The sequence below is a fragment of the Dermochelys coriacea genome, chromosome 1 (assembly GCF_009764565.3).
Source record: "Dermochelys coriacea isolate rDerCor1 chromosome 1, rDerCor1.pri.v4, whole genome shotgun sequence".
NCBI classification, from domain to species: Eukaryota; Metazoa; Chordata; order Testudines; family Dermochelyidae; genus Dermochelys; species Dermochelys coriacea.
The window spans coordinates 108,735,164-108,791,198 of NC_050068.2; the positions used below are offsets into that span (position 1 = coordinate 108,735,164).

General features: G+C 42.9%; 1 protein-coding gene and 1 long non-coding RNA gene across 3 annotated transcripts; one reads left to right on the forward strand and one right to left on the reverse strand.

The window, feature by feature from the left end:
* Nucleotides 1–11,606: 11,606 nt before the first annotated feature.
* On the forward strand, nucleotides 11,607–24,323 carry ING1 (inhibitor of growth family member 1). 2 transcript variants are annotated; one of them, XM_038383999.2, is made up of 2 exons: nucleotides 11,607–12,419; nucleotides 23,063–24,323. In XM_038383999.2, the coding sequence occupies exons 1-2, from the start codon at nucleotides 12,278–12,280 to the stop codon at nucleotides 23,764–23,766; spliced, it is 846 nt and encodes a 281-aa protein (XP_038239927.1). In that variant the 5' UTR covers nucleotides 11,607–12,277; the 3' UTR covers nucleotides 23,767–24,323. The 2 variants fall into 2 exon arrangements, with proteins under 2 accessions (XP_038239927.1, XP_038239946.1); XM_038384018.2 differs by lacking the exon at nucleotides 11,607–12,419 and adding an exon at nucleotides 20,007–20,095.
* On the reverse strand, nucleotides 15,471–19,018 carry LOC122455909. The gene is made up of 2 exons (XR_006274491.1): nucleotides 18,884–19,018; nucleotides 15,471–15,907 (listed from the first exon to the last, which is right to left on the reverse strand). It is a non-coding gene; the product is annotated as an uncharacterized LOC122455909 (long non-coding RNA).
* Nucleotides 24,324–56,035: the final 31,712 nt, after the last annotated feature.

Consider the following 56,035-nt stretch of genomic DNA (forward strand, 5'->3'; position numbering starts at 1 on the left):
CAACATATTTATAAATAATCTGGAAAAGGGGGTAAACAGTGAGGTGGAAAAGTTTGCAGACTGAAGATAGTTAAGTCCAAAGCTAACTGCAAAGGGTTACAAAGGAATCTCATTAAACTGGGTGACTAGGCAACAAAATGGCAGATGAAATTCAATGTTGATAAGTGCAAAGTAATGCACATTGGAAAACATAATCCCAATGACACATACAAAATGATAGTGTCTAAATTAGGTGGTTCCACTCAAGAAAAAGATCTTGGAGTCGTGGATAGTTCTCTGAAAATATCTGCTCAATGTGCAGCAGCAGTCAAAAAAGCTAACATGAGGGAAGGGATAGATAATAAGACAGAAACTATCATAATGCCATTATATAAATTCATGGTATGCCCATACCTGGAGTACTGCATGACGTTCTGGTCACCCCATCTAAAAAAGATATATTAGAATTGGAAAAGGTACAAAGAAGGGCAACAAAAATAATCAGAAAAAAGAAAAGGAGTACTTGGGGCACCTTAGAGACTAACAAATTTATTTGAGCGTAAGCTTTCGTGAGCTACAGCTCACTTCATCGGATGCATTCAGCGCCACTCAAATAAATATGTTAGTCTCTAAGGTGCCACAAGTCCTCCTTTTCTTTTTGCGGATACAGACTAACACGGCTGCTACTCTGAAACCAAAAATAATCAGGAGTACTGAACAGCTTCCGTGTGAAGAAAAATTAAAAAGACTGGGACTGTTCATCTTAGAAAGTGATGACTAAGGGGCGATATGATAGAGGTCTATAAAATCATGAAAGAAATGGAGAAAGTGAATAGGGAAGTGTTATTTAAGCCATAACACTAGGACCAAGGGTCACGCAATGAAATGAATAGGCAGCAGATTTAAAGCAAACATAAGGAAGTACTTCTTCACACAATGCACAGTCAACCTGCAGAACTTATTGCCATAGGATGTTGTGAAGGCCATAAGTACAACTGGGTTAAAAAAAGAATTAGATAAGTTCATGGAGGATCGGTCTATCAATGGCTATTAGCCAAGATGGTCAAGGATGCAACCCCATGCTCTGGGTGTTTCTAAATCTCTGCCTGCCAGAAGCTGGGACTGGATGACAGGAGATGGATCACTTGACAATTGCCCCATTCTGTTCATTCCCTCTGAAACATTTGGCACCAGCCATTGTTGGAAGACAGGATACTGGGCTATATGGACCATTGTCTGATTCAGTATGGCTGTTCTTATGTTTGTATGTTTCCTAGCCCATTGCTTTAACCATGTCACCCCTGTCTTTCATCCCTCCACTCTCTTTCTCTGGTGCATTAAATATAAGCTACTTGTCTTCACTTTCAACACCCTTCACAGCCTGTCTCCATCTTACCTATCATCTCTCATTCACTATCAAGATATCAACTCACATCTCCAATTGGTCCATGATGCCATCCTCCATCACCCATTTGTTAAATTTTCAAACAAGCATCTTTGTGCTTTCTCCCATGTTGTCCCTCACACTTGAGAGGAGCTCCCCATAAACAACTGTAAAGCCACATTATTGTTCGTCTTCAAATCCCTTCTTAATACTCTCCTTGGCTGTGACTGCAAAAAACATGACAAGGACTAGGCTGCTGGTGTGCTATAGACACAACCTATCATGCTGACCAATACTGTCCGATTGTTTCCTTGTACTCCGCCATCTGAATCCATCTTTTGTCGCTTGTCTTATATATAGATTGTAAAACTTTTGGGGCAGAAGCCATCTTTTTTGTTCCATGTTTGTGCAGCGCCTAGCACAATGGGGTCCTGGTCCATGATTAGGGCTCCTAGGCATTACTATAATACAAATAAATAATAATAATTAATCATCATAATAATATGTTTTTGAAACCTTAGTTTGGTGACTAGATCTTAGATTACAACTGCAATTTCATGCTAAACTATACTATACTGTTCAGCTACTAGGTGGTACTGTGTGTAACATACCTTATCTAAGCTAACCTCAGCCATACCTGGCAGTAAATTAAAGGATCTTTACTGAACACATATGGTATGTATCTATCTGAGAAGGAAGCTCTGTGGCCAGTCTATATCTGCTACAGAAGCCTGACCTGCTAGTAACAGCCCTGTAACCTACAGTGACTCCTGACATGACATGGTGTCAGGAATAAACCAGTGCCAGAGGAGAACAGAAACAAAAGGAAAACAGCAACACAGACTGCAAACAGAAGGAACAAAGCAATAAAAATTGCAGGATCTCATCAAGATGCCACTTTTCAATGCCCCCAGAGAATGTAACGCTTTGACAAACCCTCACTATGGACAGCCTGGAAGCATTGCTACAAAACTCCATAAGGAAACTGAAGATATACAGGTATCCTCTTTAATTTATGCTATTGGGAAGCAAGCAGAGCATATCTTTAAATCTTTTACCTTACTGAAGACAGTCACAATGATGCCAATGAAGGAGTTTGGCTATGTTTCATGTACACTTTATACCTCAGAGAAATGTGGTTTATGACAGAGCGTGATTTCACCAGTGAATTTAAGAACCAAGAGAAATGCTGAATGTTTTATAAGAACTCTGCATGCATTGGCTGAAAACTATGATTTGGGGGCTGCAAAACATGACAATATCAGAGACAGGCTGATTATTGGGTTAATAGATAAAAATCTTTCACAGCATCTACAATTAAAACCAGACTTAATCCTAAACACAACTATACAGCTAGCAAAGCAGTTTAAACTAGTCAAAGAGCAGAACAAAAGGCAGAAGCAGCTTTAAAGACCTAAAATTAGCTTAGCTTCAGGTAAACTAACCCTAAGTCATACACAGACATATGAATGCTAAAAGTCTTTCTTTTAAAAGCCCTGAGGCTATGAGGAAATTCCAGGCAAACTACAAAGTCTTTCAGAATAAATGTACAAGATGTTGAAAATTGTATAGCTCAAGATGTATGTCCAGCTAAAGGTGAAATATGTAATAAATGCACAAAATATGGACATTTTGCAGCTGTTTGCTGCACTAAGGCAGTGAGAGTGCTAAATATGAAAACAATCAAGAGCTATTATTTGTGGTATCTATCATATGTGATGACACAGAACTTGCCTGGAGACTGAAGCTGAATATTCATAGAAAGATGATTGACTTTAAAACTGACTTAGGAGCTGATGTCACAGTTATCTCAGAAGGGACCTACAAGACCTTTCCACAGTGACAAAACCACTGAATGAACTGTTAAAGTCGAACACATCTTGGCTATGGGGACCAAATCAAGAAATTGCCTTCAAAAAGCTAACAGAAATTATCTCAACAGCGCTAGTTCTCAACTACTAGGATGTGAACAGACCCACAATGGTCAGTGTGCATGCAAGGAGTTATGGCTTCGATGATGTATTGTTGCAATAACATGGATTTGAGTGGAAGCCAATTGCATTTTGCTCCCACATGCTCACAGAAGCAGCAAAATGATATGCACATATTGTAAAGGAGTGCCTGGCAAGCATATGGGCATGTGAAAACTTTTATAGATATTTGTGTGGATTGGATTAGTTTACACTAACAGACCATACATTTCTTCTAACCTTCATTAACTGAAAAGACCTGGATCAAGCACCGCTGAGATGCCAGTATCTTTTGATAAGATTAATGCAATTTAACCCAAATGCTAAATAGGTTCCTGAGAAAAATCTGTTAGTAGCAGGAATTCTGTCATGGAGACCAGCATCTCACTCAACTACCGTGAGCTCAAAGCTGATACAAAAGGCATACTTGGATATTGTGGATGCATGAAGATCAATGACAGAAAAGAAACAACATCAGTTACAAAGAGCAATATTGACAGACAAACAACTTAAAGAATTTCTAAGTTACATTAGAGTTGGCTGGTCCAAGATCTAAATGACAATAGGGAAGTGACAAGAAACTACTCTGCAGTACATGGACAATTAAGTGAGGCAAATGGACTCATGATTACAGGTGATTGCATTGTAATTCCAAACAAAATAAGAGGAGACATCCTAAACTAACTAAATGTGAATGGGTCAACCAAGCAGTGTGGTGGTCAGGCATCAGCAAGGACATACATTATCTGCATGTGAACATTGTAGAACTAGTAGAGCGACACAATACAAATAACCTTGAATAACATATCTCTCTACCAGACAGATCTTGGAAAAGACTAGCTGCAGATTTATATGAATATAAAGGATATCATTACCTGGTCATAGTGGACTGTTTTTCCAGATGTACAGAAATAATGTACTTGTTGCATATTGTAACATGTCAGTGTTATTGGGAAACTAAGTGCACTTTTGCTTACTTTGGTATTCCAAAACAACAAGTGATGGACAATGGATCGCAATTTACTGCAGCAGAATTTAATTCATTATGAGCTAAATACGATTTTGAACCTATTACTAGCAGCTTACATTACCCACAAGCAAATGGAGAGGCTGAGACAGCTGTTCAGATAGCCAAGGAAATCCTACAGCAGGAAGATCCATTCCTTGCTCTTCTGAGCCAGATTAACACCAATAGCTGCTACTGAATTTAGTCCAGCACAACTCCTGATGGAAAGACAACTCAGAACTACCATTCCAACTTTGGAAAAGAACTTCTCTCTAAAGTGGCCAGACATGAGGAGAGCCAAGTCATATAAAACAGCAAAAAAAGCTTATGAACATGTTTACTACTGGTGAGACTCAATTAGAGAACTGCTGGGTCTATAACCTGGTGACTGTATTCATGTCAAACTGGATGGAGAAAAAGGACGGACAACTTCAGCTGTCATAAAGACAAAGAATTCATCACCCAGATCATATGTGATTGAGACTGACAGTGAGAGTTCAACAGAAACCATTGACATTTACAGTTTGTTCCTCAGAAAGAACAGTCAACTGAGCAAATTCTACAGATGGCGGCTGCAGAACAAGAAGACTCAAAAATTTCAAACCGACCACAGTCAATTGTTGCAATTAATTAACAGCCAGATGACCAAGTTTTGGGTCATGTAATTAAAAAACCAGTACGATTCAGAGACACTTAACAGACTGATACTTCAAAGATACCATGATATTGAAAATTTTGTAAATGGTAGGAACGTTGAACTTAAAGGGGGAGATGTAATGGAATGCTAAACTGTATTAGAATGTTCAGCCATTAAGTGGCATTGGGTATAACATACCGTATTTAACTTAACCTCAGCCATACCTAGAAGCACATTAAAAGATTTTATGTTGAACACATCTGGTGTATATCTCTCTGAGATGTCTGCACAGAAACTTGACCTACTAGTAGCAGCCCTGCAACCTACCATGGACAAAGTGTACATGACAAGAATTAAGTTTCCAAAAGATTTTCTACTTCCCTCAATGAATATTATTTTGAATGAAGCGATTATTCTGCGAGGGACCTTTTTTTCTTTGGGAGCTCACCCTTTCCCCTCTTGCTGCTTCTAGAAGGAAAGAGAAGGTCAGAATAGTGCAGAAGAGTTGGGGAAAGAAAGGAGGTGGTCAGATCTTTGCAGTGGGGGATGCACTCAGGGCATCAGCTCTGCCCCACATCCATAACCCCCTTCCATTTCTGTCTCCCTTCAAAAACTGCCCCCACAGTGCTGAGACCAGGATAGGGAACTGAGAACAGGCATGTCACTGTGAATTGATTAGCATACAGCTAGTGCATTCTGTGGCCAGGGTTACCATTGCCAGGGAGCCACAGGCAGGGGAGGCAGAGAATTGGGTTGTGGGATGCTAAGAAATTATTTTAAAAAAACCATTGAAATTAAATAACCCAAAACTTTTTTAAAGCAGAATTAAGATTGCCCACTGATGCCTCCTCCTGCCTTTCCAGAGTTCAACTACACTAAAATCTCTGAAAACCAAGAAATAAAAAGTAAAGATACATTTGAGCAATGCCCTGAAAATGCCAAAAACACACATACTAATACACTACCTTTACACATGCCAGCTATTGCCAGCTCCAGGATATGGAGACAAAATTGGCTCCTCCTGAAAAGAATTTAGAAGTCCATATTGATTCTTTTATTGTCTTTGACTCCATTGACCATTAAGTATTGTTAATATGTCACTGAAGCCTGGCATGTTTGGAGAGAATTGCTCGAGTGGCTCTGTTCCATTCTGTCTGAGAGATTTCAGAGACTACTATTAGGCAATTGTTCATCTATCACAAGGGCTCTCTCGTACACAGTTTCATGCTGTTCTTCTGGCTGGCACCCTTCTGTTCAACATGTACATGAGGTTGTTAAGAGTGTTAATAAGGAGATTTGGGGTTCAATGCCTTCAGTATCCAACCCTGGCAATACAATTGAACAACATACTCAAGTCGAATAGTGTAGGCCTGAATAAGGGCTAGCTGACTGAGGCTCAGTCCAGGTACGATTGAGATAATTGGCTGAGGTAAATAACAGAAAATAATGGTGGACCATAGATCAAGATCCTTCAACTAATGTAGTATGTATACCATTTGCTACTGAAGTTCACATCCTGAAAGCTTTGGATCTCCAGTTGTGGCTGGATCCCCACATTGCCATGGTTGCTACATATGTTTTTATTATTTGCACTTGGTAAAACAGGTTGTGACCATTTATTTGACATGTGGACCTCATCCTGGGTATCCATACCTTTGTCACCTATAAGTTGGATCGCTGCAACACGTTCTGTATGCATCTTGCAAACCGGTGGGCTAACTCACAAGTCCATGCAACAGAGAACGTTCTCCTGCCACAGGACTTCTCTTTCTTTCCTTCAGAGCTTCAGTTTTATTTCTTCAAAATAAAACTGTTTAACACAATTTAAAATATCATTCATGTGCTTTCCTCCTGATTTGGGGCCTTCCCCAGAACCCCATCTACTCCCTACAGGGTTACACTCTACAGGCCATCTGTCTTGGAGTCACATATGAAGTAGGGTCTTTTTCATGACACAGGAACTCCTGTGGGAGTCTTCCTGCAACTATCACTAGTCACTATTACTGACTTTTATGAGGACCAGGAAATAGTCAGGCTATCACCTAATGCCTGGGTCACATCATCAGCTGGTCAGTCACAGATGTGGGGGTAGGCCCAACTATCCTTAAATGGCCAGTCACCATTCAAAAAATGAAAGTTAGTGCAGAATGAGGCTGCCCGTTTTGTATTTCATGCAGAGAGCACATTGAATTTATGATCATAGAATCATAGGACTGTAAGGGACATTGAAAGGTCATCTAGTCTAGTCCCCTGCACTCATTAGCTGTCCGTTGATTTCTTAGTGAATCTCAGGTTTGTGGGTGTTGATGCATAAAACTTCAAAGGGTTTGGGTCGTGACTATCTGAAAGACCTTCTCTCTCCCCTTTTGTCATACTGTGAAGCTTGGGATCAACCAAGGCACTTGAGTTTACAATCCCCTGGTTCAAACAAGGGGCAGGTTAGGATGTCTTGTCAGTGAAAGATCCTCAGTTCTGGAACTTCCTCCCCCTTGGCACCACACAGCCCAGATTTATTGACCTTCAACAAACACTGCAAAGTTTATCTATCCAGACTTTTCCCCAGAAGCATTGAATAGGGCTGGAGGGGAGAGTTTATTATTTGTATGTATAATCATTGTTCTGTGCCTAGAGCATTACGTGGGTGCTTTACTACACAGAATAAATACACACATTTTATGCCTCTCTTAGCTGTTCAAGGTTTTACATCACAAATAAGATAACTAACTGACAAAAAGGGGAAACTGAAAAAACAGATAGGGTAAAGCATAAAACAGAGAAGAAAGCAGAGATTGGATAGTACTTATTTAGTACTCAGTTATCATTGTGACGAGCATAAATATCTAGATAGATTCAGATACCTTAGGTAGGGCCTGGCTGTTCCTCTGTGTTCTGTATAATGATGACCACAGTCTTAGTGCTTCACAAACAATAACAGTTTTGCTAACCCTATGCATTCAAAAATGATGAGTCAGGGCCCCAGAAATCACAAAACTGGCTTAAAATCATGAGATTATTAAACGAACAAATAGGGGTTCTTTTTATTTGTCTCCTGGTTTTGGAGCCTTTAGGGATCGTGTTTTCCAGCTTTTCTCTGCAACCATGAGGCTAGAAACTTACTTTTTTTTTTTTAAATGAAAGCTGAGATTCTCATGTAATCGTATGACTTCTGGATCTGGGGCTTTAAAAGAGGAAATTTTCAGATAAGCACAGACACATTTTCCTAATATTGAGAGACTTGTGATAAAATCACACATGTTGCCAATCCAGTTATATTAAGTGAAGGTCTTCATGAGTAAAGTCAAGTCTTCATGAATCAGTACTCATGAAGACTGCTTAAAGCAGGAGAAAAGAAACATACATATGACCCTTGTAAGGAAGCTTTAATAAGAGGTCTATCCTGCAGTGCCTTCACCACAACACTGTTCTTCCTCCCACTCTTTTGTGATCGTTCACATAGCCATAGACATTGCAGCATCCTGGAAAATGAAGTTTTGCTATTTATATTCCCCATATTTTGTACTTATAGCATAAGCAATAAAACAAGCAGGAGAAATCCGCTCCCAACGCCCCCCCCCCCCCCCAAGAGATTCCTCCAGACACCGACCAGGGTTATCCTCCGCTTCCTGCAGTTGAAGCTTCAGTGGTAGCAACAGCCAGGTCAGTGAAAGAAACGCAGGGAAGAAATGCATGAAGAGCTACTAAAGAAACTACAAGCAACCGAAGCATGATTGGGGAGGAAGGAGAAGAGAAAGGAAGGTGGGGAGGAGAGGGAGAGAAGATGGAGGGGGGGAGGAAGAGGAGGAGCTAGGCCTCTCCTGCTAATGATACTGTTGTCTTGACGACTGGGCTTACCAATAAGTATCCATTTTAAATAAAATATCCTCCTCCCATTAAAGCACACAGAGGGAGGGGAGAAACCTGCTGATTTTTAATCACTTTATTTTAAAGGCTATTGTTAATAACACTTTCAGCTCCTTCGAAAGACACCTCCCCTCTGCCACCATGATCTAAGCTCTCACGGCACAGCAGATCAGAGAAACGCTGAGTCTCTGCCACCTCTGGAGAAATGAGCTTTCCAGCCAGAGCTTTTTCTACCCAAAATCTCCTTTCCTGGAGGGCGGGGAGAGTGTGAGGGAAGGAAACACTATCAATGGGAAAGGAGGATTTTGCTGTGCGTATTGCAGTCTATTTCCCCAGTGAGGTTTGGGGTGGTTTTGATGGGGTGTGTGTGTGTGCGTGCGCACGCGCGTGCTCATGTGTGTGTTACATTCTCCCTCCCCTCTCAAAGTATTGTGGATTGAGGGAGAATTTTGCTGCATATTTGTGTCTCCCCGTTTAGGAATAAGACAAGGATTTTGCTGTGTATGTTTTAGTATCTCAGTCTCTGGAAATGTGTGTGTTCTGAAGGGTTTGGGATGGGTTTGTTCCTTTCCCACCTACCGCCAGTATGGTGCAGAGAGTATTGCACACTGTGTATGTTTTACTATCCCTCTCTGGAATGGAGATTTACTGCAAGTTACAGTCTCTCATTCGCTCTGCTGGGGATATCTTCTATTGGGGAGCATTTTGCTGTGTGTTAGGTGCTCCCCTTTTCGGAGACTGGGGCATTTTTAGTGGGGCGATGTGTAGAAGAGAAATTGCTGTGTACACTAGTTTCTTCCTCCTTGGGGATGGGGCATACTGGGTACTACAGTATTTCAGCCTCTGTAGACACGGAGAGGTAGATAGCCTCCGTGAGATGTTCATTACTAGCACATGCAGCAGAACAGATGCATACCAAACTTTAAAAAACAAAGATTCCCTCTCCTCTAGTTACAATCTAAACTAAAGGTGACCTACACTGGGGAACATCATTGGCTGTGTCTTTTTTTAAATTTCTTTATGCTGCATGAAGGCTTGAAGGGTTTATTTTACATATTAATAGCTCAGGCATCACTTTTTTCATTTTCTGTGGGCAACTAGAGAACTAGTGGAGATAGGACATCTCAGCTGCCAACGAAGTAAAACCAAATTAGTTTAGAAATGTGATTAATTTTCCAGACAGTTTTAAACTTTCCTGCTGGTTTGTTTGTTTTTTCCTTTTTGGTTGGCTTTTAACTCAAATTGCTGGATGAAAAGCTATTTTGATAAAGCTACAACAAGGAGGGGGGATAGCTCAGTGGCTTGAGCATTGGCCTGCTAAACCCAGGGTTGTGAGTTCAAACCTTGAGAAGGCCATTTAGGGATCTGGTGCAAAAGCTGGGGATTGGCCCTGCTTTGAGCAGGGGGTTGGACTAGATGATCTCCTAAGGTCGGTGCCTTCCAACCCTGATGGCCTATGATTCTAAGCTGGCCCCTTCTGGCCAGAGGGCAGCCAGTCCTCATCTCGGATGAGCCAACGAAAACGTGGAGGAAAACCAGAGACCCAGAGGACTTACAGGGCTTCTTGAGCTGTCCAAGTAGAAAAGAGGGGGGGTGAGGGGATGAATTTCATTGTTCTCCTCAAATTACGTTTAAGAACACAGGAGCCCAGTTGGGCAGGAAGCTGACAGGGGACGGGGCTGCATAAAGGTCCCCCAGGCATCCCCACTCCAATTCCACCCACCCTCACACGGGCGGCACCGCCTAGCCTCCCCTCCCCCTCCATAGGGTATGGCCCCTTACACCGCTGAGGCACTTCCCTCCCCCTCACACGCGAGCCCCCGCAGACCCTCCCCACCACACACGCGCTGTCCCCTCCCTCCCCAGTAACCCCTTTGTTTCCTGCATGGGCATGTGCGAGGGATTTTTCTGCCCGCCCCGCAGTGCACACGTGTACGGCGCATGCTCGGGGCCCCAGGGGCTGTTGGGAAATGTAGTTTAACTCCCCCACCTCCATTTTCTCGTCGCCCCTCGTCAGAAGGCGCGTGCGCATTCCTTCCCCTCCCTTGTCGCGGTGTCCCAGGCAGAATTGTCATTGCTTGTCCCGCCCCGATTGGCTCGCAGGGCGGGACGCGACTGGCTGGCAGCCGTGTCAGCTGCCGCCTGCGCTGACTGGGTGGCTCTTGAATTCATGCCGTTGCCTGGCGGTGGCTGTGCTAGTGGCCGGTGATCCGGGTACCGCGACTCAAACTGAGCCTGTGCCCGTTCAGCGGGACTCCGGGGGAGCCGTGCCTGGGAGCTGGGCGGTCCATTTCGGGGCTGAAGAAGCAGCAGCGGCGTTGCATGATCTTCCCCCAGTCCTGCGGCGATACCTCCCGTCCCGCGGGAGAGGCTGTGCGGGACAGTGCAGCCGTTTCCACCAGCTGCGCAAAGTTTGTGCCAGTGACCCCAGTGTAAAAGCACCAGCCACTGAGTTCATCATGTACAAACGCCCCGTGCATCGCCGTCATCTCAGCACCAGGCACAACTTTCCCTGGAGCGTCAGAGCTCTTGCACGTAACCACACCACTTTCCAGCTGGCCACGTACCCCCTCAGCACCGTGCCCTGGCTCCCGGTGCACTCCCGGCATCACACACACGCGCCTTCGCCTGCGGAACGCATTTGTTCCCTCCGTACCTCACCGGCCGCCGCAGCACAAGCTCCCCCCCCTCCCCGCTTGGCTCTGCTGTTGCAGCAGCCCCACCTCCTGCTCTTAAACGTGAGTACGGAGAGGAGGTGCAGCGATAATGAATATGCACATCAGCGTTTGTGCTGCTGCTGCTGCTGTTGTTGCGGGGGGGAAGGGTCAGTGTGTAGAGGGGAGGGGTGCGCATGCGTGCTGCGTGGCGGGGCTGAATGTTTCCCAAGTGTTTGAAACTGGTATTTGGGTTTTCCACGTTGGATCAAGTGCGGCGTATAGCGAGAGGGGAGGCTGTATTAATATCACCGGGGACGGGAGCAGCGGCGGCGAGAAGAGCGTGGAAGGAAGGAGAGAGGCTAGGAGCGGCGCACGGAGGAGCTGCTGCTGCTGCTGCTGCTGCTGCTGCTGCTTCTGTCAGACACTTTGCACCACAGATTTTGTTTCCAGATTGTTTCGGAGGATCTGGTTTGAGCCCCCCTCCCTGCCTCCCCCTTCGCACACACAAATCCCTCTGATTGTTCCTACCACCTCCTTCGTGAGTTACCCACAACGACAGCCATTCAATCAGCTGCTGCTGGCGGTGGGGACTAGCGGAGGGTGCGTGTCTCTCTCTCTCTCTCTCGGCGTTCACAAGAGAGGAGTCAGATGTAGCTTCTCTCGGTTTTGGGGAGCTCCACAGCGAGGTGGGCAGGGAGCCAGCCGGGCAGATTGGGGCTGTCTTCTTTGGAGCGAGCAGCCCTCGGTCTCGCAGAGAAGGGGGGAGGAAGACTGTCTTGCCGGATGAAAATGTTGAGTCCTGCAAACGGAGAGCAGCTTCACCTCGTGAACTATGTGGAGGATTATCTGGACTCCATCGAGTCTCTGCCCTTCGATCTGCAGAGAAATGTCTCCCTGATGAGGGAAATTGACGCCAAATATCAAGGTAAGTGCTTTCTTGTGTGTGTGTGTGGTGCTGGGTTAGGTGGGTGTCTTTTCTTTCCTTGGTAGCTGAGTCCTGGCACCCCTTGCCCTGGCACCCTGCAGGGATGGTAGTTTTTTATTTCTGGGAGGAGGGAGAAAGCAGGAAAAGAGAGCCTAGAAGAGGAGAGAGGGGCTGATCTGCAGCGTTAGCTCTTGTCATGGGGCGGAACAAAAGGTCTCCGGCTTCTCTTATTAAGCAAGGACTCTGCTTTTCAGTCTAAAATACTGGACAAGAAGACGGGGGGCAGGGAAGCGGGGTCTGGGGGGCTATTTCTGGGTGTGTAGTTGTGGAGGGAGGTTTTGTAGGTACCGGGGAAAGTGCTGGGTGGACAGAGGGAGAGATTACAGCACAACAACATTTAGGAATGTACAGTATTCATTATGGCTGTAGTAAGGGAGAGAGGCTGCTAGGGAAGAAGGGGGAGGAGGTTTAGATGCGAGTGGGGGGCAGGGTTTGCTTTCTTCAGGCTCTTTTTAATGGGGGTGCGATTCACCCTGTAAAACAGCGCCCGTGTGGGTGGGGGAGTTATAAACGGTGGATGGGTTATGGATGAGCTGAATGCTAAGTGCCCCCTCCCCGCAGAATGCTGGCTGCACTCACTCCGGGGCATGCCGTCTCTTTGCCCCGGGGGGAAGGGGGTTAGTTTGCGTGGGCTTTGGGTCACTTGCTGTGTGCGTAGGGGGGGAAGGTCTGTTGGACGCTGCGGGCAGAGGTGGCCCAGGGTGCTGGAGGGGACCCCTCCTGCTACGTGGGGGTGGGTTTCTGGTCTCTGCGGCACTTGCCGCGGATCTGCGGGCTCCCTTCCCCGCACGCGGGGAAGAGACTGGTGGAAAGATCCCCATCGAAGGCACCGGCAGCAGGGGCTACAGGGCAGCGCTGCCCGGTGCGGGGGTGGAGGTGTAGGGCGGCGCGCCTTCCTGCACGACCACCATCGTGCAAACAGTAGCTGCGTCCGCGCTATGTCGGAATCAGTCACCCTGCTCGCTGCGTCATTTATAGCCCTCCCTCATTAGCATATCGTGGTTCGCCCCGCCTCCGCCTCGCGCTATTGGCCGGGCTCTGCCCCCACGGCTCAGCCTCTGCTGCTCACTGCCCGGGCTCGCTGTTCCGCCTTCTAGCTCCGCCTCCTCGCGGCGTTTCCGAAGCCCCTTTTTTTTTGTGGGGTTGATTTGAATATCTTGAGGTCCCTCCCGCCTCCCCGTTTCTGATTGGCGCCATGGGCTGCGCGAGTTGGGCGCAACTTTGGCCTTCGGATTCTGATTGACACCTTTTTAGGTGGGGGACCTGTGCTGACTCCGCCCACTGGTTCTGATTGGAGCCTTGGGATTGGTGGGCGGGTCCTCCCATTCTGGTTGGTCGGTTGCCCTGGAGAACTGAGTACCGGGTTTTCTGATTCCGATTGGCCTGCTGCGCCGGAAGGGACGGGTTCCTCCCACTTCTCATTCTGATTGGCGTGCTGGACGGATAAAGGCGGGTTATCCGTGTACTCTTTGATTCTGATTGGTAGAGGGCAGACTCGGCTTCGCCTCCTTCCCTCTGTTCCAATAAAACGGGAAACTCGGTTGGGCCCATTTCCTGTTCAAAGAACAATAGCCTGACGTCACGTCCTGGTTGTGCCTGCTGCGTTGGCAAGTGGCCGGTTGCTAAGGAGGGGCGGAGCCTCCTGAAGGAGACTGATAGAGCGCCTTCCTGGTTGGCTGAGCGCCCGCTGGTGCCCCGCCTCCGCCTATAATGGTGGCGGGGCGCAGCGCAGAGCTGTGCGGGGAGGAGCCGGGAAGTGAGGCTGGGAATCGAGAGAGACCGGCAGGGGGCGCACTCGCGGGAGCAACTCCACCGGCCTCGCGGCCTCCGAGTGGGGCGGGGCGGGGCGCTGAGGCGGCGCGGGGCTGGCGGGACCTTCCGCTGCCAAGCGCCCTTCCCGGGACGCGGCCCCCGGCGCTTCGGGGCGGAGCTCGCGCGGGGCGGGTCCCCGGGACTCGGGTCCTTGCTGCGGGGGACGAGTCCCGCTGTCTTCGCCTGGGCCGGGCGCTCCTGCAGCGGGGCTTGGCTCCAACTGGACGGAGCGGAGCCGCCCGCCCGCGGCTGGCCCGAACCCCCAAACCTTCAGCCCCTCCGTCCCACATCTCCCCTGGACGGGGAAGAGACGCGATCCTGGCCTCCGCCTGGGCAGCCCCACTCCAGGCGTGCGACAGCCAACGCCCAGCCTGGTTGCTAGCCCGGAAACGGGCTCCTTGCAAATCTGCCCCCCACGCCAGTGTCCTGGGAGCTCCCTTTCCTCTCCACAGAGGGATGCCATTTACACCCAGCCCCCGTGCCCCGGGGTAGCCTGCCTGGCAAGTCCAGAACACAACCTATGAATTTCTTCTGCTCTGTAACCTTCAAGATGTCCCCACCCTACCCTTCATGTATTTTTTTTTTTTTTAAAAGCAAATTAACCAGCTGTTAGCCTTTCTTCGGACAATAGTCTCTTCAGATGTTGAAAGGGAGAGGGAGATCCGAGAAATATAAATTACCATTGGGCTTATGCATATAGTTTATAGCAAGATTTTGGTAATTATTTTAGATGGGGGATTGTTCCTTTTAAAAAAAAAACTTAATTGAATTTTGCATAGCATTTTGCTGATTTATAGTGTGTGGTAGTATACCAGAAGCTTTGAAATACACACTTCATTAAACAGTAATCCTCATGAATCACACAAATAGTGGTCTCTCCTGACATACCTTTAAAAATTGAATAAAGAGTAGAGCATTGTGGTAAGGTGCTAGTACTCAGATTTCATTACTTGTACAAAAATATAAAACTTACTGATGTATGGCAAAGTGTCACAAAATGAGTTATAGTTGAGTAAATGAACAAAGTACTGCGCTATATGTATCCTTTGCCACCACTGTTCATTTACTACATTGCAATATTAATAATTAGTATCTGTTCTCCTAATTATTGAATTAGTGAGGTTCTACAATATACATTTCCCCCAAACTACCTCTAACAAAGTTGTAGTTTAAAAAAAAAAAAACACAATACCCATGTTTCCATCTGGATTTGTCACCTTTTTGAAGGTGGAATTTTGAAAAGTGCTTAGCATTGGGCATGCTCTGCTCCCCTTCAAGTCAATGGGAGTTTCAGTATGCCATTTAGACCTACTCTGGGAATGGTTAGTTGAGAAAGTGATGTTGGCAGCTGCTGGCACCTTGTCTATTGATGGAGCTGTACCAATATTAGCAATGGTGGAAAATGATTATGCTGGCCTCAACCTGAGAGCATGCACACCAGACCACTGGCACTATAAAAGGATAGGCAGATATAGGGCAACTATCTGTTTCCACCGGAGTAATCAAGTGCCCCGTTACTTGGCCTCTAGATCTTTGTTAGAAGAGAAGGGTGGGGGCCCCGACTCAGAGCCATTCAAGTGACTGTTGAAATAGAGCCTTTTCTTCATTTATGTTTTCTGAAAAAAATTAAAATGACACAAGTCAAGATTTATACCCTTGCAGGCATCAAACCAGCAGTTTGCTTTGCTTAATGCAGACAAAAATAATCTTTGCAGCACAGGAACTGGCTGTTATTCCAGGTCAACACTGAATATTCCAATTAGTTACCTTTATGGGGGCCTGAGCTTGCTGCCATCAATCAGTGGGAACAGTGAGGTAAATATTTCAAACTCGGAAAATAAATCTGTGACTCTTATTCAAATATGGGTCACAGGGGAGCTGGGCAAATAGTAGAAAAAGGTAGCCAAATTTATCTCTATAACTATATATTTTAAACCTCTGATTTTATTGGCTTAGAGACTTTCAGTGCAGAGCAGTGGATAATGTTGAAATAAATGTTGCAAAGAGAATTTGTGTTGTGAGAAACTTTTTAGCTCAGCAAGTGCAGTACTTAGAGTGTCTGATGGGTATTGCCTATGTTTTCATTCTTATGGCTGAGGGTGTGCTTTCTGATGCTACACAGCAAAAAAACCGATAGTTTGTGTCCTCTGCAGCCTACGGAGTTACAAGGTGCACAAAATTCCCAGCATGTGATTTTTGCATTTGTAACTTTCCCAACATGCTTTAAATATACAGGTGACAGAGTAAAACAGGGACTCTCAATGTCTCCCAAGATAGTCAACAACCTATAACAGCGAGGCTCTTGCATAGGGCCTATACAGTATTTACCCGAGAGTGGATTAGTATTAGCCATTCTGGAGAGGACAGGCAAGCCATGCTGCTGAGTCTGCTTCTCTAAGGAATATTACAAATTAGAGCCTGTCACAACTTTCAGCTGAAATAGCTGCTAAGAAACTTATTTTCTTATCTAGTACAACAGTCTCCCAGTTCCATCCATCAGAACACTCACTTGTTGCTGAGCAACCCTTTTTATTTGGGCACAGTTGTAAACAGCAGCCAACTGTATCACTCAGTATCTTGTGTTGTGCTGAGCAACTTTAGGTGAACTCACAGGAAGTGCTCTGCCGCTAGCAGGATCAAGGTTATTATGACTAAATGAAATATGCCTTACCAATATATTAAATAGTAGAGCAATGCTAGGAGTGTGATAATGGTATGTTTTTCATGTGCATATAGCATATTTAAAATGAAGCTTTAGTAATAGGAATGGAGAACCGAATTAAACTATTTTGCCACTAAAAATATTAGTAGCCTATAGAGAAACATTCTTTGGATATCCACAAAGAAAAGGATTTCTCCTAGAAAGATTATCTGTATGTCAAATTCAAGTGGGCTAATCTATTAATGACAGTGGCAAAGTGCCACAACATTGGAATATAGACTTCTGAATTTAAGTCATAGGGAATAATGATGATAAATGTTTAATCTCCCACCATACTTAATCTCTAAGAGTTTGTCTTGGTTAGGATAAAAGGTTTTGTTTTTTTTAAGAAGGTTAGCTAGCTTATTCACACTAATTCTACCTGCTATAGTACAACTAGCTGTATCTAAATTAGAATGTGTTAGTTAACATGTTATCAAAAAACAAACATCTTTTTTATCCTAATCATGACAAAAGCCTAAATAGCAACAGCTTTGTTGGATTTAGTTGTGTAACAAGAGCTATTAGCATGTTTTCTTGTCCAAAAGAAAGTCTTATTAGGGAGATATATGTCCACATTTGTAAAATTCAAAGTCAGAGCTTTGCTATTTTATTTAAATGTAGATGTGACTGTAATATTTATTAGGTTAACTGAGTTACTTGTCTGCTTTTTCTGCCAAGTCTTACATTTTTCTAAAACCTTCATTCTTGGTTAATAAGCTAAACTGTTCTTCTCAGAAGCCTTTGTGTTCATTTCAAGGTGAATGGAAAGAGAAATAGATCATGATGCAATTTAAAAAAAAAAAGAGAGAAAAGAATCCTTATTCTAGATAATATCTGATGAGGAATGAATATATTTATGATGGTGAAAGGGAAAGGAATCTAACATGTCTCACTGATATTGAATGGAGTTTGATGAAATGAGCACAAATCAAACACATCCATCTATTTTTCACAATTATGAACTCTAGAATCACACATTTGACCCTTTAAAATTTCTCTCTCTCCAAAACAATGTCTGTCTGTTGAAAAAAATCCTTATAGTAAGTAGGACAATCTCCATTTGGTTTATACTTTTACTATTTTAAATCTGAGATCATAACTGCTCCAACTGTTGCCAAATATATTTGAATGTCCTAAATACTTATTTTCTCTGGTTAAATACATATTGAAAATAGATGCGTGTATTTACTCACATTTCAGAATATGTTGGTGCGGGAGGAACATGGTCACACGCAGGCATGTATCCAAGCGTCCTGCACATCTTAAAAGGAGGTAAAATACCTAAAATACCTATAGTTTGTATATTGCAGTCCTGATCCAGCAATCCTTAGACTTTGGCTCTCACCTGCCAAAGACTCGGAGGAACAGAAGGGTAGCTTAAGGCCTTGTCTACATTACAGTTTTGTCAACAAAAGTCAGGTTTCATTGACAAGACAATGGAGATGTACACACAATGCTCCTTCTGCCAACAAAATTCTCCTACTTTGCTGTCAAAATAAAACCACCTCAACAAGAGGCATAGAGCTTTTTGCAGCAAAGTTACATTGGCAGTGTAGACACTGCACTTGGTTATGTTGCTGTAAATGGTCTCCAGGAGGTGTCCCACAATATCCATCCTGACTGCTCTGGTCAGTAGTTTATACTTGACTGCTTTGCACCCAGGTATCCATCCCTCCCCCTTTAAAGGCCTGGAAATTTTTGAAATTCCACTTCCTGTTTGCTCAGTGTGGACAGCTCAGAACAATCTTTCCAGCTGACCATGGCAGCTCCATGCAACAAACGCTGTCCCGCTTGGAGCACACCTGAGTCATTAGATCTGCTGGTGTTGTGGGGAGAGGAGGCTGTGCAGTCCCAGCTCTGGTCCAGCTGTAGGAACTGTGATACTTACGGTCAGATTTCTTCTGGCGTGTTGGATAAGAGCTACAAATGGACATGCATCAGTGTGCACGAAGGTAAAGGAGCTGAGGCAGGCGTACCAGAAGGCAAGGGAGGTAAATAGTCCCTCTGGTGCTGCGCTAAAGACCTGCTGCTTCTGTAAAGAGCTGGACACCATCCTTGGCAGCAACCCCACTTCCAAGAGCCCCATGGATGCTTTGGTGGGGCTGCGGACAGCGGACACAGCCCCAAGGACAAAGTCGAGCACATTTTAGGGTCGTCCAGTGGTGTGGTGAGTCAGGAACTCTTTTCCACTCCAGAGGGGTCCAGCCAGTCCCAGTAGTCCGTCTCTGGTGTGTATGATGCGGCAGAGGAGAACTCTGGTAAGTGATCTTTTTGAGCTGACGTGATATGAAGTAGAGCTGTCCTTTGCTTTGTATATATTGTAGAAGTGGGTAAAGGGATAGAAATGTATAAGACTAGCTGTGTTACCATGTGCTTTACATTCCCGTATGCAGCAAAGCAGTGCGGTGAAACAGCGTGTTAATGTGCACCAAGATTTCACGGGAATTCTCCAGAGAGATCTCCTAGAAAACTTTCCTGGAGGTACTCACCAATCCTCTGCTGAAGGTTCGTTGGCAGAGCTGCTTTGTTCCTTCCCCCATTGTAGGAAACTTTCCCGTGCCAATCAGCAATCACTTGTGCAGGAACCAAAGCGGCACACAGGTGAGTGACATAAACACCCGGTCTGAAGCTGCATGCATGCAAGAGATGCACCCTTACATCCTTGCTTACCTTCAAGAGTGAGATAGCATCTTCATTTACCCCTGCCTATGGAAAATGGTGGCAGAATTTACAATATTGTCCCATGTCATCTGCAGTGATCCCCTTTAAAAAGGACACAGAGACCTTTTGCCCCATCTTGAGCGCACCCTCCTCTCCCTTAGGCCGGCCTCACCATATTTAGGGTGTTCACTAGGCTGTCTGCTTGCTAAGAGACCGTGAGAAACTGATTCATATTTTTAAAAAGTGCATTTTACTATAATGAGTCGATGCAGTGTGTGCACTAACATTCATGCTTCTGTTTATTGTTTCTTGTGTTTCTACAGCTGTGGCCTTCAGTGGAACCCCCTACACACTGGCGGAGTGCCTCCGCCAGGTAAGGCAAGGAGGACATGTTCCGAGAGTTGCTCCAATCCTCAGAGGCCAAAAAACAAGAATGCAGGTTGTGGAGAGACACTTAAAAAAAAAAAATTATAAAATAGGCAGGTCAGAAAGGAGAGCTAGGAGTGAATTTTAGTGGGCTAGGAGCAAATGATAAAAGTGATGGAAGAGCAAACAGAGTTGTTGAAGTCCCTAATCACACCGCAGGCAGAATTCATGTGCTCGACCGCCCTGCAGATGATACAGAACTGCCTTCCATGCACTCCCCAAACTCCTCCCACACATTCCGTGCAACTTCCCGGCCCATCTTGGTACCTGCTCACTCCACCTCTTTGGACAGCTTCCAAAATGCTAGCTGGACTTACACTCAGCTATGAGAGCCTACACTGCCCTTCATTGTTATCTCCTTTCCCACCAAGCCCTTTGTATGTGTTGTTAATTGGTATTTAATAAAAACAAACTCTTTGAACGATAACCAATCTTTATTTGTCTCCAAAACACAGTGGTTTATGCTGGAATTAATACACAGTGGCAATTTCATCATTTGCTGACTACACATCCCGGTCAGGAATCATCAAAATTTTCATACAACGCGGCAAGTTAATAAAGCATGGCAGAGTGCTGTATAGAATGACACATTACTGGAGCTCATTGTCAGAGTTTTGCCTCAAAGTCTCCCCGATTCAAATTGCTCTCCCCCGGTGCACCTCAGCCTTGGTATCTGGCTGCTCAAAATCAGCTGCCAGGTGATCCGCCTCCACACAACCCTATGGGAAACGTCTCACCTTTAGCCTCACAAATATTATGGAGCACCCAGCAGGCTGCTATGACCATGGGAATATTTTCCTCATTTAGGTCCAACTTGCCATAAAGGCATCGCCAGCCTGTTTTTAATCTGCTAAACGTACATTCTACAGTCATTCTGCACCTGCTCAGCCTATTGTTGAAGTGCTCCTTGCTGCTGTCCAGGTTTCCCGTGTAAGGCTTCATGAGCCCTGACAGTAAGGGATAGGTCAGGTTTCCCAGGATCACTATGGGCATTTCAGTATCCCCCATTGGAATCTTTTAGTCTGGAAAGAAAGTCCCTGCTTGCAGCTTTCTGTACGGACCAGTGTTTCTGAAGATGCATGTGTCATGCACCTTTTTGGACCACCCCACATTGATGTCAGTGAAACGCCCATGGTGATCCATAAGTGCCTGCAACACCATTGAGAAATACCCCTTTCTATTGATGTACTCTATTGCAAGGTGGTCTGGTGCCAAAATTGGCATATGCCTGCCATCTATTGCCCTGTCTTACTTAGGGAATCCCATTGTCGCAGAGACATCCACTGTTTCATGCACATTGCCAAGGGTCACAGTCCTTTGTAGCAGGATGTGGTTAATGGCCCTGCACACTTGCATTACCGCAGCCCCAATGGTTGACTTCTCAACTCCAAACTGATTCACAACCAACCGGTAGCAGTCTGGAGTCGCCAGCTTCCACACAGCGATCGCCACGTGCTTCTCCACTCAGAGGGCAGCTCTCATTTTGGTGTCCTTGCGCCGCACTGCTGGGGCTCTCTCCACACACAGTTCCAGGGAGGTGCGCTCTGCATCAAAAAGTTTTGCAGCCACTGCTCATCATCCCAGATTTGCAATCTCAGCGCTTGTTTCCTGGGCCCAAAAGTGATGGTTCACCATGTGCAGCTGCTCCATGAATGCCAAAAGCAATCTGGTGTTGTTTCTTTCCATGGCACACAGCGGGTCAGGCACTTCTGATTCCTGTTTAAATTGGGTGCTCGTGATATACTCAGTGACCAACCATGATGTGTTCATAACAGTGACCACAACAATAGAGAGCAATGCAGGATCCATCCTTTCAGACAGAGATTGCGAGTGCACAGTAAACAGGGGCCATTGAAAAATGCCACAAAACGCAGTTGAAAGCCCATGGAATGATGGTACAGAAAAAACTGCATCATGGGACATTGAGCCCTCACCAATGATGCACTTCAATCCACTCCACCTTCCCAGAACTCCTAGCTGCAGAAGATGGCGAGTAGCCCCGTGGGATAAATACCCACAGTGCACTGCTCTCTCTGTCGATGCTCGAGCAGCAACTGTGGACGTGCTCCGCTGATAGAAGGAGCGTTGTGTTAACATGCACAAATGATTTCATTATACTAAATTAAAATTTATTATAATTTTTGATTGTCGGCATAACTTGCGTAGACAAAACTGTTTAGTGTAGACAAGGCCTTAGAGACACTTCTAACCCCCATCCCAGCGGTATCAAATAAAGCTCATTGTAGCTCAGGACCTAGCTCACGGCATTCAGAATTCTTGTGCATCAGAAGTCAAGTATGATAGCCATTACTAAATAACTCAGCATCTGTTTTCTGCAGTGATTAGCTCACTCGCTCTCCCTCCGCCTGTTTCAACCATTTCTTGTGGCCAAAATGTAAATGGCAGTCCTGTCGTCTTTGGTTTGGAGGGAGTTTCTTTGATTTTTTAAGCAGAGTGTTAATGTTAATACGTGAAAGATGGTCTGAAGAACCACTATGATATTTTAGTTCCGCCTCTGATTTTAGAACAAATTTTGGAGTTGCCAATGATGATGGAAATATAAAATAATCTTCTTTTGCTTCATTGATTTGTCTAAAAGGAAAAGTCTTGAAGATCTAGGCCACTTACCTGGCAAATCTGTAACTTCCCTTCATTGTGACAAGCTGCTTCATAGACATCATAGACTGCCGCACCCACAAAACTCGCACAGGGTGTAACAGTCTAAAATGAAATTATTTATAATAATACATTTCTAAATTTAAACTAGATGGCATTCGCATTTTGTTCCAGAGAGACCAACTATTCAGCTGTAGATGTGAGCCACTTCTTGTCAGATTTCAACTTCAGTGTGGCTGCCTTTGATGAGCTTTGTACTTTACAAGAAAGTAGTGCTGCTTTTGGGAGGCAATAGTATGGGGAGGTTTTGTTCAGCCATTCTGTATGTGCAGAATATTTATAGTTTTACTTTTTTCCTTTGCAGAGATCTTAAAGGAGCTGGATGATTATTATGAAAAGTTCAAACGAGAGACCGATGCAGTGCAAAAGAGAAGACTTTTGCATTGCATACAGAGAGCACTGATCCGGAGTCAGGAACTAGGAGATGAAAAGATCCAAATTGTCAGTCAGATGGTGGAGCTTGTTGAGAATAGAACCAGGCAAGTGGACAGTCATGTGGAACTATTTGAGACCTGTCCAGAGACAAATGAGACCACTGGAAACAGTGGCAAAGCCAGCCAAGATAAGTCAAAGAATGAGACAATCACTCAGGCTGAAAAGCCCAACAATAAGAGGTCTAGGAGGCAAAGAAATAATGAAAATCGAGAAAACGCTTCTAATAATCATGATCATGACGACATCACCTCAGGAATGCCAAAGGAGAAGAAAGCAAAAACATCCAAGAAAAAGAAGAGGTCTAAGGCTAAAGCAGAGAGGGAGGCTTCCCCTGCGGATCTTCCTATTGATCCCAATGAGCCAACATACTGCTTGTGTAATCAAGTCTCCTATGGAGAAATGATAGGATGTGATAATGATGAGTGCCCAATTGAGTGGTTTCATTTTTCATGTGTGGGACTCAATCATAAACCAAAGGGCAAATGGTACTGCCCTAAATGTAGAGGAGAAAATGAGAAAACTATGGACAAGGCACTGGAGAAATCTAAAAAAGAAAGGGCCTACAACAGGTAGTTTGTAGACTCTTGATTGTGAAGAAAGATTAAAAAAAAGCAACCAACCAGTGTATTTATTGTCAGTGTCACCTTTGTTGAGGTGCAAGGATTGTAAAATGTATATTTTTTAAAGGAGGTTAGAAACTAAACCATTCCTGTTATAGGGACGGCAATAAGAGCAATTTTGTTTTTCCATTTGATACAGCTGTAAAAAGAAAGTGGTCTGGCGACCAACATTAATAAACATGTAATAAGAGTTTAAATTTAGTGTTCAGATAGATCTAAAGACAATATAATATTTCTTTTCTGTGCTGGTAGCACTATACCCATTAACATTTAGATAACAAATATTTCTTAAATGTAATTTCATTTTTCTTTATAGAGGAATGTTATTTACCTTTCCAGCAAACTGTCTAATATTTAGCCATCCGGTTGTATTTGAATAAAATGACAGTACATTACAAATTTAATTTCTTTCAGTGATGACCAATGCAAGATCAAACAAGAAGGTAAAATATGACTTCTGCTACAGTGTGTCAGTATAACAGTTCAATAACAAATGTTTAAATAGCGTTAGAAGATTATTTTTTAAAAAAGTAAATGGTTAAATTTTACATGACAGATATTTTATATACTGGCCGAGTACCACAAGGGCCATTTTAAAAATGATTGAGTACATTTTATATTTAACCAGGAAGTGGTTTAGTAATGAAACTTAACATAAATCAAACTTTATACTGTCACAGATAATAGTGTAGCAATCTTTAATTTGTATAAGGTGTATAAATGTAAATTTTTAAGTGGAGTTGCACTTACTGTATTATAATCGGAAATGCAGCCAAATGCCATTGTGTATCCAATGTGCATTTCCTTCTGTATGTATGAAAATTGTACAGCTGTGATATTAAGAAATAAATGGAAAAAAAAAACCTTAGTTTGCTCCTCTGGTGATTACATTTTAATATTGATTCATACCATTTAAAAATTAATTTCTAACTTCAGTAGCACTATCAAACTGCTGCCTGGAAGCCTAAAGTAGAATCTGTTGTAATGGTAGTCAAATTATGCTTCCAATAATGAATCTTCAGAGAGCGTATGATTAGCAAGAGAATAAGAGTCTCAAAATAGCATTTAAACTTCCATCCAACTCTACACTGTAGTTCTCACAATTACTGTAAGACCTGGCTATATATCTTAAATAATAATAATTAATAATTAATTAATAATTTTAAAAAAATCAGTGGAATGGAAGTGGCCACATTTACATTCATACAGATATAAATTAGTTCACATTTGTTATCAATAGGAAGTGCTTATTGAATTACAATATTATAAAAGAATTATTGCAACTATCCAGTTTAAGCATTTGTAACCCTGCTGGTCTCCTCAAATAAAACTGCTTTAGCTAGAATAAAAATGCTAACTTTAGGCACCCAGATCCCATTTCACCTTTTTTTAATAGAACATAGGGTCAAACTGTTCCCTCCACCTCACAGTGAAGAGGATGAAATCCTGGCAGAGTCAAACAAGACACAGAGAAGGGAGAAATATTATTCTGTTTTCTGCCTCCTCCTGTCTCTTGTGGAACTCCCTCTATGTGTGTGTGTGGGGAGGTTAAGAACAAGTGGGTTGGGGTTGGGGCTGGGGCTGGGGCTGGTAACAGGTGAAAGGTTGGAGAAGGGCAGTGGGAGAGGAATGTAGAGAGGTGATGGGCAGCAGGAGGAAGATTTGGAACACAATGCTGGGACTGATCCATTCATATTACCAAATCCAATGGTTCATATAAGAATTCTGTAGATTTATTTCTCTTATGAACACCATGTTCCTCTTCTCCTAAAATTCCTAAACTGCAGCTGTTCTGTCTCTCACAAATAATGAAATCATGCCACTGAACTGGTGGGCTGGTCCATCTGCAAGAAGTGGAGTGGAAGATATGGAGTCAGCAGAACAGGAGTAAGTGCAAGGGCTGTTACGACCTCGGGATGTATAGGGAAGCTACAAAATGCATTTTGTCACATATTGCAAATATTACATCAACCCTATGGGGATTCCCCACCTAAATTATACTGACTGAGTTAGTTTTAAATTAAATGAGTTGCCCATTCATGCTCTGACCCCTGAGCTCCACCACTGGTAAGGATCCAGGGCCAGCAGGGGAACTATGGCAGCAAGTCTCTGATGAACCTTACTTTGTCTTCTCTCTACCCCACTCCTCCTCTCCCACATTTTGTTCCTCTTCTCCCTCCCACACAGTCCCCTGCTCTCTTTCCTATTCCTCACTCCAACTGCTGTCCCCTCTGCTAATCCCAACCCTTGTGGAATTGCCCGGCTCCAGCATTCTGTCCCTTCTCCCATTAAGCCTTGTCTAATCTAGGAAAACATGTTTTCAAAAATCATGCTCACCAAACTAATTTGAAATGCCAGTTAGGATGTAGTACAAACACAGTTCAACATCTCTGAACCCAGGCTAGCTGGCCAGGGTTGATCCTACGTTCCCCCATTAAACTGTGTCCAACGTAGGTCCCAAGTGGTGTTTCAAATGCAGAGAGCTGGGATAAAATAATGGCGGTATGGAGATGCATGATAGAAAAAGTCCAACTTAAGAGGGATCCTTTAGTTTTCTGATAGGTCCATCTTGTCATGGTTTTTAAATGAGTAGACTTCCATCTCTTGCCCTCCCTTATCTTAGCCATGTGTCAAAGGCACCTGCTCGTTTGCTAGGCGGTTTAAAAGTTATATGATCAGCTTACTCATTTCTCCATGACCTTCCTGCTCTTCTCAATTCCACATATGGGTTGCAATTTTCTTTTGCTGCTTACCGTTGACATCTCTTGGACCTACACCACAGTATTTGATAGGGTCTAATTTCAAGCAATGAGCCTGTTCACTTCATTTAGCATGAACTGGCTTCTGCTATTAAGCTATTCATTGTTGGAATTATGGCCTCATGATATGCTGACACACAGTCTACAGCCTCATACTGTGGCAACTACTCAAGCTTTGCATCTTGTTTAAAATAGTATCTTTACCAATATACTTTTTTCTTCTTGCCTGTTTGGTCAACTTAATGGTTCAGAGAATGTACTAGCCCTGGAACTTATTTCCTCTATTTCTGCACAGAATAGGTTCAGGGGAGGCAGCAGAAGTACAAGCTTCCCAACACCATCCATCAGCATAACAATGCTGAGTTGGAGAGACCATCTCTAGAAGTGAGAGAACATTTGAGTCTCCGTGCCCATTCCTTGCTTGGCTTCGCTCCTGAGACTGCCAACAAATGGCACAGTTGAGATAGGTAATCTCTCTACTAAGAAATTGGACTACGCTTACTAAATCATGTCCTACAGGTCACTGAACAATCAGATGCAACAGCTATCATTCAGTAGCTTACTACTAGAAAATGTCTGAGTGGGGGGAAGCATGACTTGTTTTTTTGGTCAAAAATGTTCAACAAGCTATAGTCATTGCTGCTCTGGGCTGGATTTGAATGAGAGATCTAGAGATAAAAGAATCCCCAGAGCTAGTGATAAATTCCCCAGATAAGTAGAAGATGCCATTTCAATGGTAATGCAGCAATTTTTTCACATTACTAGACAGGTCCATGGAGCATAGGCACTGCAATAGGACACTTAGCAGGTACAGCTGGTATGGAAAATACAGGTTAGCAGGTAAGAGCAGGTAGTGATGAAGTATTTTGTGTCGCATGAAAGGTGTAACTGCAAGCTATTGCTAGAAGAACAGATAGACCGAACCAGCATGATACTGAAGCAAAAAGAGCTAAACACCAATTTGAACCATTACGTCACCTAAAACATCTCAGTTAAACAGAACTACTATCTCCCTAAAGCAGCCATCCCAGCCTTGCATATCATTAGGCTTTGGTAAGTTTCCTGCCGATTAAGTGGATTTCCTGATTAACTGTCCCAATTAAAAGAAATGTACCAAATAAATACAACTGAACTGAACTGGATTGGTCCATTAGTTCTTTTTTGGTAGAATCTTTTTAGTTAAAGTCAGAAACAAGGGTAGAAGTCGGAAAGTATGCTTAGAGATGTGCTTCTTTGCATGTAATGTTGTATTAACTCTTCATTATTATTTACAAGAATAAGTTTCTTTTGTTTTAATTAAAATTAACCAAGTTAATCAATATATATGATCTAACCCTAAAAATACGTTTGATCGTCTTTGAAGTGCCATCTCCTCAATGGACCATGTTGGTATGAACTTCACCAAGACACCATTAGGTTTCACACAGATAGGAGCTCTGGATTGGTGTGTGTGGGGGGGGAGAATCAAATTTCATGCATAGATCACATTTCACCTTTGCTGCAAAGTTTGCGCTGGCTTTGGAGGTGTTGGTTTTGCTCTATCAAACCCTTTATTGTTTGAGACCTGTGTAGACATTTGGATATATAGCGATGGGGGCCATAAAGAACAGATAATTGACTAGTTATCTTGAAGAAAAGTATGGACCAGGTCCTCAATTTGTGCAAATCATTGTAGCTCAGTTGAAAGCATCCCTTCCTATCAGATAATGACCTGGCTTCAGCTATACATACCATCATTACCTCCAGGATGAACTAGAGCAGTGCAATATACCTGGGTATGAAGACTTCAGTGCTTACAAAACTCCAACTACTACAGAATGCTGTAGCATTTTTCCTCACCAACATGAGCTACTGTGAGTACATCACATCACATCTGTCCTCCACTCTCTGCATTGGCTTCCCATACTATTATCAAACCATGTCACGTCTTGGGCCCAGATCCTCACAGGTATGTAGGAACGTCACTTCCATTGAAATCAATGGGAGTTAGGCACCTAAACCTTTTTGAATCTGGGCCCTTATCTTCAGCTTGTTCAGTGGTGGTCAGTCACCTGGGCCCAGGATATCCAAAAGATTGCCTGAAGCTTTGGGATGAAGACTGTTCAACAACTCTGCTCCTCTGGTACAATGGAACTCTCTAAAATAAGAATCTATCTTGCCTATGCAAGATAGAACTTTCCCAGGGGCCAGTCCAAGACTGTGGCATAAACACCTTCAGAAGCTAAGGTCCATTGCAAATCTCCCCTCTTTTTGCTCCAAGTGCAACGTGAACTTTTTCAACCTGGCCTTCTCCAATGAGTTTACATAGCAACATGCACATAAGAACCCGCAAAGGCAGGACCACTATATACTGCAAGACAAATAAATAGCTACCCTTGTCTAATATGGCTGCTGTTAGAGCTATCATTTTTTTATGTGGCTGAACGGTTCTTTTTCTGACTTGGTTTGTTTAATATCTGACTAGAAAAAATGGAAAAAAACAAAAAAAACAACCCTCAAAATTAATCACATGGGTGGAAAATATTAATAGAATTGTTAGCAATAAAAGTTACTGCTTAACAGGATTTTAATTCATTAGCTTTTAAATTACAAAAAATAGCTAGTCCTGTTGAGTGCCTCAGCTTTTGGGCGCCCAACTTGAGACCCTTTACATATAATCGATTTTCAGAAAGTGCTGAGTATTCACCCTCTGAAAAGGCAGGGCCCCTTTAAAGTGTTTTACATTGGATACAAAAACCATTAATCAATTTTTAAAATCTTAGCTACTTGTTTAGACATCTAAATAAGGGGATCTAAGGGGCATTATGGGGCGTCCAGGATTTCCAGGTTTATGGATCTTGGGTAGCAGATAGAATACCCCAGGTCGGGGTTCTAGGGGTGTGTCTGTGCGGATTTGTTCTTGTGCTTTTTCAGGGAGTTTCTTGAGCAAACGCTGTAGTTTCTTTTGGTAACTCTCAGTGGGATCAGAGGGTAATGGCTTGTAGAAAGTGGTGTTGGAGAGCTCCTAGTAGCCTCTTGTTCATACTCCGACCTATTCATGATGACGACAGCACCTCCTTTGTCAGCCTTTTTGATTATGATGTCAGAGTTGTTTCTGAGGCTGTGGATGGCATTGTGTTCTGCACGGCTGAGGTTATGGGGTAAGCGATGCTGCTTTTCCACAATTTCAGCTCGTGCACGTCGGCGGAAGCACTCTATGTAGAAATCCAGGCTGCTGTTTCGACCACCACCCTATCTTGGAAACCTACTGACCGCTATTCCTACCTACATGCCTCTAGCTTTCATCCAGATCATACCACTCGATCTATTGTCTACGGCCAAGCTCTACGATATAACCGCATTTGCTCCAACCCCTCAGACAGAGACAAACACCTACAAGATCTCTATCATGCATTCCTACAACTACAATACCCACCTGCTGAAGTGAAGAAACAGATTGACAGAGCCAGAAGAGTACCCAGAAGTCACCTACTACAGGACAGGCCCAACAAAGAAAATAACAGAACGCCACTAGCCATCACCTTCAGCCCCCAACTAAAACCTCTCCAACGCATCATCAAGGATCTACAACCTATCCTGAAGGACGACCCATCACTCTCACAGATCTTGGGAGACAGGCCAGTCCTTGCTTACAGACAGCCCCCCAATCTGAAGCAAATACTCACTAGCAACCACACACCACACAACAGAACCACTAACCCAGGAACCTATCCTTGCAACAAAGCCCATTGCCAACTCTGTCCACATATCTATTCGGGGGATACGATCATAGGGCCTAATCACATCAGCCACACTATCAGAGGCTCGTTCACCTGCGCATCTACCCATGTGATATATGCCATCATGTGCCAGCAATGCCCCTCTGCCATGTACATTGGCCAAACTGGACAGTCTCTACGTAAAAGAATGAATGGACACAAATCAGACGTCAAGAATTATAACATTCAAAAACCAGTTGGAGAACACTTCAATCTCTCTGGTCACTCGATTACAGACCTAAGAGTGGCTATCCTTCAACAAAAAAGCTTCAAAAACAGACTCCAACGAGAGACTGCTGAATTGGAATTAATTTGCAAACTGGATACAATTAACTTAGGCTTGAATAGAGACTGGGAATGGATGAGTCATTACACAAAGTAAAACTATTTCCCCATGTTATTTCTCCCCCCAACCCCACCCCCCACTGTTCCTCTGATATTCTTGTTAATTGCTGGAATTAGCCTACCTTGCTTGTCACCATGAAAGGTTTTCCTCCTTTCCCCCCCCTGCTGCTGGTGATGGCTTATCTTAAGTGATCACTCTCCTTACAGTGTGTATGATAAACCCATTGTTTCATGTTCTCTGTGTGTGTATATAAATCTCTCCTCTGTTTTTTCCACCAAATGCATCCGATGAAGTGAGCTGTAGCTCACGAAAGCTTATGCTCTAATAAATTTGTTAGTCTCTAAGGTGCCACAAGTACTGCTTTTCTTTTTGCGAATACAGACTAACACGGCTGCTACTCTGAAACCTGTCACAATCCCCTAGTGTCATTATATATGTTGATGTAAATTATTGAGATACTCTATACCGATATAAACACCAAAACTAGCTCCCCTAGACTTCAACACAAACAGGTAGTATGTGGTAAAAGTCTAGTCTCTTTTGTCTAGACCAGTGTTTTAGAATGTGTTAGCTAAAAAATTATTACACACTTTAAATCCTAGTCAAGACAAACCCTTTCTGTCATCAGCTATGAGAATTTACTGGTCTGAAAATTAGCCACAGGAAGGTTCTCATATTATTTCCAGAATACAACAGAAAGACTAAGAATTACAAAGAGAAAATTAATAATAAAAATGCAATGCAAGACTATAGCACTGAAAACAACATCATGTTTTTTTTAAATTCATACTATGATTTATGGCCAAACACAGTGCAATTGTCTTAAGTCACTAAGGTCTTGTCTACACTATAGAGTTAAGTCGATTTACGTTACATGGACAGCCCTATGCCACTTTAATTACATTGGTTGTGCATGTTCACACAACGCTCCTTGTGTCAGTGGAGTGCATCCACAGTCGGTGCTCTTGCATTGACAGAACATTGCATTGTGAGTAGCTATCCCACTGTGAAACTCTCCACCCTCTGCTGCTGGGAGATCTGGGAATGGATCGCAGTGCATCATAGGGGCATGCTCATTGTTCCGTCCCATCATTCCATGGGCTTCCTACTTTGTTTTGTGCCGTTTTTAACATCCCTTGTAAACTGTGCATCTGCCATCTCTGCCTGATAGCATGTATCCTAAACTGCTGATCAATCTGGTGATGACTATTATGCTCACAACGCGGCTTGTCCTGCTGGATTTCATGAGCTGGGAAACAGAAAAGTGATTCTGTGGTGTCTGGCCTGCTGTGTGCAATGGAAAGAAACAATTCAAAATTGCTACTGGCATTCACGGAGCAGCTGAACACGCAGGACCATCAGTATTGGGCTCAGGAAACAAGGACTGAGGGGTGGGATCGCATTGTGCTGCATGTGGAGTTCCCCTTAAGGGGAGCTAGTCCCCGGCTCTGCCCCTTTCGCCTGCATCCCTTCCCTGCAGCTAGAACCCTGAGACCCTCTCACTCCCCCATCCCGTGGCCTGAGCCACGAGTCCGTCCCCCCCCAATCCAGAGGAGTGCCAAGCCCCCCTCAGCCAGAGGAGCCTCAGGCTGGCTGGAGGCTCTGAGTCCCCTCCCCGCACACACACCTGCCTGCACACACACCCCAAGGCCCCCTCCCCCTATGCCCCAGCCCTGGCCTCGCCACAGTTATGCTGTGCCTCCTCTCCCCAGACCCCAAGCTGCTGTGGGGAAAAGCCTCTCACTCTCATCAGAAGAAGCTTTTGATATGCCTCATGCAGGTCCCAGAACAGCTGAGGAGGTTGTATTTGCTACTCAGCTTCCTGGGTTCATCAGTAATCTCTTTAGAGTCCAGAGTCTTTTGTCAACAAAACTGTGTAGTATAGACAAGGCCTAAGTGTCTGATTCTGAAAGCCTTACTCATGTGAGTCAAGCTCATTCACCTGAGTGGTCTCACTGAAGTCAACAGGAGTACTTGCATGACTGGGGGTGTAGCATGTTCAACTCCAAGGTGGGCAAGCCTACTGGGTAGTCTGTGGTGCGATAGTCCTTCCACGCCCAAAGTCCTAGGGTGGTCAGCAGGCCCAGTGGTCAACCAGCAGTCGACTGTTCCCTGGTGCTCCAGAGTCCTCCTGTACGGACAGTGGGGGAGGCAGGCAGACCCCAGGTCTTCTCTGTCTTCTGGATCCCAGCCAGGATGCAAGGGGGAGAGATGTAGAGTGTCTTGGTTGCCTCTTCCTGGTGCACCTGACCAACCTTTCCTGGCCCACCTCCTCTTCAATTTGGGGCATAGTCACAACCCCTCCCCTATAGTGGGGAGTTCCCAATAGGCTGGTTATTCATCCAGACAATCCTCTTTTGGGGCAGCATTGTCGCTTGTCCGGTACTGAGACAAAACTGGACATGGTTTTGTCTGATATCTGAATGGAGGGTGCCATTTTGAAGACTATGTCACTCTGTCCCTGCCGGAGTGAGCTCGCATGCACCTGCATGTGGTCTCTCTGGTGGGAGTGGGGGACTCTACAAAATGATGCCTTCTGTGTAGCATGACCTCACATGCATGCACAGTGGCAGGCCCAGGCTGGCAGGGGCAGGCCAACACCATTCCCAGAAGTACCAGAATGTCCAATTGTAACAATATCCATGGCACAATCTGGACAGTGGAACAGCAGGGCCTCCTGGATTCTCTATCCTGGGATGCCTTTTACACTGGTTTTCCATCAGAACGTCCACTTCTGGCCTGCTCACACAGGCTTCAGCATGCAAAGTCACCCCCAGCTATGTAACATGAATGCTCTGACAGCCATTAATGAATTACTCACAGGGCGACATCCGCATGTTCTTAGTCCCAGCCTTGACCTCAGAAATGTGCATCTTGTACTGCCCAGTACTCTCCTGGACAGTACAAACTCATAGAAAGTCTATCATTTCATCAAAGGAAAATGATTCTGCACCGGCCTTGTTATCTCAAGTGTTCCCAAACACTTCAATCCAAACACACACTGGTTTAGATAAAATACTAAAATAACTGCAGGGACTGGACTAGATGACCTCTCGAGGTCCCTTCCAGCCCTACGACTCTATGATTTGAAAACTAATTACACACTGGTCAATAATATAATTGTGGATTATATGCAACAGTGCTGCATATGGAGTTACAGATGTCCTCTGATATTAACTTTTAAAGTCTACTTTGTTCAAATACAGAAACAGGTCTGCTCAGGTCTTGAATACAAATGAAGTAGGGCAACTAATGACAATGGGAATGAAATTTACATATGCGGGAAATGGAACCATCAAAGCTTACAAAATGGTTTGGGAATCAGCATGACTAAATCACAAAGAATTGAGTATTTGCTTGTCTAACCAACCTGGTCATCAGGCAGAGACAAGGAAGGTATATTTACATAAAAGGTAAACAAAGCCATCAAGCTAACAAAGGAAGTAACAATTCAACTTTCAACAGGGGATGGAGACCACATCGCCAGGAAGCGTTCTTGCTTCTTGAACTTTAAGAGATATGTTTTTCAAAGGTTTACTGGACTATAAAGAGAGGGGCAATAACCCTCTAACTTATCTTTAACCTAAAGATAACAAAGGAACCCAGCACTTTACTTCTGTGGAAGGTCCTGACTGAGACAGTGTCAGCTTTGTTGGACCAAGTATAACTGGTATGTGATATCATCTTAAACAAAGACTGTGCCTTGCTAAATTAAGTTTTAGATTCATGTTTCCTCTGTATTTGCTAATATCCATCTCTACCTTTATTTCTTTTACTTGGCATCACTTAACCTGTGTCCTATTGTTAATAATTGTAAAATTATTTTACTCTAAACCAACCCACTGCTGTGTTTTAAACTAAATAATTAACTCCAGTTAAGATCCTGAAGCAATTCCACATTTCTAGAGTTGTTTTTGAGGCTGAACCAAAAGCTTGGTATGCTGTGTTTCTTTACACACATATTACATTAGGCCTTTTTCCCTCACTTCAAAGATGGCTCTCTTTAGTGCCTGTCCATGCATTACTAAACTATGTACATTCCAGTTAAGGATCATTAAGACCATGTTATTTAAATTGTATTATTGCCTTCCTTAAAAATTGTGTAAATGAGGTCTAATGAGAGGGTGTCTATCTTTAGATATTTTTCTGCTGCTTTTGCTATGATTTTAATCCTTTCAGTGTTTCTCCTTGTCTGCAAGGTGCCGTAAATAACTTCTGTAATGAATGCTATAAACTTCTCTTTACCTACAAGCAATACATCATCTCCCATTCCTCTCTTACTCACCTGCCTGACCAAATATACATTCTGCTGCCCCGTACATGTTTTCCTCACTTTCTGTTTTCTTCAGTGGGTACCTTTTAAGAGGATACTATTATATAAATGATACTATTTGAATAATTTTTTTATTTCTACGGCTCACTGTGCTATCACACATCCTTTATATGCTGCACTGTGCTTTCCCCCCCCCACCCCCAATTGCTGCATTTAGGTTCTGTTACTTCTAGACAGAATGGCTGCTAACAAATGGCTGCCATACGTCCAAACATTTGACAATTATAGCACTTCATGCATGTGTGTATGTGTTGGGGGCTGGGGGGGAATGAATATATTGTTTAACCCAAAAAGATTGATACCCCATTTGGATCCTATCTGGAAGTAGCCCATGTTTATGTGTTACGCAAGAAGCTGTAGATGACTGGTTTTCTCCCTCTCTCCTACTAAGTAACTGTTTAACAAACAAACAATACTTTATCTTTGCCTATACTCCTTTTGAGATCATCCTCAGACAAATCTAATGGCAATCCAGACATAACTCCTCCTGCTTCCAGCAGGAATTTAGGAACTTTCCTTTTCCCTCAGGTTACAGTTGTAAGACATTTTCCAGCTTGCTCTTTATGGGTATAGTCTATCAGTAGGTCTCCACCCTGCATTCTTTGTACATCACCAGCACTTTGCTTTATCCATTCAGTCTTTAAACATCTCCTATTTTCACATCTGCTGTTTCTGATTTGACAATGATAAAATGTTGACTTTTATCGTGTTTTTCTTTTCTATGCATTCCTTCTTCCAATCCTGATATAGCTAGTCTTTTTTTTTTCCCCTTCCTTTTCTTGATCTGAGACCATTTCTCACCCCCTGCTTATTCTCTTTCATAGTCCAAGGGAACTTTCTTCCCCCTCACCTCTATTGTCAGTTTCAATGTCCAGCCTCATTTCATTTGGGGGCCAGCCGCAGCCCTCCACCCAGCCTGCTCCTACACCACCTTCAGCCAGCCAGCAGCACTCAGCCCCAGCCTCCAGCCAGCAGCCTGCCTCTAGCTGCCTCAATTCCAGTTTCCAGCCAGGCCCCCCCAGCCTCACCAACTCTGTCAGCCAAACTCCCCACCCCAGACCCCAGTCTGCCTCCCCACTCAACTTGACAGAGTTCACTTGGCTTTTGAGCAGATCCTCCATTTGAAACATGTTCTGTGGGCCCTCTTGGCCCAGTACTGCTCCTGGACACTCTCAGTCTGGGAGGGTTGGGGGGGTGTCTGTAAACCCCATCACATGGGGTTATTCATGGGAGTACAGATGCAGGATAGGAGCTTCATATTTTCTTTTCCAGTAAAGATGTAAGAAAATAAAACAAAGATGATTAACAAGAGTTGTTTTCCTGCATGTTAGTTACAAAAGTTTTCACAGAAAAATGTTGATCAGCCCTAACATACAATACTCAGTATTTTTCCATTGAAAAAATGTCATTTCATCAGATAACAAAAACTTTTCCAGGGAACATGTCGATTTTGACAAAGTTTTGTTTACAAAAAAATTGAAAAGCATATTTGGAACAGAACATTTTGATTTTACATTTTAAAACAAAAAATGAAATGGTTGAAAATTTTATTTTGCAGTAGATTTCAAAATTCTGTGTTCTAAATTTTTTCTCCAACCAAGTATGAAAATCCCTTTAAAAAAAAAAAACACAGAATTTCCCGTGAAATGAAAATTCTAGGTCCTGCACAACTCTACTGCATGTGCTTTTAGCCTGTATGTTAGGTCTGTGTAAAAATCACTGATCCTGACAGAACTGTGCCTAAATTTCTGCATCCAATTCACATCTTTGAGAAATTATCAGAGTACAAAGGAAATTGGATAGCTGAGGTCTCATTTTTCTCACTAAAAACTCAAATAGGTCCCTAAGGGGTCAAAATATCCAGGGCTGCTACAGCATCATTTATAAAAGGTATACCGACCATAAACTTAGATCTTTTATTGAATTTTGTAAGAGCAGATGAAGACAGATGTACCCATCTCTTATACTCCCACTTTGGGGAAAAATTAATACAATTTAAATTACTCTTGTCCCCTAGTTGCTCTGTATCTTGTACTCTCTGCTAATCCAGTTCCTTAATATTTTTCTAAAATACATCAAATTTACAGAACTTTTTTTTTTTAAATGATGCTGAGGACAAGACCCAAATGAACTTTGCATAAATGATTTACCCACACACAGAAAGTAACGCTTCACTTAGCTATATCTTACAATTAACAAAGGGCTCTTATCTTTTGCCAGCCTCCCTCTCTGTTGGTGATCTCCAGAGTCTTAGCTGAAAGAACGTGCCTTCTTCAGTCATTAGCTTTGTCAGTTTCCTCCTGTATGATCAATTTATCACTCAACATCTCAGAGCAATTTGATAAGAAGCGACCAGAGCAATTTTCTTAAATCCATATGTTCATGTGCAGTTATAGGGCTTTGGGAAAATAATATATTTAGCAACAGGCTAAATATATACAGGCTCTACCTAGAGCAGTGATCCCCAAACTGTGGGGCTCAGCCCCCTAGGAGAGGTACAGAGGAATGTTCAGGGTGGGGGGTGGAGCTTGGTCCTGCCCCCCCACACCCATGAGAAGTGGGGAGGGAGCACCACCCAGCCCCGCTCTGCCCCCAGCCCAGCTCTGGCCCCAGCAACAGTTTCACTCCACCCTCTGTTCTGCCCCTAGCCCAGCTCTGCTATCATTCCCTCCACCTCCACCACTAGCCCCCGCTCTGCCCCCTTCACCCACCAGTTCTGCCCCCAGCTCCGCTGTCAGCCCAAGCTCCTCTGCTGAGCCAACTGTGCAGTCATGGAGGGAGTTGTGGATAGGTTCCATTATTGGGGGGGCATGACAGAAAAAGTTTTGACACCGCACCAAGGACCTAGAGGCTTAAATTCAGCAAATATTGGATCAAAGCCAACATCTTTATTGTGAATGCTTCAGTTTTGATATCTAACACAAAGCAGCCTGAGTTTAATTTTCATAAATGCTGAATCATTTTTTCCCCATAAGGGGGAAGAATGTCATTATCTTTAAAAATCAGTTTAATCTAATCTAGGGCCACAAACACAAAAATGCCTTCATCATAATCATATGGTTTTTGCATGGTGTCACTACAGGGCAGAGTTAAGGTTGTTTTGGTGCCTTAATCGTACATTTCCATGCCTTGATGTATTTTGATTTCTTTTAAGTTTAACCTTAATTCTTTATTTCCTGTGTTTATAATGCTTGGTTTTTTACAACATGAGAGTAATATTTTAATTTCTGATATGTGCTCTCAACTGTAACTCCCTCTTAATGTTTATTTGTCTGGGAATATAGAAAAAGATGTCATAAGTACTCACTGTGTTGTGCCCTTAGAATCAACACAATGAATACATAAATCCCCTACAAAAGGAAAAAGTGGAGTGTTGTGAAAATCAGATTAAAACTATAACACCAAGGTAAACAGCATAATATGGAACGGTTTCTAACAAAGGGGATCATTCCTGGATCATAAATGATTAAAGCACTTTGCTTAAACTAGTGCAAGGTAAATATAGCATCCCGTCTCCTGGAAATACTATGTTCAGAGTATGCTGAGGCTTTTGATTTAGCCTGTGTCCTCACTGCAAAGTGGCCAGATTACCAGCCCAAGCAAAGGCAGAACCTGGGCTGTAACCCAAACCCCAGGCCAGGCAGCACAGATTGAAAGCACTACCAAACTTAGGTTTTTATGCGTGGATGGGAGGAGGAAATTAGGAACATCTGGATAACTGCAGCGAAGAAACACTTTACTGTATTGGCTTGAGTTGCTGCTGGATTACAGAAATGGGCTCAGAAACTGATGTCTTATTATGATGACATCTGGTATGAGCCATCTGAAAAAAACAAAAACACAAAGCATTATGCCCTTTGCTGTTAAAAGGTGAAAAATATATCACCAGCAAATCTCATCTTCAAAAATCTCATTTTTGGAAAGATTTCCTATTGCTGCAAAAGTAATTACATTGGAGACAGGAAAAAGATTGGTTTCAGAGTAGCAGCTGTGTTAGTCTGTATTTGCAAAAAGAAAAGGAGTACTTGTGGTACCTTAGAGACTAACAAATTTATTTGAGCTTAAGCTTTCGTGAGCTACAGCTCACTTCATCGGATGCAATGAAAGCTTATGCTCAAATAAATTTGTTAGTCTGTAAGATGCCACAAGTCCTCCTTTTCTTTTTAGGAAAAAGATTGGGGCTTAATTCTTTGTTCTGGATTCAGGAATAAAAGCAAGGCAAAGATGGCTTTAAATCACTTTAACATTTTCCCTGTTCTCAAGCCAGCCACATGCATGCCTAACTCTTGACATAGGTCAGAGCAGCGCAGGGCTCCTTTAATTTTCACTCAACTGCCTGTGGCTCCAAGCAGCTGCTCCAATAGCCAAGAATAGCCAGAGCACAGTAACACTCCAGACATGTCCCCTTACCTCCAGGGATACCTTCTACACTGAAGGCTGAGAGGAATGGCTTGGAGCTGCTACACTGCACTTAGAACAGCTATTTGCACTCTTGGAGCAGCATAAAGGGACTGCAGTGTAACATCTGGCCTCTTCTGTTGCAAAAGATAACATTGTAGAAGGTTGTCCTCAGTGAGCAGATTACATCATATACAGTTTAAAAAGTGGAACTGCAAGCGGAGACTGACTGTATATTGTGGAGTTTCCATGTGGTGATACCAAAAATTTCCATAATCCAGATGGCAGAATTGTATGAAAGCCACACTAGAAGAATTACAGTGAACAGAAGTATTTTTGGCAGCCAGATTTGGACTGGGATATCAAGTGTATGTACAGTGCAAGATGTGCCAACAGGCCTGTTCCTGCATCCTGTCATCCCTGAAAATGGGTTCAGAGAATTCACAGCAGCTTTGCAGAGAAGGACAAGTAGATGTTCCTTGTAACAGTTATGCATGCTCAATATGGCCAAAGGTAATAGCTTCGAATACTATGTCTGCTAGCAATACTGGTGAGGTTGCTGAGACATGGTGTCTGCATAGGAGCTTCTATAAGTCATATCAGACATATGACGTTCACCTCTGAAGAATTTTAAATAAGAAATAGTGGTATAAAACATGGGCAAGGATGGATTTAAGGATAAAGTTCCAATGGCTCCCAATGGCAAGGCCCAGTGTAGGGCGTGTGTGGGGAAGCTGAAGTAGCATGCAGAAGCTGAGTGGGCAGGGGGAATAGTTGTGGCAGCCGTAGAGGCAGATTAGCTTCTTGCTCCAATGGACCAAACACCCCTTTTTTCCCCAGCCTGTACTGGATCAGACTGAGGAATCCCCTCTTTGCTTTTCTCACACAACAGTTTCTACTAGAAGTCCATACAGGTACTGACTCTTATTTCAAAAATAAACTACAGATCTTCCTGCATAAGCCTGTGGGACATGAGACACACTTATTGCTTAACTCATCAAGATCAGCTCCACAAAGGGAAGTAAATCAAAGAAATCTAACCTAATAGACTCACTAGTTTATTGTGTTGGAGTCTGGCAGAAAGATTTTTTCCCACCCAAAGATATTACCTGGCGGTTTCCTTTCTCTCCATTATGACGGGATGAAAACATATCCACTGGTTTCACTAACCCATTTTCTTAATCAATGTACAGGGCAGGGGGTCCATAGATTAGATAATTTATTTGAGGAAGATTTATGTTTAATTTTTGCAGATCTTTAGCAAAGGATCCCAATTCCCCACATCTCATTTCTTCAGACAGATCTGAAGCTTGACATCTATATTTGGTGCGATGGGGCAAGGCCAGATGGCTATAGAAAAGTAGTGGGAGATAGATATATTAGCTCCAGGCTAAACAAATTCCTGGTACCAGGATAAGTGATGGCAGCTGCTCCAGGTCAATTAAGACACCTGGGGCCAATTAAGAACTTTCCAGAAGGCAGGGAAAACGCTAGGTTGATTGGGACACCTGAAGCCAATCAGGGGCTGGCTGAAACTAGTTAAAAGCCTCCCAGTTAGTGAGGTGGGTGTGCATGTCAGAAGCTGTAGGAGGAAGTTGCGCTGTTGGAGAGACTGAGTAGTATACACCATATCAGGCACAAGGAAGGAGGCCTTGAGGTAAGGGTGAAGTGGAGCTTGAGGAAGTGAGGGCTGCTGTGGGGGGAAGTAGCCCAGGGAATTGTACATATCATGTTTCTAAAAGGTCAGCTACCATAGCTGATACTATTAGAGTCCCTGGGCTGGAGCCTGGAGTAGAGGGCGGGCCTGGGCTCCCCCCCCCTTTGCCCCCTGATTAATCACTGAGACTGGGAGACAACAGAGACTGTGCAAGGAAGGATAACTTTTCCTCACCTCCCTCGCTGGCTTATGATGAAAATGGCTCAGTAGACTGACCCTTGTCTCTAGAGAGAGAAGGGTTATGTGCAGGGTCACAGTGAGCCTCTGAAGCTAGCGAAATCCACAAGGAAATGCGGGACCCACAGAGGCAAGGACAGAGCTTTGTCACACTGGCTGTTCTTTTATTATTTCTCCAACACCTGAAAGTGACCATGGCTGTTTGGAATGATCACAGCATCGTCTGAGAACAATAGAAAAGTTTGCTGCTCAAATGTTTTCCACATAATTAATTCTCCTAAATGAACTTTCACACCAGTTGGAATTCTCAGTTATTCATATATCTGAGCCAAAATGGCTATTGCCTTCTTAATGTCAGCACTTATAGTTTCTCTCTGTTTTTAAATCCCTTAACAAATGAGACAAAGTAATAGAAAGGGGCCTGTTCTGTCTGACAAAGTTGCTTTTTGTCACCATAGGTTCACATGTGTCCACACCCAAATTTGATTACCCTAGTGAAACCCACACTTTCTGGGTCCCTGGACAATTCCTAACAACATACTTCTGCCAGCAAAATACCACAGTGGATGCTGCCTTAACTGTGCTTGTAAAACAGTCCTCCAGCCACAGTCTGGCAATGCCCCTGTCCCTGAAACAATAACTGCTCCAGTCATAATTTTGAACTCCATTGCATGATGGTCAGTCACTGGAAGTGCCTCCGTGCCCAGCTTTAAAATCCTCAGTGTGTTTTGAAAAATGTCTTTTTTCCTGCTAATTCATTTATAATCAGATATGCCTGGCCCAGCACAAAAACAGAGGTCTAGCTAAACCAAGTATTCCTGCCTGGACCAGAAAAGAAGTCCTTGATCTCTTCTTCCATACTTCGTGGGGACTCAACTACTAACCTCAAATGGGACAGTAGACACCTTGTAAGACCAAGAGAAGGGACCATCAGCACTACCCAGCAAGGACCAGCTCATAGAGGATGGGGACACAGAGAGGCATACAGATCCTGCTGAGAGTCAGAAGCTCTTTGATATGCAGCTGGACCCACCAAGACCCAGACAAGCCAGAGAGGAAGGGGAAGGAAGTACAGGTAGGTGTATTGCTGCATGATTTTTTAAAATGCATTTTTTCCTTTGCAATGCCTGAACCACCCTCCTCCCCAATTCCTTCTGTCATTCAAAATGGCACCCTTCTGCATGGTCAGAGAACAAAGGAACTGACTTTTAAAATAATCAGTTGATGTTAAAAAACCATGAATTGGTGACAAAATAAGAGAATATTAGAATCATTTAGTAGCCAGCATGTTTTGGCATCCAAATAATGTTTTATGAAAGCTGAAATTTTAACATATTAAAAATCAAATTAGTTATAAACAAAGATACTGACACCAATATCTCATCTTAAAAATAAAAGACGTAAGAAATTAAATGTATCCTTTGCAAGCAATCCAGTGTTTGTTCATTGTGTATATGCATTCAATAAAATTACATTTTTGGGGAAAATAAATAAATAAATCACAATATAGTTATTGGATGTCACCAGACAGACTTGTCAGAGACTAAAGCACCATCCCTTCCCACCGAATCCATAAAGAGGTGTTTATAAATAATCAGAGAGCCATATTCAGGCCAAAGTTAGATGTACACAAAAGCAGCGCACAGCAATACAATGACGCATTGTTAAAATGATCTTAAGGCCTTCCTCACCTGTACAGCTTCTTGATAGGCTGTCATTGTTGCCCTTGTGTCTGGCTGTTAAAAATTCAGCAGACAGTCATTCTAGTTCCCCCTCTCCACCTGCTGGTAAGGTTTCTTCCTTTGCTTCACAAATATTATTTAATACATGACGTACAGCAACAACAACAACAGGCATTGTCTGTCTCTCTCTCTCTCTGGTGTTTGACTGGCTCATATGTTCAGGGTTTAACTGATTGCCATATATGGGGGCAGGAAGGAATTCCCCCCCTGTCAGATTGGAAGTGACCTTGGGGCTTATCTTTTTCTTTTTGCCTTCCTCTGCAGCTTGTGGATCATTTGCCGGATTAATGGGCCCTCTCACTCAATCATTTCCCTGCCACTGCAGTGGCCTCACGCACTGGTGCACCTTGGTCCCTCCTATTCTCTGCCCATGGCACATGATGGTCCAGTTTCTGATGGGCTGTAATACTTTGGTCTAATTTCGGTTGCTGGGTTTGGAGTTGGGGGTGGAGGCCTGTGATATGCAGTAGGTCAGACCAGATGATCTGCTGATCCTTTTGGACTTTAAATTCTCTAACTGCAGCATTGTGGAGACCCCAGGAGAGGGCAACAGTTACAATTCTAATGAGAGCTCCCTGCTTTGGCTACCAAGATTAGTCAGGTTTCAGAGTAGCAGCTGTGTTAGTCTGTATCCGCAAAAAGAAAGAGTACTTGTGACAGTTTAGAGACTAACAAATTTATTTGAGCATAAGCTTTCGTGAGCTACAGCTCACTTCATTGGATGCATTTAGTGGAAATACAGTGGGGAGATTTTATATACACAGAGAACATGAAACAATGGATGTTGCCATACACACTGTAACAAGAGTGATCAGGTAAGGTGAGCTATTACCAGCAGGAGGGCGGTGGGAGGGGGAACCTTTTGTAGCTATAATCAAGGTGGGCCATTTCCAGCAGTTGACAAGAATGTGTAAGGAACAGTGGGGGGGGGGAATAACATGGGGAAATAGTTTTACTTTGTGTAATGACACATCCACTCCCAGTCTCTATTCAAGCCTAAGTTAATTGTATCCAGTTTGCAAATTAATTCCAATTCCGCAGTCTCTCATTGGAGTCTGTTTTGAAGTTTTTTTTGTTGAAGAATTGCCACTCTTAGGTCTGTAATCGAGTGACCAGAGAGATTGAAGTGTTCTCCGACTGGTTTTTGAATGTTATAATTCTTGACATCTGATTTGTGTCCATTTATTCTTCTACATGTCCAGTTTGGCCAATGTACATGGCAGAGGGGCATTGCTGGCACATATCACACTGGTAGATGTGCAGGTGAACGAGCCTCTGATAACTGGTTTCAGAGTAGCAGCTGTGTTAGTCTGTATTCGCAAAAAAGAAAAGGAGTACTTGTGGCACCTTAGAGACTAACAAATTTATTTGAGCATTAGCTTTCATGAGCTACAGCTCCCTTCATTGGATCTGATGAAGTGAGCTGTAGCTTACGAAAGCTTATGCTCAAATAAATTTGTTAGTCTCTAAGGAGCCTCTGATAGCGTGCTATTGTGATTAGGCCCTATGATGGTGTCCCCTGAATAAATATGTGGACACAGTTGGCAACGGGCTTTGTTGCAAGGATAGGTTCCTAGGTTAGTGCTTTTGTTGTGTGGTGTTGCTTCAGGTTGGGGGGCTGTCTGTAAGCAAGGACTGGCCTGAGTCAGTTTCACATTCATATGCATGCTATAACAATTGCAGTTAAATACAAACACATAATTTTGCTTCCTTGTAACCCAGCGTTGTAAAAGTACAGTATGTGATTTTTAAAGGGAAATTTATCTATATGGAAAATCCATAGCTGTACTATCAAGCTGTTATTGAACTAGAGGAACATTAGACACTAATAAAGGCTTCTAAAAGGACCTGACTGCAATCTTAACTATGGAACCATAGCTGCTCTGGATCCCAACTTCCCAGCCTCCTGGATACAGTATGAAAGATGCAGCCAGTTTTGCTTTTCCAGCTGTGTTGTGGGATAGAATTAATCTGCCCATGATTTTGAATGAAATGAACCTTAATTGTTAGAATGGATTCTGAAGGTGTCCTTTTCCATAAACTATTACTTATTTAAGTGCCTTTGGTCTGCTTTGCTAGGTATAAGGCACAGAAAGATACCAGGCCTGCCCCCAAGAACTTACTATTTCAATAGACAGAAAACACAAGATGCACTGGAAGACTGTGGAAGTTGGTCAAAGAGCAGTTTACAACATCTGTATTTCAATGAAGGACTGCTGTCAGCAATTCAGCTGCTGCATTTTTTTTTAAATGGGCAGAGGTTAGTATTTTTTAAACCTTGGGAAAGAACTGAGTTTTAAGGAGGGAATTTGAATTAAGAGAAGCTGGGTGCCTGGTGTTGAGGCATTGGAAAGTCTTTCCATGTGTAGAGAATAGCACTTAAGAAAGCAGGAGAAAGAGAGGTAGACACACACAGAACAGAATGTCTCTGTCTTTCAGTTCTATTTCAGCTCTCAACGTTTTGCACAGCAAATGAGTAGTTTCAGTTGTCATTAGAGGTTTCTGAGCGTCTGTAAAAAGAAGTCTGGTTGGCACATTTTTCTGTTTAGTGATAGTTTTTAGCAGGGGAAATGTATTTTTATGGCTACTTAGGTTATTATTTCTTTGTGTACCTATGAGAGCATACTTCCCAAAGATATCAGAGTTGTAGTATTGGCATGTCTCCTACAGTGCAAGTTATTTATATTGTCCATCTCCACAATTAGACTTTAACAGGGGAAAACACTTATGAAGAGCATAATTAGCAATAAATGATTCAGCATCCAGATGGAGCTGTAGGAGGAAGGTCTTTAGTGAGCATGCATGGAGGTCAGTATTATATGCTGCAGACCTGTCTTTGTCAGGTAGAAACCTGGCAACAGCATGCATTCCCAAATCCCTGGTGTAATACCAGATTCCTCTTGAATCCTGCCCCTCTTTCTAGTTCTATTCATCATATTACCCCATCCTGCCAATGGAATGCACTATATTCTAAACATTCAAGAAATATGAGTACTTTCCAAATTTTATCTGAGGATTTCAAAGTGTTTTGCAAAAAGGTAAGTATCATATCTCTATTTTAGAGATGAGTAAGCTGAATTACAGAGAGGAGATCAGACTTGCCCAAGTTCACACAGCAAGTCAGTGGCAGATGCAGGATTAGAACCAGCAGTGTACAGCCTCCACTGTACTGGGGGGCGGGGGAGAAAATGGTTTAAGTAAATTTTGCCAACTAAAAGACTTAAGTATAACTCTCTGAATTACAGGTATCCTCATCATTTCCATATCTTCTTTCACTTAAATTATTCCCCCATAAATTTAGTGCTTACAAAAGGTGCTTGATTGGCAGCACTGGAGACTGACATTCTGTACATAGAGACATATCAAGTACAGCCTCCTACTTTTCTCCATACAGGTTTGTCAGTATGCCTCAAACAAACAGAGATGTGAAGTTAATAGTTTCCATGAGCTGTACATGAATACTGCCAACAAAAGTGCAGATTGTCAGGGTGATTTTATGATGCAAATACCTAAAGCAACTAGTCTAAAATCACAAAATGATTTCAAAAACATCATTCGATAGTGATTTTCAATTACTTGATCTTACCTGGATTTGACCCATCATCCTAAAGGTAGCAGCCTCTATGCCTTTCGACTATTCTGGTTCATATTATTGGGGCAGTTGCTAAATTAAAATCAGTTCATTTAAAAAAATTAAAAACAAAGCTGTAAACTCTGTAGACAATACAGAGCTTTCAACAGTGACTGCTTACTGCAACTTGTTAACTACTACTTATAAATGATAAAGCTTAAAAGTGTTTAGTCATTTCCCCAGTTAGCCTTTACATAGCCAAAACATGATGATCATGATTCACAATGACTTCATGATTCTAAGAAATGGAAGAAGGGACAACAGCAGAATAAAGGCCATGGACTTCAAGAAGGCAGACTTTAGCAAACTCAGATTTGGTAGGTAGGATCCTATGGGAAGCAAGTCTAAAGGATGAGAGTGTTCAGGAGATATGGGAGTTTAAGAGACATTAAGGGCACAAAAACAAACTATCCCAATATGTAGGAAAGATAGGAAGTATAGTAAGCAACCACCATGGCTTAACCAGAAGATCTTCAACAAAGTGAAACTCAAAGTCATACAAAAAGTGGAAACTAGGTCAAATTATGAAGGTTGAACATAAAAACTAAAAAACTGCACCACCATGAGCATGTAGAGAACAAATTAGAAAGGCCAAGTTATAAAACAAAATTAAACTATCTAGAGACAAATGGTAACAAGAAAACATTTTACTAGTACATTAGAAGCAAGAGGAAGACATGGACAAAGAAGCCCCATTACTCTGAGGGAAAGACAACAGAAAATGCAGTGTTAAATGCCTTTGTTTGTTTTTACCAGAAAAGTTAGCACTGATTGATATTCTCTTTTAGTCATCCAATGTAAATGGGGTAGGATCTAAGGCTAAATTAGGGAAAGCACAAGTTAAGAATCACTTGGAGAAGTTAGAGGTCTTCAAGTTGGTAGGGGCTGACAAAATACATCCTAGAATACTCAAGGAACTCGCTGAAGAGATCTGAGTCATTAGTGATTATCTTTGAGAATTTGGAGGATGGGAGAGAGCCCAGAGGGCTGGAAAAGGGAAAATATAGTACCTATCTATAAAAAAGGGAATAAAGACAATCCAGGGAATTAGAAACCAGTCAGTTTAACTTTGGTACACAGAAAGATAATGGAGCAAATAATCAATTTGTAATCACCTAGAAGATAATAAGGTCAGAAGTAACAGTCAGCATGGATTTGTCAAAAACAAATCATGTTGAAACAACCCAATATCCTTCTTAGACAGGAAACAAGCCTGGTGGATGGAGGGGGTGGGGGAAGCAGTAGATATGATATATCTTGACTTTAGTAAGGCTTTTGATACTGTCTCACATGACCTTCTCATAAGCTAACTAGAGAAATACAGCCAAGATGAGGTGGGTCCACAACTAGTTGGAAAACTTAATAGTTCAGTCAAATGGGAAAGGCATATCAAGTAGGATACCACAGGGACATGTTGTGGGTCTGGTTCTATTCAATATCTTCATAAGTTATTTGGATAATGGTCTATACAGTGAACATATAAAGTTTGCAGATGATACTAATCTGGGAGGAGGAGTGGCAAGTGCTTTGGAGGACAGAATTAGAATTCAAAATGATCTGGACAAACTGAAGAAATGGCCTGAAATAAATTGGATGATATTCAAGAAGGACAAATGTAAAGTACTCCATTTAGGAAGTGCACAATTGCACAAATAAAAATGGGAAATGACTGCTTAGGAAGGAAAGGAGTACTTGTGGCACCTTAGACTAACAAATTTATTTCAGCATAAGCTTTCGTGAGCTACAGCTCACTTCATCGGATGCATTTGGTGGAAAATACAGTGGGGAGATTTATATACACACACACACAGAGAACATGAAACAATGGGTTTTATCATACACACTGTAAGGAGAGTGATCACTTAAGATGAGCCATCACCAGCAGCGGGGGGGGGGGGAGGGGGAAGGAGGAAAACCTTTCATGGTGACAAGCAAGGTAGGCCATTTCCAGCAGTTAACAAGAAACTAGCCGACTGGACTTCTACATAGAGTGCTTCCGCCGACGTGCACGGGCTGAAATTGTGGAAAAGCAGCATCACTTGCCCCATAACCTCAGCCGTGCAGAACACAATGCCATCCACAGCCTCAGAAACAACTCTGACATCATAATCAAAAAGGCTGACAAAGGAGGTGCTGTCGTCATCATGAAGAGGTCGGAATATGAACAAGAGGCTACTAGGCAGCTCTCCAAAACCACTTTCTACAATCCATTACCCTCTGATCCCACTGAGAGTTACCGAAAGAAACTACAGCATTTGCTCAAGAAACTCCCTGGAAAAGCACAAGAACAAATCCGCACAGACACACCCCTAGAACCCCAACCTGGGGTATTCTATCTGCTACCCAAGATCCATAAACCTGGAAATCCTGAACGCCCCATCATCTCAGGCATTGGCACCCTGACAGCAGTATTGTCTGGCTATGTAGACTCCCTCCTGAGGCCCTACGTTACCAGCACTCACAGCAATCTTTGAGACACCACTGACTTCCTGAGAAAACTACAATCCATTGGTGATCTTCCTAAAAAACACCATCCTAGCCACTATGGATGTAGAAGCCCTCTACACTAACATTCCACACAAAGATGGACTACAAGCCGTTCGGAACAGTATCCCCGATAATGTCATGGCTAAGCTGGTGGCTGAACTTCGTGATTTTGTCCTCACCCATAACTATTTCACATTTGGGGACAATGTATACCTTCAAATCAGCGGCACTGCGATGGGTACCCGCATGGCCCTACCGTATGCCAACATTTTTATGGCTGACTTAGAACAACGCTTCCTCAGCTCTCGTCCCCTAATGCCCCTACTCTACTTGCACTACATTGATGTCATCTTCATCATCTGGACCCATGGAAAAGAAGCCCTTGAGGAATTCCACCATGATTTCAACAATTTCCATCCCACCATCAACCTCAGCCTGGACCAGCCCACACAAGAGATCCACTTCCTGGACACTACGGTGCTAATACACGATGGTCACATAAACATCACCCTATATCGGAAACCTACTGAACGCTATTCCTACCTACATGCCTCTAGCTTTCATCCAGATCATACCACACAATCCATTGTCTACAGCCAAGCTCTACAATATAACCGCATTTGCTCCAACCCCTCAGACAGAGACAAACACCTACAAGATCTCTATCATGCATTCTTACAACTACAATACCCACCTGCTGAAGTGAAGAAACAGATTGACAGACCCAGAAGTCACCTACTACAGGACAGGCCCAACAAAGAAAACAACAGAACGCCACTAGCCATCACCTTCAGCCCCCAACTACAACCTCTCCACGCATCATCAAGGATCTACAACCTATCCTGAAGGATGACCCATCACTCTCACAGATCTTGGGAGACAGGCCAGTCCTTGCTTACAGACAGCCCCCCAACCTGAAGCAAATACTCACCAGCAACCACACACCACACAATAGAACCACTAACCCAGGAACCTATCCTTGCAACAAAGCCCGTTGCCAACTCTGTCCACATATCTATTCAGGGGACACCATCATAGGGCCTAATCACATCAGCCACACTATCAGAGGCTCGTTCACCTGCGCATCTACCAATGTGATATATGCCATCATGTGCCAGCAATGCCCCTCTGCCATGTACATTGGTCAAACTGGACAGTCTCTATGCAAAAGAATAAATGGACACAAATCAGACGTCAAGAATTATAACATTCAAAAACCAGTTGGAGAACACTTCATTCTCTCTGGTCACTCGATTACAGGCCTGAGGGTGGCTATCCTTCAACAAAAAAACTTCAAAAACAGACTCCAAGGAGAGACTGCTGAATTGGAATTAATTTGCAAACTGGATACAATTAACTTAGGCTTCAATAGAGACTGGGAATGGATGAGTCATTACACAAAGTAAAACTATTTCCCCATGTTATTTCTCCCCCCCCACTCCACCCCCCACTTGTTCCTGTTAACTGCTGGAAATGGCCTACCTTGCTTGTCACCATGAAAGGTTTTCCTCCTTCCTCCCCCCGCTGCTGGTGATGGCTCATCTTAAGTGATCACTCTCCTTACAGTGTGTATGATAAAACCCATTGTTTCATATTCTCTCTGTGTGTGTGTATATATAAATCTCCCCACTGTATTTTCCACCAAATCCAATGAAGTGAGCTGTAGCTCACGAAAGCTTATGCTCAAATAAATTTGTTAGTCTCTAAGGTGCCACAAGTACTCCTTTTCTTTTTGTGAATACAGACTAACACGACTGCTACTCTGAAACCTGTTTAGGAAGGAGTACTGCAGAAAAGGATCTGGGGGTTGACAAGAATGACAGCCAAAGTAATGTAGTGTCTGCACAGACACTGCATCGTCCTAACTACACCAAGATAACTCCATCTCCACAAGAAGCATAGGGCTTATGTCATTGTAGTAGGGCACTTCCATTGGCGGGAGCAAGGCTGTAGTGTAGACACTGACATAATTAGATTGATGCAAGCTGCCTTACATTACACTACAGAGTTAGGTCAGACCAAGCCTCAGTGTTGATAGAGTCTGAGGCAAGTGAAAAAATAGGTAAAATTATTTCTCTAAATTTTGTCTGCACTAGCATTTTTGTCGGTATAGCTACCATCGCTCGTTGGGGGTGGTTTAATTATCTCGACGGGGGAGCGCTCTCCCGGCAGCACAGAGAGGTTACACAAGAGATCTTACAGTGGCACAGCTGAATCAGTACAGCGGTGCACTGTATGCTGTCGAATACAGACATGGCCTAAGTCTCCTCTCTTTTCCCCTCACACACTACTAAGAACCTGATAAGTAGTTAATAGTTCCCAGAGAATGTCAGAGTACCATACACATTCTTTGTGCAAACATTGAATACACAAAGAACATTGTAAATATTATAAAAACATTGTAAGTAGTATTTCAAATAGGATAAATAACTTTAACAAAATCTGTTATAGTGTGAGGACAAATACAGCGATTCAGGTGTTAAGCAGTCACTCTATAACCACTCCACAGCTGCTAGGCAACAAATCCGGTTTTCCTTTACAGACTTCCCCACTTTGTTAAGGTTACAGATATTTAAATATAAAAGTTCTAATACAATTTACACTTTATACTTTCACACACACATACACACACACACACACACACACACTCCATTATTCTGAGAGTGGTTCTCCATCTTTATAGTGTGACTATAATATGTAGACAGTTGTCACCTGCGATGTTCAGAGCTTGAGAATGGCAGACGCGGTTCTTTTCCAACCACTTAGAATTCTGTCAGCAAATAGTCTGGAGTCTTCACAGCTAGCAGCATTCTAGGCCTTAGGTTAATAGTTGACCTGTCCTTAGCTGCTGGTGAAACAGAAATCTGTAGCCCATATCCAAATGGGTACAGGAATTGGAATCCAGCCCTTGCAGCAGATCTATCTATTGGTTCTGGTAAATCAGCTACTCTCGAGTGTATAGGCAGTGCTTAATGTGTGATTAAAAAAGGAGCCTGGGCTTAAGAAATGTTTTTCCTTTCATAATGGAGGTGGCAAGCCCAGAGATACCAAGACTATGAACTGCCCAGCCTAGAGGTGCTGAGGCTCAGCCCTGGCACAACGCAAGCATTGTCTATAGGGCTGACCAACTCCTGTATGTCTAGCCTCACACTCTGTTTGGATCAGCTATCAGAGGATAAATGGGTGTGATCTGCACTACTGCAGTAGACTAACAACTTTTCCTTACAGGAAGCAGCTTTTTATTTCAAAAAAAAAAAAAAATTCTTTGTAAGGTATTCACAGGAACTGTGGAGTGGTTTGCAATCAAATACTTTTTACATTTTTAGCATTTCAAGAGCAATTAAAAAAAGAAAAAATGTTAAAAATAAACTAACCCTCATCCCAATCCTCTGCACTATTTCCAATCATTGCATAATGGAATACAAAGGATTCTTATGAGCCTGCTGCTGTGGTGTCCCAGATTATGTAATGCACATATGTGCAATTCAGTAGGAGGCACTCCAGAACAGCAGCAGCAGCACTCAACATCTCAGCCATAGCATAGCACCAAAGGACACCTTTTAGAGTATCTCAAAAGAGCATTTCTATTCTGAAAAGCAACTGTGTTGAATAAATAGTTGCACCTTCTTACTCAGATCTGTCCACTGTATATATATATTCAGAGTCACGTGTACTGACTTCACTGGCAAACTAGCTTACTATTTTTATTCCTGTTAGCTGTGTTGGCTCTGCAAGGCTAAGAATGAAAGAGTCTGGATGTCAGAAGGAACTGCTAAGTGAAAGCGGAGATTCTAGAGCATGATTTTGCAGCAGAGGCTGAATTCTACAACAGTGAAATCATGGAATAAACCATGCCCTGACTTGTGACTAAATTAAGTTTTAATTGCATTTTACTCGTGCTAGCCCTGTAGAGCCAACACAGGTAGGTGGGAGTGAGTTGAAGATTCTATTCCCTCTTGTGCATCCTCAACAGTAGTGTTTACAAAGTTCCAATTACAGGACTAATAAATTACATCTATCCAAAACCACCGATGGCAATGGGGATCCACAGGTGTCATTGAAGATCTGACTTACCCTGTAGAATATTTATTACAAGTGATATGTGAGGCAGAGGTTGCAAGACTAGCAGTTGAAACACAAGCAAACCGGTAAACCAAGCACATTTGACCTGGAATCTTTCAGACTCTAGGCATGGAACCCCACAATGCCAATTTTACTGTCATTTTCAAGTAGAACCAGAGTTAAGTGCTGAACACTGTAATATTACCCGGGAACAATCTAGACTGAACAGCTGTGTCCTCTCAGTTCTTCAACCTGGGGTGACTTTCACACGGCTTCTCTGTGAGAACCACCACTCCTGGTCTGTTCACATCAGCTGCTAGCGTGCAAAAATCATTCCCATCTGATTTAGATGAGTGCTTCTAGCCAGTCACTCCTGAATTATATTACATAGAAACACATGCAAATTCCCAGTCCCAGACTTGTTCCCAGGAATGGGCCTCTTGTACTGCTCAGCTCTTTCCTTCTGGACAATACAAGCTCAAAGAAAGCCCATCATTTCATTAATAAAAGGGGATATGCACAAACCCAATTATCTCAAATGTAGTTTGCCAAAAACTTCAGTCCAAACACACCGGCTTAGATAATAAACTTGCTTTAAGTACTTAAAATCCATCTTTCCGTGATTACAAGTAATGAGGCATAAAAGTCAGAATTGGTTACAAAGAAATGAAAAAGGTAAAATATAGACATATCTAATTTAACAAGCTAAGTGAATTTAAAGCTAAAGGTTTCTCTCACCACATGCTTACAGCTGTCTGGCTGGATTCCTTCAACCAGTTCAATGATGCTTTCTTTGTCTTTCAAACTTTTTTGATGTGAGGAGGAGAGGAGAGAGGTGATTTGAGGCCTCTGTTACTCATTTTTATATCTTTTCCTCCTCTTTGAGATATCATCTCCAGCTGGGGTTCAGGCAACAGCCAGTCTGTTTACATTAAAACCCCCAGCTGTTCTATTGCCAAAATGTAAATTTCTCTCTCACTCCTTTCTTCCTGCCAAAGAATGGCTACTTATACCCGGTGATAGTCCATTTGATTTTATTGATGCCTCAACCAGGTGTCAGTTTGCCTTTGTCGCTGAGGAACTGGTTTGTGCCTGCTTTTCTAAACTTGGAGCATATCCAGCAATGTCATACAGTAGAATCTTATAACGTCACATACAATGATCAGCAAATTATGAATTTTCAAATACTTCATGAGGGATACTTTGTATAAGAGTTTATTATAGTTTTGTAAAAGTGGTGAATATAAGGATACAAGACTGTCAAATGCATTTCTGGAATGGGCTCCATAAAAGCCACAGTAGCTGCTGGACTATATTGTTGGCCAATATGCAGCACTGGAGAAACTTTCAAAAGTACCTTTAATTAGCGACTAACCCTGCTCCCGTTGACGTCAGTAGAACTCCTATACACCATAGTGGTGCAGGATTGGACCCCTGATGAGCACATGTGAATATTTCTGTAAAATGCATTACATAGCAACAGAAATGCTTACAGCTTTGCACCCCCTACACAACACAATGGTGCCTCATTGAGGATGCAAGATGCACCTCAGATCCTTGTGCACAATTGTGCAGTCCAGACCACATTTGCATTTTCTGCACTGGACAGAGGCTGTTCTCCTTATGTATTCCTTGGGAGTGCAAATGAAATAGGGGAATCCCCCACAAACTCTAGCCATGCACCAGCAAGTGGAGCTGGCTGGTCATGCAGGGAAGAAGAACCTGCACCCCTTGAGATATGTACTGGCCAGCCCTGGGAGAAGTTCTGCTTTTCTGAGCTACCTCTGGGATGGTGCAACTCCAGTTCTACCCCCAAGCAGGACTGTAACTTAAAGGTACATCTGAGCCCTGAATAAGCACATATAGCAGAGAAGCAAGTTTTAGCATCCTACCTAAAAAATTTAGATCTAAAGCAGGCATTAGTTATATCTTGGACAAACTATTACAGGGCCTTGACCAAGAACTGGGGAATTTTGACTAGGCAAGTCCTACTCAGCCCACAGTATGTTAGTGTCCTATTCTAAATCCATAATGGCCAACTCCCTAGAGCAAAGATTACACTTTCAAGTTAATTGGTTATGTTTCCAAAGTTTAGTACTACAAATCAATCAGGAAATTCATTTCAGTAGAGCGCTCCTCTCTTTCGCTCTCTCACTCAAGTCAATTTAAAATGCTCCGCTCTACAAGTTTCTCTTCTTTTCAATTACTGTATCCCATGGTAGTAAATAAATTTATTTCAAGTGCACACATCTCATTTTTTTCAATTACAATTCCCTCTCAAGTAATCTAATTTCTTTCAAGTCTTCAATTTACTTCCAACTTTCTCTCCAACAAGTTTACACATCAGGTATTAGAAACACATCTTAGACTCCTCTTAGGTTTAGAATGTCATTTTTGTCTTCATTACCTTTAAATTGACTAAACACTGTGTATAGTTTCTGTAAGCTGTAAAATTCACATATATCATCTGCTGTATGCCATGAAGCTTTGGGCTTTCTTTCCTTCCATCCTACTTAGTGCCAATAATTGTTCCCCTCAGTTATAGGAATGATTGTAAATATCAGGAATGTGACCCAAGTTTGATTTAAAGAGTATTTATTTTAAATTGCAGCAATAGCAAACATGATAATTAAACAACACTGGAAAGCTGTATTGTCATGTGTGACAGACTGATCCTTATCTCTGAGTGTGCACAGTGATTGGTGGAAGCATTAAAACAAATACATAAATATATATAGTATATATAAAAATATATATAAGTATATAGCTTTGAATATATATGGGAAAGATAGATGACTGAATGAATTAGAGC

Bases quoted from the DNA above. Each gene is read 5' to 3' on its own strand.
- ING1 (XM_038383999.2), top strand. From the start codon at position 12,278: ATGAAAATGTTGAGTCCTGCAAACGGAGAGCAGCTTCACCTCGTGAAC. The intron at 12,420-23,062 runs GTAAGTGCTTTC...TTTCCTTTGCAG, and splicing joins AATTGACGCCAAATATCAAG to AGATCTTAAAGGAGCTGGAT.